We start from the raw sequence: 72,089 nt of genomic DNA on the forward strand, positions 1-72,089 counted from the left end.
TGATACTCCTTTTTGGATTTTCCAAATTCATAATCTCAAGTCTTGGTAAGCTGAAAATCTGCTACCTCGTCTTTTGTTTTCTAAAAATCATATCTTTCTATTTTGATTGATGTTGGTATTGTTGGTTTTCTTGGGTATGAGCATCATTTCAGTAAGTCAAGAAAAGTAGCTTTCTTTTGGAATATTTTCTTAAGTTTTAGAAGCAATTGATGTTTCTGTATTGAATTCGGTTGTTAGTTTCTATTATATACATTGTTGATTCTCAGTTTAGTTGTAATTTATATATGTTTAGCTTACCTAGCGGGTTGAGTTAGGTGTCATCACGACTTAGTGGGATTTTGGGTGGCGACACTTTTGGCTTTAGTACAATGAGGGGACTGGGAAAAAAAGAATCTTTATTATTTTAAAAAAATAAAGAAGAAGAAGAAATGACAGCTAGATTGATTTTTCTCTTAATTGAGTTGACGTAAACATTTTGGATTGGTTTGAAATTGGTCCTTGATGTAAATTATTTGAAATGTTTCCTATGTATAAATGGAAGCAAATAACTCAGTTTGTGATCTTTTTCAGTCCCGTATTACTTGTGCTGAACATGTAAACTAAATCAAAGTATTTGCTACTTAGTATAATTTTCATTAATCTCCATCATATCACTTTTGCAATAGGTTAATGTATTTTCTTATTATGAGCAGAGGCGGATCAAGGATTTGAACTTTGTGGGTTTAGATTTGAAATTCTACTCCATCGCACCTAATTTAATGGGTTCAAAATATAATATTTGTACATATTTAATGAACTTTTAGGTAAATATACAAGGTCTGAGACATGAATCATAGCTTCTATACTAGATACGCCCCTGATTATGATAAGGGTTCAATCGGCAACTTACATGCATCCTATAAAAGATGGAACTTGGTAGGTTCAGCCCTTAAAGTTCTTAGCACTGAACTTATCGTACTTTTGAAATTATGGATTCAGAATATACCATTTTAGGGGTTTTCACATATGTATTCATTTTTCATGTAAAAATTACCGGGTTCGGTTGAACTTGGAGCTAATAAGCTACATCTGCTACTGGTGGTGTCGAGTGACCACAAGAAAAATCAATTTTGCTAGTTAAAAAGGGACTCTTTGGTTAGAGGAAGCTTGTTCTACAATTGGTGTTCTGCCATCAGTTACTATTTAAATCAAATCGTTAGTGAGTATGATAACTTAAGAAACTTTGCCTTCTACAATCATGTTGTGATAACTTAGTAGTATAAGGTGGGGCAGGATTTACTTGCCAAGCAAGCTTAGCTGATGCAAATTGTGAGTATAAAACTACTAAGCTCAACTAGGCTATGCAAATTTTAGTAATGGAGGTATTAGTTTGATGTCCAATCTAGCCAAAGCTGTGAAATAACAACTAAGCTGATTTTGTGAGTGAATGTTGCCGAATGTTGGATAATAGTTTTTCTCATTATCTTGTAGCTGTAGATGTCAGTCGATAAAAGGGATTCTTGCTGTAGATTCAAAGATGTTATAGGAGAGAGATAAGTGGTTTCAATTTGAATGCAGCCATTCTTTTCATCTTACTGTTTTAGCATGTTGGTTAACAATGTGAATAGCTGTTATGTCATGTATTTTTACTCTGTCCAGATAGTTATGCAATTTCTTACCTTCGTATTATTGTTTAGTTTCTGCAGGTTCTTACTGGCAATTAGTGTTATATGATGCATAAGAAGGGCAAGAATCATAGTTGTCGAATTGTACCTCCCGATATACTTAGCTATCTTCCAGAGAATGTAATAGATGCCATTGTAATACATTTGCCTTTACGAGATGCTGTTAGGACAAGCATCTTATCGAAGAAATGGAGGTATACTTGGTGCAGACTTCAAAAGTTGACACTTGATCAAGCATTTTGGAAAACGACGAATAACTTAATATCCCCTACAATTAGATTTACAGACATCATGTACCACCTTTTGACCCTCCATGTAGGACCACTTACTAAGTTTACCCTCTCCATTGGTGATCTGAGAAACTGTCCTAAAATTGATAACTTGATATGTTTTCTCTCTAGGAATGGCATTCAGCATCTTGTTCTTCAATTTCCGAAGGATAACCTATACAAATTGCCTTCTTCATTTTTCACATGTTTTCAAATAAGACATCTGAGTCTCCATAAATGTTTAATAAATCCTCCACCTGCTTTCAAAGGATTTGATAAGTTAGTTGCCCTCGAACTTTGTGAAGTCACAATTTCTTCCAAATTTCTTGTAAGTTTAATCTCTTACAGCCCGTTGCTCGAGCAGCTTGTGCTGCAATCAAGTATCTCCGATCACATTCAAATTAAAGCTCCCAAGTTGATATCCTTTGACTTCACAGGCAGTTTAAAATTAATTTCCTTAATGGATGTCCCTCTTCTTGCAAAACTTTCACTTGTAGATATAGATGAGGGAGGAAGCTGTGATATTGCCAAGTTTCTTGAGTCTTTTCCTGCTCTCGAGCATCTCCACTTGAATTGTTATAGTGTCCAGGTAATTGTTGTGTCATGACTCATTGTAGTTTATTTTCATGGCGCTATTTTTTGGGCTTGAGACATTTTGATTTTTGGCGTTGTGTTTTTAGTTCTTAGCAGGCAAAGTACCAAAACAGCTCCTCTCTCCTCTTAACTGTCTTAAACGTCTTTACCTATCTGACATATGTCTAGATGCCGTAGATGAGGCTTCATGTGTTCTTTGCTTGATAAGAAGCTCCCCATATTTACAGGACATTGAAATTCAGGTTCAACTTTTTTCTTTCTCCTCTATTCTCTTATACACTTATGTCATAATCATTAATCCTCAATTTTAGCTCAAAAGGATGAACATTTGTTATTTTATAGTTGTATGATTCAGATTCTGGGGATGATGATGTTATGGAGGAGCTTGCTGCTCTAGAATCTCGTGAAGTTGAAAGCTTCTCAGATGTGACATTGAATCACCTGAGAGCTGTTAAGCTTACAGGTATAATAGGCTTAGTTCCTGAAATGGAACTTATCCAGCTTCTCTTAGCCAAGTCTCCAATGCTCATCAGAATGCTAATCGAGCCCGGGGTAGGACATAATTCTCCTGAAACAAGACTCAAGGTACTCGCAGAGATAACAAAGTTTCGTCGGGCATCATCTAAAGCAGAAGTTGTTTATAAAGTTGCATAGATTTCTATCCAGATTAGGATCCTGTTTATCTCCACTTGTCTTTTTGCAAGACTATGATCTTTGGCTAAAGGATTTTGGAAGATTAAGGTGGACAGACAGAATTGAATGCAGTTATATGGCTGTGCTGTGTTTCTATCTAATGCTGTATTTTGTCCCGGGCCCGGGCCTTAGTGGGCCTAACGGGCCGGGCCTCGCGGTCCCGGGCTTCGTGGTCCTGGGCTCTGGCGGTCTCGGGCCTGGCGGTCCCGGTCTTCGTGGGCTCAATGGGTGGAACCGTCCCGTGACGGGCCTAAGCCCACATGGTCCTGTGCTTAACGTGCCGGGCTCGCGGGCCTAGCGGGCTTTTTTTTTTTTTTTTAAGACAAATTCTTGTAGTATCATGGCTATATTAAAAATATATATGTATTATATATGTATATCTAATTATTAAAGTGCTTGACGAAAAAGAAAATAACAAAACAATAGTAAAACACTAAATTGTCATGCATAATATATTTTCTTGTAGTATATTATATTGTATCTTATGTATATATATTCTCTTATATATTTTCTTTTAGTATATGTATTGTATCTTATGTATATATATTCGCATAATATATTTTCTTGTAGTATATATATTGTATCTTATGTATATATGTTCGCATAATATATTTTCTTGTAGTATATATATTGTATATTATGTATATATATTCGCATAATATATTTTCTTGTAGTATATTATATTGTATCTTATGTATATATATTCTCTTATATATTTTCTTGTAGTATATATATTGTATATTATGTATATATTGTAGCATAATATATTGTCTTGTAGTATATATATTGTATCTTATGTATATATATTCTCTTATATATTTTCTTGTAGTATATATATTGTATATTATGTATATATTGTAGCATAATATATTGTCTTGTAGTATATATATTGTATCTTATGTATATATATTCTCTTATATATTTTCTTGTAGTATATATATTGTATATTATGTATATATTGTAGCTTATAAACAATTCTAAGTATAGACAAAGAAATATTGCGAAAAGAAGCTCATGGGTAGAAGCAATAAATTTTATTACCAAAAATGGCATATCTTTCTTAGTCATCCTTCCCCCAATGGAATGAGCACAACAAGGTACTAATACCACCATTAGAAGGAAAAAAACTAAGGAAGATGTGCCAAAATACAAGTTACATATTATTCTATGTATTATCTCTAACAAATCTCATAAATCCTTCAAGGTTCGGAGGAGGTTGCGTTGGTGGTGGTGGAAAAGAAGCTTGTTCATCACCACTTCCGGGCGAAGCCGAATCCTCCGCAAGTTCCGCTATCATTTCTTCATAAGCTTCATCTATCGCCGGTTGTGCTTCTGCAATTCCAAAGTTTCTTCTTTCCGAGCGGATCCAATCTCTAAACAATACTGATTTTTCCAAGCTATCCCTCATAGACGCTCTATGATCACCTATTTGCAGTCTTGCTTGACTGAAAGCGCTCTCTGATGCAACAGTTGAAGCTTGAATTGATAAAATATCCCGAGCCATCCTTGCAAGAACAGGAAAATGTTTTTCCCTTGCCTTCCACCATTCCAAAAGATCAAAAGAGCCGTCTGGATTCTCCTTTTCAAGTCCCTGAGACAAATAAACTTGAAGCTCATTTAGATGTGAAGTTTCATCATAATTTTCACCTTGAGACCCCCTGAACTCCGTCCAAGATTTAAGAGCTTTTAAGCCCGCAACTCTTTTAGAGGATTGTGAGCTAGACGAAGTAGGGGTTGGAATAGTTGGCCTAGCATGCTCTAAGGCAAGTTGATAAGCATTATAAACTGTTTGAGCGTTAATCTTAATTGAAGCTTTTGCATCTGCAAGTGTCGCAATTTCCTCATTTGAAAGATCTAAAGCCTTATAAATATTTGAATACCAAAAATGAGGACCTCCCAATTTCATTGTAGGATTTAGCATTGCAGCAAGACCATAAATAGGAGGGATAGGAAAAAAATATTTTTTAAACTTTTGTTTCATTTCATTTATAGCAAGTTCATAAATATCCCCACCCTCACTAAATTCAACAAACAAATCAGATAGTGCTGCAATATAAACTAAACAGTTTGAAATAGTAGGATAATATTGCCCAGAAAATGCATTTGTAGCAATTTGAAAATGTTCTAAAAAATCTAAAAGAATTTTAACATTAGTCCAATCTTGAGTGGTAAGCATTTCATCATCATCCTCACCACCTACCCGAGAATTAAACGTTGCATTAATTGGGTTTCTATATTCATATGCTACTACTAAACTTTCGTACATACAATTCCATCTAGTCGGGCAAGGTTTAGGAACCTTTCTTTCTCTAAGGCCATATTCATCACATTTTTTAAAATACTCTCTAAGTCTACTTCTACGGTTTGAATAAAAAAGCCAATTAAGAGCCATTCTAACCTTTTCAATTTCTATGTTTAATATTCGCATACCATCACCGACAATTAAATGATAAATATGACAAATACATCTAACATGGAAAATATTAGTAAATGCAGGATTTAGTGTTGTTGTAAGCATGCCTATAGCACTGGTGTTACTAGAAGCATTATCCATTGAAATTGCCATTATTTTATCGCTAAAGCAAAAATATCTACAAATATCTGCAACAGTGTTAGCTATAAACTTACCTGTGTGACGCGAATTAATTATTCTATATGCAATTATGCGTTTTTGCATTATCCATTCCTCATCTATCCAATGACTTGTAACAGTTAGGTAATCACAATCATTACCACTTCTACCAATATCAGTAGTAATAGAAATCCGATTAGGTATATGAGTAAATAAATACCGCAAATATTGTTCATATTCATGTTTGAATTTATAAATATCACTCTTAACTGTTGCGCGAGGCCAACCTTTATAAGTAGGATTAAACACTCTTCTAATATAATGAACCCAATTAGGATTAGAAGCAAAAGTATAAGGTAAGCACATAACAGTAATCATCTTTGCTAATTCTTCACGATCTCTATTTGGATCGTAATATAAAATACCTCCGGTGACAGTGTTAATTCCTGGTTGAACTAGATTTGAACCTGTACTAGGGTTAACCGCAGAATCTACACTTGTCCCCTCTAGCTGCGCTTTCATTTGAAAAAATCTAGCCTTATCTCTAGGGTGTGTTTTTATGTGCCTAGTCAAACTACCTGTGCCGCTACGGTCTCCAGTATATTTATGCGACATTAATTTCCCACAAGTTTTACACTTAGCCTTATTTTTTTCTCTTACTTGAGTAAAAAAATTCCAAACTAATGATGTTTCTAGGCGTTTAGCAGGTTCTCTATTAAAAGTAGGAGTTTCTACAGGTGGGTCGACCGGTGCATCACTTGGGTTATTAAGAGGACTAGTAGGTGTATCATCTAAATCCGGTGCTTGGGTTTCATCATCATCCTCATTTTCCTCATTATTTTCTAAGATGGTTTCATTAGGATAAAGAGCATTCATAATTTCATCATCTAATCTATCACCTGGTGCAACATTATGATAAAATTCACTATCGGTAAATTGAAAACAAGGGTGATCACTATCAAGAATTACGGAAGGAGGAGGACGTCTAGGTTGGCGACTACTTTCAACTTGCTTATCTTTTCTAGGTCGGGGAGCCGGGGGAAGGGTAGTTGGTTGGCCACTACTTTCACCGGTTTTATCTTTTCCTTTACCAAACATTTTTTTCAAAGTAAATGCCATATTAATTATAATTATGCAAACTAAACCACACAAAAATATATTCTAAAAACGTAAGAGTTGAAACGAGTTTACCGGATTGCCGAACAACTTCTTGAAAATTGAAAATCGTTGAACACTTGAAAACTTCAATTCAACAACTTCACAATTTTTCACGAAATTTCAACAATAAATTAAGTAATTGTAGTAGAGAGATTGAGAGAGATTGAGAGATATTGATGAATTGGTGAATAAAAATGAAAGAATGAGGGGGTATTTATAGTTGAGAAATGGGGAAAAGTGTAATTATATAAAGTTTGGGGGCCAAATGGCCATTTTTTAAAATTAAAAACGGTCATATTTTCAGCCTAAACGGCTAGATTTTAAATATGGCCGTTGGAGAATTTTAATTTTTTTTAAAAAAAAAAAAAAAAATAGTCGTTGGACCCGCCAGGACCGGCCCAGGCCCGCCTGCCGGTCCCGGGCTCGTGGGCTCAACCTTGAAGACCAGCCCACCCAGGACCGGCCTACCAGGCCCACCAGGCCCGTTAGGACCGCGAGCCCGGTCCGGTCCGGTTCAGGCCCGGCCCACCGAGCAGCCTTATATTCTATCAAACCAAAAGAAAAGGCTGTGTTTTGCCTTGTCTAACAACTTGTTTGAATGATTGTTAAGTATTGTTTTATAATGCATGTATCGTATGATATTGTATTGTATTGTACTGTATTGTTTGGATGTATACAATATTTGGATAGATTGTATTGTTTGTCATTGTTTCATGATGTCATGCAGCAACAATATGAAAGATAAACTTGCAATATTATGAAGAAAGTAACGCATGAGGTAGAATTATTATATAAAAAGGTAGGGTAAAGGATAAAATAAGATTATTTAGTAATAAGGAAGGGCAAGACGAGAGGAGAAAATAAGGTAATGATGCGATAAGACCAAAAAGGTTGTTCCATAAAGTGGAACTTTTTATTGTTACGTAAGGATGGATTTAACGATAAAATAAAATAAAGTTGGATTTCAGTTTGGGAGCACTAGTGCCTTTGAATAGATGTTTTTACTAGTCTGCTTATTATGCCAATGCTTAAGGGTTTTATATTTCATGCATGTTATTGATCTACTAAATGAAACATGAAATTGTACTACAACACCAATAACAAAAAATTTAGAGTAATTTTGCAAGTGGTGTCTGGGAGTAGTATCTACGCAGACTTTACCCTTATCTTGTGCATGCAAAGAGGTTGTTTTCGTCCTTGAAAAAGTTAAAGCTTGGAGACTAGTATCAAATATTAATTTTCTAATTGCAAGCACTGCTATACAACTTATTTTGTTATTGTTTTATTTAATATATGTGCTATTAATTTAATCTCTTCTATAGTTTTAATCCCTTTTCTCATCTATATTAACATATTGATCCTATTAGCTAGATTTTTAGTTAGGAAAGAGATTGATTATTGCAATATAGAAAAACAGAAGGAATTGCTTTTTCTAAATTAACAACTAAATGCCTTTAAAATTTTAACTATTTTAAATAATATTCATATGATATAAAGGAATTCTAAGAGTTGACAATGAAGCTGATTTTTTTTTTTTTTTGGTGAAGAACTTGGATATTCCAGGTCATCCCCTTCCTCTCTAAAAGAAAACAAAACTGATGCTAATTTTTAAATAGGGGCATTTTTGAACTCTTTTGCTAATGGCATAGGTTCATTTGAAACTAGCTGAGGAGCCGTTATCCCATGATTAATTATCTCGGGATTAGTTATTCCATTCTTTTATAAGGATAAAAAAATACTACAATCCCGGGATAACTTAGTTATATCACGATTTTATCCTATCAAATATGAGATAAACTCATCTCAAATATAATTCTTGGATGAATTATTCTTTATTCCTCGTACCAAACGAGCCATTAAGGAATGACAAATTTTTACTATTTTGCATAGTCCAAGGAAAATTTAAACGTTTTGTCAAAGTTTTATCATTTTACATAGCTCCCGTTTGGCCATAGATTTTGGTTTAATTTTTTCAATTTTTTTGAAAACATTGTTTGTTTATGAAATATGATCATGTTTTGGGATAAAAAGTTTCAAAAAATTTCAAGTTCTCAACAACTGGTTTAGGGCAACTTTTTGATGAAAACTTTTCATCCACTCACAAAACTTTAATTTTTCTTCAAATAAAATGCATTTCCAAACACAACTTCAAATTTAAAAAAATATTTTTTAACACAATTTCAAAAACTCTTTTTTAAATTTTCAATCAAATCTATATCCAAACGCTAGTATAGTCCAGTGGCAAATTTAAACCTTTTTAATTGAAAAGCTACTCAAGCCACCATTAGAGCCTAGAGGCGTAAGTAAATTAGAACGTAAATTAAAGGCAAGGGATTTTTATAGAAGAAATTACATCATATATCACTTGGGCCATACAGCCCATTCGAAAATAGCCCATATTTGAAGCCCTTACCTGGCTTAGCCTAGATTGTATATGTTATGAAATTTAGTTTTCACCCGGTAGCCCACAATTTAAAACAACGGTTTTAATATTTTAAATTTCAATTTCTCTGTTTCTCTTCCTCACGCTTTCTCAGAGCCAACGATAACCGACTTCCATTGTTGGGTTCAAGTACTTTTTCGAGCTTTCAATCTTATTTTCAGGTAATTTTCGTTTCATTTTATGCTTTTACCATAGTTTTGGATTTGAATTTTGTTTTTTTTTTAGTTTTTTTTTTGCTTTTCTGGTTATGCCTATTTTCTTACAATGTTGTTGTGTTTTTCCTTTGATTTTGTGTTCCTTCTATCTTAGTTCTAGGCTTAAACTTTATGTTTTCAGTTTGCATGCTTTGTTATTTCGAATTTTAGGGTAGAATTTTTTATTTTTTGAGTTTTGTTACAATTTGGGAAAATTGGCCTCTGCTTTGTGTTCATGGCCTTTATATTTGGTTAACTTTTGATTTTTGTGTTTTCCTTTAGTTGTCTTCACTTTTGTTAAAGCTTTGTTTGTTTGGTTTATTGTAGACAATGCGTTAAAAAATTCCTGCTTCTAAAAGCAAAATGAAGGTTGCTGGAAAAGGCGTTAAGTTCGATTATGCGAAACGATTGAGGGACTTGCCCTCAAGCCCTGATTCTGAAGCTAATGTAAATGTCCAGGCGCCAGATGATAATGATTTTGAGTCTCTTGCTCCTCCTAAAAACTCGCAACAAGAGAGCAGTCGAATGACTCGTTCGCAAACGAGGAATTCTCCACTCCAGTTAAATCATCGAGGGACTTGCCCTCAACCCCTGCTTCTGAAGCGAATATGCATGTCCAGGCTCCCGATGATGATGATTTTGAGTCTCCTGCTCATACAAAAAAGTTGCAACAAGAGAGCAGTCGAATGACTCGTTCGCAAACAAGTAATACTCCTACTCCGGTTAACATCGTTAGAATAAGGAGTAAGAAATGTGGGAGACATGAAAAATCAAAAGAAAAGCTGAAAGTTGATTTGGTTAATGAAGATGATGTAGGCCTCAATGTTAAACCGAAAAGGAGAAAGATCAAGGACGATGGTGAGAGTGGTCTTGATTGCATATCGAAAGAACAAAGGTTTGCTATTCGCTGCAAATTGAATGAGAGAAAAGCTAAGTTGAAGGTATTCCCTGTGTTACTATTAAATTATACATGCTTATACAATTTTATACAAAGTTATACTGGTGTTTATACATCTTTATACAAGTACTACTACACTGATTTATACATTTTTATAAAAAAAATTAGTATAGTTTTTGTTCCTGATCTATTTCTTGTTATTTTTTCCATATGCAAGGTTGGGGACTTCTACATACAACCAGTTGATCATTTCCACAACAGGATTAGTTCCTATACTGAAACTGATATTGTGAGCATTTTGAAGCACTGTTTGACTGACACGCAACTTCAAATGTTCCGTGCTAGTTGTTTTGGATACTTCTTGGACCTCCCTCAATTTAAGATTCAAAATCAACTTATTCATTGTATATTATTGAGGGAAGTCATCCCAGGATGGGAAAGGGAGTTGCGGGTGAAAATTAATGGTTGTTTGCTGCATTTTGGCATTGGAGAGTTTGTTGTTATCACTGGTTTAAAGTGTGTAGAAGACGACACCACTTTCTATGACAAACCAGATGTTAATAGGTTGCTAAAAGAGTACTTTCCTGGAGATGGAAAAAAGGCTATAACGAGGGGGCAGCTTCTTGATCGCTTCAAGAAAAAGGACTGGAAGTCGGACGAAGATGCGTTCAAGATGGCCTTGATGGTGTTTGTCCATCATTTCATATTCTCAGATGCCAATAATCATGGTATCAACAAAGATGATTTTGATATCATTGAAAGTGGTCAATATCAAACGTATGCTTGGGGAAAAAAGTCATTTGAAGATATTTTAAGGACAATGAGGGACAGATAATGTGACTATTTGACAATGTATAGGCTTGGAGGTTTGCCATTTGCATTACAAATATGTTTTTTTGAGTGTTGCTCTATGGTTGACAAGCATCTAGCTGTTCGCGTTGGCACAAATGTGCCACGCATTCTTAATTGGAAAGTGACTGAAACTCCAACATATACAGATTTGATTGGCGGGGTGATCATGTGTAGTATCGACAAGGTAAACATTTTGTACCATAATACTTTTTCATATATGATTTCAGTTTTTTTGTATGTATATTTATGAATATGTCACAATTTCCTTTTTCTACTATTGTAATCCAGTTTTTTTTCTTGTAGTTGAACTATAGGAACATTTCCCCTACTCATAAAGAGATGTCAACTCTGAACATCGACACGCTTTTTGAAGTTAATGCCGATGATGTTGCATCAGGGGAGGTGCCTGTGGTGCCTGCCTTTCACACTAATGATTTTGTCACTACATCTCCACCTTGTCCACAGAATATGGAGCAACAGTCTAAACGACCTTATCCTCAGAATACGGAACAATAGTCTAAATGACCTTTTCCTTAGAATATGGATCGACAGCCTAACCCGAGTTATGATCCTTTGGTGCGCATTGATCTGTTGAATGCTGAAGTTGAGAAGTTGAGGAGTGCTATTGGAAAGGTACTGGACCTTTAGCTTTTCTATAGTTTATCAGTGCTTTTTGTATATACATGGTTTTTTGGTTATAAACATGGTTGTTGATTTGCTTTTTTTTTTTTGTAGTTGACTGATACAGTAATGACACTCAGCAATTATGTAGTTTCTTCCTTTGAAAAAGTGTTCAGTTTTCTGAATATGAAGGAAAACAAGCAAACGAGGGAGGATGTTACTGATTCTAAGGTAATTGTTTACTGATAAAACCAAATCACTCAACAGTTATGCATTCTTTGAATCATCACTCAACATGCCTTCTCTTTCTATTGTTTTTATTAGATTCCTCAGCGCATGTTTGATGACAATACATCTGATCTCGGCGAATTTGATGGCTATCAATATGATGTTGTTGCTGACTTTGTCAATCAAGTGAATCAAGATAACGTGCTACCTGACGAGGGAGTTACTTATGGTGTTGATCATGGTATTTGTTCTGCATTTTATCTTTTTTTGTCTGATTTTTCTTTTCTTCATTTTTAAAGTTTTTTATTATTTGTTTTCTCTGTCTAAGGGGCAACAGGTGATGTCAAGGGCGGCACATTTTGGGATGACATTGGCGATGAAGATTTAGCTGCGCTACAGATGTCCCAAATTGTGCTTCACAAACAATCCATTATAGACGTAGAAGATGATTACATTTCTCCTGAACAGTCAGTTCGACAGAAAATACCAAGAAAATATGCCAAATCTCCATATTTGCCAGTTTTTTATTCGGGAGCATCAGGATCAGCGCACAAGCTTATTTTTGATATCAAGCATCCTTTCACGATCGAAATTGATGATTTTGATCTATTGTCGCCATTGGCTAAAGAGCTTTGCCCGTTTGTTGATTATGGGATGGATACGAGGCGAAGGTATCTTCACTTTCTTTAATCTTTCATGTTCTGATTTTATACTTGTCAATGAATGTAGTTCTGATTACTTTTTATTTTTTGTGATTTGAAGTGCCAAAAATATATATCCCGATGAAGTAAATAAGCTTGCAGAAGCTTTTACTTTTGGCTCGTGTCATGTGACCACGAAGGATTGGTTTCACTCACTTGCATATTGTGGTCGACCTTTGATTGACATGGTATTTAATCAATTTCTGTTTTAATGCCTTTTTTTATTTGTTGCATATCTTTATTGTTTGAGACCCCCATAGTGTATACATAGCTTTGTATAATCAAAGTATAAGATTGTATAACCTTGTATAAATATGTATATCTCTGTATAATAGTGTATAAATTTTTATATTTAAAAAATCTGGTAGTGATAGTTGTTCTGTTTTATTTCTTGTCTCAACACTTGGATGTCCTCTTTTATTATTTGAGGAAGAGGGGAAAATATGGGCCGAGTGTTACCATGCGGTTTACTACAACAGACTTTGCCTTTGGTAACAAAATCAACTCCCTGTATAAAGATTTCAAAGTAAATGAAGATCCTTCAGTGATTCCTGAAGGGCATGAGATAGTAGAGTACATTAGAGGATATTATTGTGATGCAAATGTACTGTGGCACACTGTTGACCACGCTTTATTCCCTATCTATGTGAAGCGCGGAAGAGCAAAATTGGGCCATTGGGTTTTGGGGTTGTTTACGTTCATAGATAGGTGCATCCACATCTATGACTCTAACCGTGGAGCTATTAATGATAGACTTGCTTTGGATGCTGCATTACCTTATGCAATTCTGATACCTTACTTCTTGAAGAGTTCTGATTTTTATGTCGAGAAGAAGGGCATTGATTGGAATAATAGTGCATATACCGATAAATCCCATTCTGATGCTTTGCAGATTAATCTGGTTAATAATGTGCCCCACCAGATCAAATGGTAGGTTAATCTCAATTGTTTTACTATTTTACTATTAGTGTACCTATTTGAATCTGATTTGTTTCTTTTTAATTACAGTGATTGTGGTGCTTTTGTTGCTGGCTTTGCTAAGTATTTCATCCTTGGTAAGGAAATTCGAAAAGATAATTTTGACATTGAGACACTTCGCACCAGGTGGGAATCTCTGTTGTGGGATTATGGAAGGAAAAAATAGCATTCCGGTGCAATTAGTGGTGATGAAATCACAGGGAGACTTTTCAGGAAGAGGGGACGACCGAGAAAGTAGTTCTGTTTTTTCCATTTTACTGTAGTGTTTCTATGTATCAGGAGTTGTTGCATAGTTTTGTCTAAGTACTATTCTGCTAATTGTGAGATAACCTTAAATGATATTATAGATATTTTTATTTTTGTGTAATTTATGGTAGTCATTACACGTTGTGGCTGTGAATGAATTACATTTTAATGAATATTTTCATAAGAGAATGTGCCTTGGCTTAAAGCAATCTCAAAAGCTAGCTATAATTATTCAAGATCATATAAGGAGACCAAATCTCCCATTTCTCAGTTACCAGCGATGGACAATTAAACATATGGCATGACAAACTTATAAATACACACGCACTTGATGAGGAATAGCAAAAATTATCTGCACTTATGGAATAATTTCAGGAAATTTTGAAATTTTTTGGCTTTAAATAATGGACAAATATGATGTTTCCAGTTCAAAAGCTTAACGAATAGTGAATCTACCCCTTCACCCTTCAATACTTAATTACTTGTGAAACTTAACTACTCAGCATTTATAACTCTATTGTTTGTGAAACTTAACTACTCGATATGACAACAACTGTAATAGGAAGTGTTATGTTTCCAACTATTTATTTTGGTCGATTTCTACATGTTTTTCTATTGTGACCACCTTCTCCACACACAGAACATGAAAACGCCCTCTTAGACTCTTTTTTTGAAGCAGGTCTGAGTCTTTCCTTTCTTGGCCTTCCTGCATTCCTTCTCCCTTTAGGTGGTAGGACCACATCTTCCATCATTTCTATTGGGATTACCCATAAGCTCTCATCTGGCATCAGATTCACTGGAAATTCATAAGTTCTAAGGAGTTTATCCTTCTTGTAGTAAAAAGAGCAATATTGTCCAGGTTTCGGCTGCTGGTTCTTCAAAACCGCCCAAGCATGCGGACATGGAAGTTCATCCATTTGAAATTTTCTGCAACTGCATGTTCCCTCTTCAAGGCACACTATGTTTCACCTTACCCTTTCAAACACAGTATATAACTGCTCCGTAGCAGGGCTCACCTGCAAAGGTTTTTTTTTTTTTTAAAAAAAAAGTTAAAGAACATTACACATTAATATACAGAGTTATACATACTTATACAAGCAGTAAAATGCAAGTCAGCAGTGCCAAGCATCATTATATTTGATTGATTTTACCGTCATTTGCTCCGATGCAATCAGATTTTCCCGAAGGAGTTTGTCATACTTTTTACCAAGCTCTGTAGATGTCTCCATTGCACTTTTTATGTTTTTGTTGTTCCACTGTTGTAGCAAATTTGTCATGTACTCCAGCAATCGCATTACTGGTAACTATCTAGCATCCTTGTTAGCTGCATTAATTGACTCTGCAATATTGGAAGTCATTACCATCGACCTTTTCACTTTGGAATATGCCCTAGACTACCTTTCGTAGCCAACTTCGAACAAGTAAGGCCGCACCCTCAGATCAATTTTTCACATCTCTGTCATATGGTACTCAAACTTCTCTATCGTGTAAGCTCTATCCAAAGCAAAGAAGATATCCTTCAATTGTTTGTGATGTTTCTTGAATGTGCGCATTACATTCTGCCACAAGTGAAACATGCAAATATAATGTGGTACTTCTGGGTACACAGCTTTTATGGCATTGAAAATGCTTTCATTTCTATCTGAAACTATACACATCCCTTCCCCTAACTCCAGAAGTACCCTTTATCTGGACAAAGAACCATTCCCAAGATTTGTTATTCTCTGAATCTACAATTGCATATGCAAGTGGAAGGATTTTTCCTGTTTATATAAAATAGATATTAGGATTCAGAAAATTATACAAATCTTATACACAATTATACAACTTTATACCAACTGCAAATTTTATAAAAACAATAGCTGTGAAATCCTATACACTTTTATACATGAAACTACAATATTATACAAACTACAGAAACAAGGTAGATGCAGTCAACTCACCAGCTCCATCCTGTGTGCAAGCAGTCAAGATGGTACCCTTATATGTTGCTTTAAGGAAACTTCTGTCAACAACCATTATCGGTCTGCAATGCTCCCAGCCCTTGATAGATGCGTATAGCGAAACATATGCATAAAGAAAGCATCCATCTTCTGATTTGTGCAACTTTGTCACCGTTCCTGGATTTGTTTGCTCCAACATATAAAAATTCTTCGACAACTCCTTATATGAATCACTCGGACTCCCTCTTATCATTGCCATTGCTATCTCTTTAGCTCTCCATGCTTTCATGTAGCTCACTTCAATCCCGTGTTGCTTTTGTATGTCCTCTATTATATCATTTGCGGTGTAAACGTATTTTGGATTAACATGCTTATCCTTGACTATACTAGCAATTGCACCCGAAGTAGCTTGGCGTTGTGTTAAGTATCTTTCACCATAGCCGCATGTGTGATTATTATTGTAACTTCTCACTTTGAATATGTTTGCCTTGAAAACGGCAGAAGATTTGAAACTCCAAGCACAATTGTCATCCACACACATAAGGTGATACCTAGGATTAAAGATCATTCAACTTCTAAATATACTTGTATACAAAAACATAACTACATATATACTAATTTTAATACCTATATACAAATATATACTAATTTATACATATGTATACATATATATAACAAAATATACAATTAATGACATACCTTGTTGCACTAGATCTCTTCACTTTAAATTGGAACCTCTCGCGTACAACCAAGTTCTTCATCACATTTATAACTGTCTCTTTATCTTTATAAACTTGATCCTCCTCAACAAATTCGTTCAACATATTATCTATTATACCAGTGTTTTCACTAAGTTTCGTCTTTTCAATCAATTCGATATCAGGCATAATCTCAGTGCTATCAATTGTGGATACATCTATAGAATTGGAACTTGTAACAACCAAACAACTTGAACTTGTAGCAACCAAACAACTGGAAGTTGTAGCAACCAAACGATTATCATAAATCTCTTTCACTATCACAAACAAGGGATGTTCAGTGAAATTCAAGCTTTTCTTCTTTAATTCGATATACACTTTTACACCTGTATCATTGTATATCAGAATCGGTTGCAAACCATTATTTGGGAGAAAGTTAATCTCTATTGTATTTAACTCACTATCGATCCTAATCTGTTCCGAAATAGCTGCAACTAAATTGTTGTAGCTAAATGTCGACTCGATTGTAAGCACGTGATTTTTGCCCAATATGAGAATTACTCCCAAAAAATCCAAAAATAAAATGATTTTTCTTTGGTGTGCAATTTTGTGATATTTTGTGATATTTTGAATAATTATTTGTATTTGTCTGTGCGTATTTATTTGCTAAATTAATAAAAAATACAAAATATGTCGCATTTTGCATGTAGGATTTAATTCTACAATTGTTAGTAATTAAATTTGTTTTGCAAAAATTAAAAATTACAAAAATAGGCATCGTTTGCATTTTTAGCATTTAATATCCAAATATACAATTTTATGCTTAATTATTACTTAATTGTGCGTTAATTATTATTGGGAGTTAATTTGCGCTTTTATAACTTAATTTAGTTCTTAATAATAAGTTAAGTATTTTTATAATTTAGTTTTAGAGAAATAAAAGAAGAAAAGAGAGCAAAAATATAAGGAAAGTCGGAATTGGGCCTCTTCTTCGATTTCAAGCCACAGGCCCAAAAAATGGCCCAATCTTCCCTACGACCCAGTCCATTTCGAACTGGGTCGACCCAGTCCATAACCCAAAAGACCCAAACCCCCTTTGTCTTTCATTTTTTACAAAACAAAAACAAAACAAAAAAAAATAAAAGAAGAAAACCCTAGACTAAGTCATCCGCCCCCACCCCTCCTATCTTCTTCTTCTTCCTCTCTTTCTTCTCCTACCCCAAGCTCCTCCCATGGCAGCCCTTCCCCCTCACACCCCTGCCCCCTCACGTCAACACACACACAACACAACCACTCTCACCCCCACGACATCCCCTCGTTGCCATGGCTGCGTTTTTCAAGTTCGTCGAGCAACTTTTACGCCACCATTGTTGCCCATAGTTGCCTCTCCTCCTGCTGTTGCGTTTTCTTCTTCTCCGACACTGCTGCTGCTGCGTTTTTTATCCTTCATGTTGTTGTTGCTGCTCCGTCGAGCTCCACCAGCAGTGTCACCACTGCATCACGACTGTCATGGCTATGTTTTCTTCGTCGTGTCGCGGATGCTCCCCCATCGCTGCCATGGCAGCTCCTTCGCAGGTTGCTGCTGCGTTCTTCTTCTCCATATTGCTGCTTGTGCTGCTACTGCTTCAGCAGCATGGCAGCAACGTGCTGCTGCTGCTTTAGAACCCAACATTGCCAAACACCCCTCCGTCGAGCTTCGTCTACTGTTTAAGTTTCCGGGCAGATTCGAGTCGATTTTGGTGCGATAATCGCTTTCGGACAGATTTGTTTACAATCAAAGTTCTTCGTTGATTCATCTCCGGTTAGTTGTTTTTGAGTTTTATTTTGTCCATATTTCGTTTTTATATTTCTCGAAGTTAAAATCGTTAAATATTTGATTCTTGTTTTGTTCGTTGTTCATCGTTGAGATAATTTTCTAGTTTGTTCATGTGTTTTGTTGATTTTAATTTTCAGATTCAAATGGTAAATTAATTAATTTGTTTTTCATGTTTGTTTTATTGTTTAGGTAAGATTTTGTTAGTTTAATGTTGGTGAGATACAAATTGAAGTTTAATTAATTGTTTCTTCAATTTGTTTCATGTGTTTATGTATTGTTAGAAATTGTTAAGTTCAAGTTTAAGTTCATAATTGTGTATTCGTCGATCTTGTTATTTGTCTAAAAAGAATTTAGTTGTGTTAAAGGAAATATATTGATTTAATCGTTTTAATCCGTCATGTTTGTTGTGTTAAAATAGATTCATTCATGTTCATACTTTGTTTGGATGATCTTGAATCCGAATTTTGTATAGTTTGATTTCTTGTTTATCATTTATGATTATTTCTTGAATTTGTCTCATAATCTTGTTTAAGTTTAATATAGGAATTGTTTGTTGTAATGTTGTTAGAGTAGTTGATTTTAAGTTCAATATTATTGAATTTAGAAATCTAAATATACTTGTTTGTTGTTGTTGTTGAATCCGAAAATAGGATTGTTTGTTGCTAGAATATTGTTCAATCAAATTTTAGTTGTTCTTTGTTGTTCAATTTGTGTTCATGTGATTTGTTGTTGAAATGTTGAAGAAATCATGTTCATGTGATTTGTTGTTGAAATGTTGAAGAAATCATGTTCATGAAATTTGTTGTTTGAACATTGTTAGAAATTAATCACATTGTCTATATTTTGGTTAAGTTTGATTAATTGATGTGTTATAGCTGATGGGTAGTTTGGTAATTTATAGTACTTTCGGGGGTAAAATAGTAATTTGTAATAGGGTCGGAGGGGTAGTTTAGGAATTGTACATTTTGTAATTGTTTATATGAAGCATGGAGGACAAAATGAAATGGGGTGGGTTGTGATATAGTTGTTTAATATAAAGGGGGGACAAGACAAAATTTAGTGGGGGGAATCTTGCATTATTTTATGTTAGGCATGGGGGACAAAATATAATGGGGTGGTGTGATATGTTTATTTAATGTAATGAGGATGAGTGGGAAGATAATGGGTTGGGTAGAGAAAAAATATTGATTTTAATTAATGGAAAGATTTATGGGATGAGTTATAAGAAGTCTTGAAATCAACAAGAGAGATACGGGAAAAAAAATACACAGACAGATAGAGAGAGAAAACGGATAGAGAATAGAAGAGAAAAAAAAAAGGGCTGAACATTTTTAAGAGAGAAAAATTCCGAAAAATATTTAAGCTTAAAAAATAAAAATAAAAACTAAAAAATCTTCTGCTTTCTTTCTTTGTTTGAAATTAGTATTAATAGTTGTTGTTTCATTCAAAGCTTAAAGCTTTTGTTTTTGGGATTACTACTCCACCGGTCTGTTACTGGGTTTGTTACTGTTGCTGGGCAGTTGTTGCTGTTGCACTGTTATTACTGTTGCTGATTTTCATCTTCATTTTCTTTTGCTTCCAATATCAGGTACATATCTTTTAAACTCATGTTGTGAAGAGCTTCAACATGGCAAGTAAATGAAGTTTGGAATTATAAGGATGTCTTCTACTCATTTAAATTTTATTAGTTTAAATTTCAGTTTTGTTTTAGTTGGTTAATATAGTATTAAATCAATTAGTAGATTAGTTCTCATTTCTCTTTTGAAATTCGTATGAGCGTAGTAATAATGTTGCATATTTCGGAATCTCATTAAAAGCATAGTTATGATTGGATTGCCAAGATAGAAAATATGGCATAAAGATTGGCCATTAACTAAGCCTTGTGGCATTGTTAGTTGAATAAAGAATAGTATGAAAATATCAAAAACCATATTGATAGTTTATTCTAATATCTGATTTAGTTGTGGATTGAACGATGTAAGTTGTACGTTCATATATGGCATGATAACAGGTATATATAGAACTATAAGTGGAAGGTGATTTGATATAGCTCGTTACGATGTTAGAGTGTTATGAATGTTTCAGACGTACAATTGTGTTGCATGTAAGGCAATTTTATTCAATCGATTTGTATAATAATTCCTTTTCTTATCAACTTGATGCCTATCTACCATCATAAATAAATTAACCAAACGATTATAAATTTGGATTAAAAACAAGTAATGTAGAAGGTGATTAGGTTTATAGATTATAACATTTTTTTTAGCATTCGCTTCAAATAGAACAATGAAAATTCTTCAAAAATATCACTTCCTTTCTTACATCCATTCTTTCCCAATTTTTATACGTAATTTGCACGTTGTTTATTTGGGTAGGCAAATATTGTATTCACTAAATGGTAGTATTAATCACACGTTGTTTATTTTTACTCCTCAAATTCGAATGGTTTGAGGAATATAATTCATACGCGAAAAAATATAAATTGCGATCAACGTCCAATAAATTGTAAATTCTTTTTAAGGAATTTAGAGACTAGAAGAATATTTATTTCTCATGATGTTCACATAAAAATACGTGGATATAATAAACAATTTGTAAACAAATTTATACTACCATCAAGAATATTTTTGTGATTAGGGATACGTTCGCGTAACCTAATTATATTTCTAAAAGCAATTCGGATTATGCGTTCGCGTGACTTCGATCGAATATTTAATAAAAGGGATTTCTCGGAGAATATCATTATTAATTTCATAAAAACCCGAGATGTGAGGTTCACTACTTAATTATACCAAAAGGGCGAATGTTCTTGATTTTATTTAAAGCATAATTTCGAAAATAATTATTTTAATAAAAATATTATCTATATTATTGTGTACACGTGCGCGTGACACAACTCCGCATGTTTTAAAAATATAATTTATAACACGAATATACGTACGCGTGATTCGATTCAAAGAAGGGTCTTTAATTATAAACAATCTAAACAGAAGCGGTAACAAAATCATGCAATAAAAATGTAAAATCGAGATAATTAAGCCAAGAATAAAAACAGTTAAGCGACCGTGCTAGAACCACGGAATTCGGAAATGCCTAACACCTTCTTCCGGATTAACAGAATTCCTTACTCAGGATTTCTGGTTCGCAGAATAATAAACAGAGTCATATTCTCCTCGATTCAGGGATTAAAATTGGTGACTTGGGACGCCTTAAAATTCCCAAGTGGCGACTCTGAAACAAACAAACAAATCTCGTTTCGACTATCCTTTAATTGGAGAAAACTCCCTTGCACCCTCGCGGGGGCGGAAAAAGGAGGTGTGACAGCTCTGGCGACTCCGCTGGGGATAATTAGAGTCCAGAACCACTGGTTCAGGGTTCAAGAATTCGAGCTTAAAATAACTGTTATAGTTGGCTTTATTTATTATCTGATTTTTACATGATATATGCTTCATGTGCTAAATGATGCTTTTACCGCTTTAATATTATCTGAATTGTGTATATAAAACTGCTACGAAACCCTTCTTCTTTCTGAGTCTTCTGAATTTATGGTGTACACGTGCGCGTGGCCCACCTTTCTGTTAGAAGTCATACCAAATAAGACGAAGTTGGGACAAGTAACTAGGCCGGGCAGACTTTCGTGCTCCCGGTACGTTGCCCCCATTTCGGCTCAAGCTGTCCACTTGGGTAAGCCAGGGCTAGAACAATATGCCTCAGGTTTTTTTTCACTTAGAATAACTCAGCTTCATGCCGGATCCCTAGTAGGAACGTTTGTTTGCATCACGTGCATTTGACTTTGGAGGCTCAACACAGGGGTTGGGTCTGTCTAGGACAGGTGTACCAAAAAATGAAAATGACCATCCTGATGCATCTTACTTGCTGCTATTTGCGCATTTATTTGATTCGGACTTTTGTGTTGACTGACTTTTGAATATCAGGAATAATATTTTGAAATTGAAAAAAAAAATATCGGTTAGGGAATTGATTGTTTATTTTTGTAAAAAACCAATGCCCAAATACTGTCAAAACTCTGCCGAAATTTTGAAAAAAAATGTGTCTTATTAGTTTGTTTTATTAAAAGCAAAGAAAAAACAGAAAAAAAAGAGTTGTTGTTCTGTCTTGTTTTTTTTAAAAAAAAACAAATTAGAAAAAAAAATAGTTTGTCTTGCCATAAAAATGAAAATGAAAAAGAGTCTTGTTTTTAAAATGGGTTTTTATTTATTTATTTGTTTAGATGCCAAAATAGAAATAAAAATAATAAAATAAAAAGAGTCGGGCGTTGAAAGTGGTTTTAAAAATCCAAAAAGTTTTTCTTTATTTCCAAAAAATGTATATATATCTTTATTTGTTGCAAAAATATTTGTCCTGCCAAAAAGTCTAGAAAAGTTTTTTTTAGACTCCCAATTTTCAAAACAAAAAATCCAAAAATATTTTCCATTATTGACTTCTTTAGAAAGTCTTTTTAATTATTAAAAAAATATATATATAATAAAATAAAACAAATCCGAAAATATTTTCCTTCTTCTTTAAAAATTGAAAAGAAAATTCAAAAAAAAAAAAAAAATTTAGAAAGCATTTCTTTTATTAGAGGTAAAATTCCAAAAAATATTTTCTTTCTTCTTTAGAATAAGAGAAAACAAATAAAAATTCAAACAAAAAAAATATCTTCCTTTTACTTTTGAAATTCTCAAAGTTCAAATCAAAAGAAAAGGAATTCTTAGAAGTCTTTCTTTCAAAAAGAAAATCAATCAAAAATCCAAAAAAAATAAATATATATACTTCCTTTCTTCTTTTAAAGCAATTCTTTTACAAATTCAAAAAAAATAATAATAATTTAAAATTAGTTTATTTACTTTATTCATGACCTGCCCGAACTACGCGGGTTTGATTCTCACCGGATGTGAGATACGTAGGCAACTCTCATCGGGTCCAACCCCCTTTTTTGCTAAAATAGCCAAAAACCAATAAATAAATAAAAAACGTGTCAAAATTTTAATTTTGTCATAAATAAGTCGGACGGTGTCCAGCCTCACCTTTTGCTAAAATAGCAACAAAATATGTCAAACTTTAATTTTTGTCATAAATAAGTCAAGTGATGTTGTTTTGTCATAAATAGCCGAATGTTCCCGAGAGGGACGCCGGAAGGCTGACTTTGCATAAACAGCACCTTTTGGGTCATGTTTAGGATTTTTGGTCTAGTTGACCCACACAGCCTTAAAATCTTCGCCCCCGAGGCGCTAAAGGGCCGTGTTTGTAACACCAGGTTTTTATTGTAATTTGAAAAAAAAAAGAAAAAGAAAAGAGTCAACGGTCAGGTGAATACCGTTTGGATTTTTTTTTTTTTTGTCAAAAATAAGCCGAGCCAGCTTCGGCCGCGTCTTAAACCGTTCTTGCCAAAATAGCCTTAGAGTATCTTTCAGTTGTCGAAAGGCTATTTTCGTAAAAGAATGGACAAGTTTGTAAAGTGTCAAAATAATCCTCCCCGGCCTCAAAATTCATGTAAGATTTGGAAGGGGCCACATTTGCAAAAATAGCCGTTTGGTTGCATTTGTCAAACGGGGAAAGGAAGCTGGCCTTTTTGTTTTGAGGTTATAAATCTTTTGATTAGAATACGTGAGTCGTTTGATTTTCAAGTTTGTAAGTCATCTTTAAACCTTTGAAATCCAGTTGTTTTATTATGAAAATTGATAATTCCAAAGAAAAAATGTGTTTCATTGTTCTTACCCAGTCTATTGGTCCGAACTACGCAAGGTCTGATTCATGCGGGGTCATGATACGTAGGCAATCTCCATAAGATTCGACCACAACAAAAAAGAAAGAAAAAAAATGGAAAAAATGAAAAAGAAAAACCGAAAAAAAAGAAAAAAAATGAAAAAATCGAAAAATAAAGAAAAGAAAAAATGAAGATTTTTTTTTTTTGTTAATAATGGGGACCAACTGAGTCCATTCTAACCTGTTTTGTTTTGAATCGCAAAGAAAGAACGTGGTTGGTTTGTGGTAAGCCGGAAATACAAGACCCAGAAGCACACTTTGCGGGGATCAGACATGATAACAGAAGCACTCGAATCCTATTGGGACTTGTTGACTAAGGTTGATGATATCGAAGTTGGAAATGGTCTGGACAATACTGATGCAAAGCTCAGTGGCTAAAGATGCCAATTTCGATAAAGTGGGAGGACGCTCCGTTCCTTGGTTAGCAAAAGAGAAGCTTGTGGTGGCTTATTTTGTTGTCATTTCTGTTGTCCGGATTATTCTTAGGGTTGTAATCCGAATATTGTCTTGTGTCAAACCTTCTTATCTTTCCAGTTTGTCATATCAGTTTGTTTAAGTTTTGTCGAGGTTGTGTTAGGATTTTATTCTGGTTGTTTTGTTTGTTTTATTATTCAAACCATTTCACCGGTAGTCTAATACAAAAGCTGGTCTTTTATTGTTTCCAGTCATCTTTTGTTTAGTCCTTGTATCATTTTGTTCAGCGCCGATTCCAGTGACATGACATGCGCACATAGTTTGGGCCTAGTCTTTAAAGTTAATCATAAAACCCTGGGAAGGTGATCAAAGCATTTAAGGGAAATAAGAACAGTTTGAGATTATTTGAAGCCCGAGTCATGTGGAACTGGGGCAAGTAAAACTTAAAGAAAACCATTAGATGCAAGATTCACCAAATTGGCATGAGGGTCGTCCATGAGAATGAGAGTGTCCCCCAGCAGTGCTTTAGAAATGACAATTGAAAAAGCAAGTGTTTAACATAATTGTCAAGACCAGCACCGTCGGAAGAGACTATAAATCTATGTTCAATTGTGTTGTTTGCACTTGGCATGTTTTGAAGACTGGAATGACGAAGGCATTTTGTTCTGCTACCTAAACACTTTATCCTTCGTTACCCCTTTTGAGCCTTATTTATTTTCTTTCATACCCCTCGTTCGGAATCAATAGCAACGACTAGGAAATACGAGCCTGGAAGGTAAAGAAAAAAAAATCAACAAAAAAAACGAAAAATGAGAGAAAAATGATAACAAAAAAAAACAAAAGAAAGTCAAATGAAAACAGAGGAATTGGGAACTACGTTTGACCTGATTCCTCAAAGAGGATACGTAGGCGCTTCACGGCTCGGTCATAGGGTGCATAATGGCCACAATGGTTACAGTGTGCATGGTGTAATAAAAATTTAAAAAAAAAAATTATAAATAAATAATCCCCAAGCAAGAAACTGGGGCAAGGGTTGCGCTTGTGGTAAGCAAAATTGGTTCCAAATGTTGTAATTTTAAACCTCCAATTTATTTTGTTTTGAGCCTTTAATACCCTTTCTTTCTAAGCCTATCCAAAAAACCCATATTACGGTCCAAAGAAAGACCTTCTGATCAGTCTGCAAAAGATGCCAAGTCAGACAAATGAGAGTCTTACCGGCGAACATAACATTCTGTTCCACAGCAGAAAGAACTCTAATCTCCAGCAGAGAGAGTCATACCGGCAACACTCCAAATCCCCAGCTGGAAAGTGATATAAATGAGAGAGTCTTATCGGTGAAAATCTTCACGGACACCATAAGGCGATGAAAGCTGAGAGAAAAACCAAAATGAGAGAGACTTGATGGTGAAAACCTTTTGGGCACTACAAGTCGAATAAGATTGGGAATCAGATGGAGGATAGTCAAGGGAAGATCTTGAAAGACGATTGACGACGGAGGATAGGCCACATATGCATGTCATGACCATTAGAGTCGGTGTCTGCGTTTGATAGGTTTTTATTTATAATTTCTTTTGTTAAAGAGTCATCTTTTTCCTTTGTCTTTTATTCTGTTCCTTTTTATTTTTCTCCTTTTATAGAAAATTCCCCAGTAGAGTCTGTTTGGTCAGAACCAATGGGAAATGACTTCAAAATAGGCCATCAGCTTTCCAATTATGCAAGATGAGATCTGGCTAGTACATCCAAGTGGTATAGTCAGCAAGGAACGAGCACAAGGCCAGTGTCAAGAAAGATATCCCCAGCAAAAGGGAATTGACAAAAGGATTGACGAGTGTCAAGAGGGATATCCTTGCCGAAATCAAAGGTTATTAAACCTCAAGGCCAAAGCCCGTGGAAAAATCAAGGAGAGCAATGGGCATGATTTGGAAATTCATATGAGACTAAAAGGTCAGGGAAATGCCAGTTACCAAGCCGTGCCACAAAAGAAGAGGGATATCCCCAGCAAAAGGGATCATTCCCAGCAAATAATATCATCCCCAACAAGTTGTGGAATGCAGAGCAAGGAAGGAGAAAGGGAAAGTCATCCCCAGTAGGAGTATCACAACCAACCACCTTGTTTTAAACTAACAAATTTTGTTTGATTTGAAGCAGGTAAAGGAAATGGCATTAATGTCGGAAATGCATGCCACAAGAAAGATTGTAAAACTGGGGCAGAAAATTTTCCTTTCATTTAGAAAATTTTCTGGGAAGTCAGGTACCCATTCGAGGAAGAATAAAAATAACACCAATCTCAAGGGAAGTGGTCTTTGAACCAGTGTTGCCCCAATATAATAAGTTTCAATGGAGAAGTTGTTCCTCAGCAGACATAACAAAGGGATGACATGTGTGCTCAGAAAAGCAAAAACCATTATCATCCCCAGCAGCTTCCAGAAGAATGAAGCATCGATTTGAAAGGATAAAACTCCCCAGCAGCGTTATCCTCAACAACGTTATCCCAAGAAGATAACACTTTTATCCCCGGCAGTGTTGAGAGAAAAAAAAAATTTGAATTTGAAGGAGAAGAAAGGAGACTCCCACAGTGGTATTATCCCCAGCAAGCAAGAACAAAGCAGAGCGAAGGAAAAAGAAAAGAATTTAAGAAGAAGTCAGGCGTCCACCTGGAGAATGAGGATGAAAAATTGAAGAAGAAATCAGGCGTCCACCTGGAGAATGAGGATGAAAAATTGAAGAAGAAATCAGGCGTCCACCTGGAGAATGAGGATGAAAAATTGAAGAAGAAGTCAGGCGTCCACCTGGAGAATGAGGATGAAAAATTGAAGAAGAAATCAGGCGTCCACCTGGAGAATGAGGATGAAAAATTGAAGAAGAAATCAGGCATCCACCTGGAGAATGAGGATGAAAAATTGAAGAAGAAATCAGGCGTCCACCTGGAGAATGAGGATGAAAAATTGAAGAAGAAATCAGGCGTACACTTGGAGAATGAGGATGAAAAATTGAAGAAGAAGTCAGGCGTCCACCTGGAGAACGAGGATGAAGAATTTAAGAAGAAGTCAGGCTTCCACCTGGAGAATGATGATGAAGAATTTAAGAAGAAGTCAGGCGTCCACCTGGAGAACGAGGATGAAGAATTTAAGAAGAAGTCAGGAGCCCCTCTGAAGAACAGAATGGCGATATATTGGTTGAGGTCAGGAGCCCGCCTGAAGAGAGGAATGACGATTATTTTCAAAGTTGTTGTCAGGAGACCGCCTGAAGAGAGGAAAGACGTTTTTTTAAAGGTTGTTGAAATCTTGCCAACCTAAAGAAAGGAATGGCGATGTATTGGTTGAAGTCAGGAGCCCGCCTGAAGAGAGGAATGACGATTATTTTCAAAGTTGTTGTTGAAGTCAGGAGCCCGCCTGAAGAGAGGAAAGACGTTTTAAAAAGTTGTTGAAATCTTGCCAACCTAAAGAAAGGAATGGCGATGTATGGTTGAAGTCAGGAGCCCTCCTGAAGAGAGGAATGACGATTATTTTCAAAGTTGTTGTTGAAGTCAGGAGCCCGCCTGAAGAGAGGAAAGACGTTTTCAAAAGTTGTTGAAATCTTGCCAACCTAAAGAAAGGAATGGCGATGTATGGTTTGAAGTCAGGAGCCCGCTTGAAGAGAGGAATTGCGATTATTTTCAAAGTTGTTGTCAGGAGCCCGCTTGAAGAGAGGAAAGGCGTTTTTAAAAGTTGTTGAATCTTGCCAACCTAAAGAAAGGAATGGCGATGTATTGGTTGAAGTTAGGAGCCCGCCTGAAGAGAGGAATGACGATTATTTTCAAAGTTGTTGTTGAAGTCAGGAGCCCGCCTGAAGAGAGGAAAGGCGTTTTAAAAAGTTGTTGAAATCTTGCCAACCTAAAGAAAGGAATGGCGATGTATGGTTTGAAGTCAGGAGCCCGCCTGAAGAGAGGAATGACGATTATTTTCAAAGTTGTTGTTGAAGTCAGGAGCCCGCCTGAAGAGAGGAAAGGCGTTTTAAAAAGTTGTTGAAATCTTGCCAACCTAAAGAAAGGAATGACGATGTATGGTTGAAGTCAGGAGCCCGCCTGAAGAGAGGAATGACGATTATTTTCAAAGTTGTTGTTGAAGTCAGGAGCCCGCCTGAAGAGAGGAAAGGCGTTTTAAAAAGTTGTTGAAATCTTGCCAACCTAAAGAAAGGAATGACGATGTATGGTTTGAAGTCAGGAGCCCGCCTGAAGAGAGGAATGACGATTATTTTCAAAGTTGTTGTCAGGAGCCCGCCTGAAGAGAGGAAAGGCGTTTTTAAAAGTTGTTGAAATCTTGCCAACCTAAAGAAAGGAATGGCGATGTATTGGTTGAAGTCAGGAGCCCACCTGAAGAGAGGAATGGCGATTATTTTCAAAGTTGTTGTTGAAGTCAGGAGCCCGCCTGAAGAGAGGAAAGGCGTTTTAAAAAGTTGTTGAAATCTTGCCAACCTAAAGAAAGGAATGGCGATGTATGGTTTGAAGTCAGGAGCCCGCCTGAAGAGAGGAATGGCGATTATTTTCAAAGTTGTTGTTGAAGTCAGGAGCCCGCCTGAAGAGAGGAAAGGCATTTTTAAAAGTTGTTGAAATCTTGCCAACCTAAAGAAAGGAATGGCGATGTATTGGTTGAAGTCAGGAGCCCGCCTGAAGAGAGGAATGGCGATTATTTTCAAAGTTGTTGTTGAAGTCAGGAGCCCGCCTGAAGAGAGGAAAGGCGTTTTTAAAAGTTGTTGAAATCTTGCCAACCTAAAGAAAGGAATGGCGATGTATTGGTTGAAGTCAGGAGCCCGCCTGAAGAGAGGAATGGCGATTTATTTTCAAAGTTGTTGTTGAAGTCAGGAGCCCGCCTGAAGAGAGGAAAGGCGTTTATTTTAAAAGTTGTGTATTTGAAGTCAGGAGCCCGCCTGAAGAGAGGAATGACGCTTATTTTTAAAAGTTGTTGTTGATGTTGGGAGCCCGCCCAAATAACAGAGGCATATATTTCAGTCTTTACATTTCAATTGTTGAAGTTGGGAGCCCGCCCATAGAACAGAGGCATACATTCAGTCTTTACATTTCAAGCATTGAAGTTGGGAGCCCGCCCATATAACAGAGGCATACATTTCAGTCTTTAATTTTCAAAGTGTTGAAGTTGGGAGCCCGCCCAGATAACAGAGGCATACATTTCAGTCTTTACATTTCAAGCATTGAAGTTGGGAGCCCGCCCATAGAACAGAGGCATACATTTCAAGATCAAGTCAGAGGACAATAAAACAAAGGGTTATAATAGGAATCCCCAACAGGAACCAATAAAAATCCCCAGCACTGGGAAGCAGAAGGTTGCAACAAGAAATCCCAGCACAAACTCAAGTGCATGTGTCAAAAAGAAGAAAAACACCGGAAAAAATGCAAGCAGACAAGAAAGCAAGGCAACTAGAAAAATTGCAGTATAGTTTAGCTTCTTGTTTTCTTTTATGCACGGTGTAACAAGGAGATCGGTAAGCAGTGGTAATAACATGCAACAACAGTAACATTGCAGTCCCACGGTAGTCCCAGCTACCAAAACTTCCCGAACTACATTGACTTGATTCCTGTTTAGCCCAGGATATGTAGGAAACCTTTGAGGCAAAGGTTCGGTTAAATCATTTTCAAAAAAATGCTTCACACGGAGTACTCGGATGGGCAAAAATCGCTCGCTTTATCTTTGCACGAAAACCCTTCGTGTCTTCGGGCAAAGAGGGGCAGCTGTAAGCACGTGATTTTTGCCCAATATGAGAATTACTCCCAAAAAATCCAAAAATAAAATGATTTTTCTTTGGTGTGCAATTTTGTGATATTTTGAATAATTATTTGTATTTTTCTGTGCGTGTTTATTTGCTAAATTAATAAAAAATACAAAAATATGTCGCATTTTGCATGTAGGATTTAATTCTACAATTGTTAGTAATTAAATTTGTTTTACAAAAATTAAAAATTACAAAAATAGGCATCGTTTGCATTTTTAGCATTTAATATCCAAATATACAATTTTATGCTTAATTATTACTTAATTGTGCGTTAATTGTTATTGGGAGTTAATTTGCGCTTTTATAACTTAATTTAGTTCTTAATAATAAGTTAAGTATTTTTATAATTTAGTTTTAGAGAAATAAAAGAAGAAAAGAGAGCAAAAATATAAGGAAAGTCGGAATTGGGCCTCTTCTTTGATTTCAAGCCACAAGCCCAAAAAATGGCCCAATCTTCCCTACGACCCAGTCCATTTCGAACTGGGTCGACCCAGTCCATAACCCAAAAGACCCAAACCCCCTTTGTCTTTCATTTTTTACAAAACAAAAACAAAACAAAAAAAATAAAAGAAGAAAACCCTAGACTAAGTCATCAGCCCCCACCCCTCCTATCTTCTTCTTCTTCCTCTCTTTCTTCTCCTACCCCAAGCTCCTCCCATGGCAGCCCTTCCCCCTCACACCCCTGCCCCCTCACGTCAACACACACACAACACAACCACTCTCACCCCCACGACATCCCCTCGCTGCCATGGCTGCGTTTTTCAAGTTCGTCGAGCAACTTTTACGCCACCATTGTTGCCCATAGTTGCCTCTCCTCCTGCTGTTGCGTTTTCTTCTTCTCCGACACTGCTGCTGCTGTGTTTTTCATCCTTCATATTGCTGCTGCTGCTCCGTCGAGCTCCACCAGCAGTGTCACCACTGCATCACGACTGTCATGGCTATGTTTTCTTCGTCGTGTCGCGGATGCTCCCCCATCGCTGCCATGGCAGCTCCTTCGCGGGTTGCTGCTGCGTTCTTCTTCTCCATGTTGCTGCTCGTGCTGCTACTGCTTCAGCAGCATGGCAGCAACGTGCTGCTGCTGCTTTAGAACCCCACATTGCCAAACACCCCTCCGTCGAGCTTCGTCTACTGTTTAAGTTTCCGGGCAGATTCGAGTCGATTTTGGTGCGATAATCGCTTTCGGACAGATTTGTTTACAATCAAAGTTCTTCGTTGATTCATCTCCGGTTAGTTGTTTTTGAGTTTTATTTTGTCCATATTTCGTTTTTATATTTCTCGAAGTTAAAATCGTTAAATATTTGATTCTTGTTTTGTTCGTTGTTCATCGTTGAGATAATTTTCTAGTTTGTTCATGTGTTTTGTTGATTTTAATTTTCAGATTCAAATGGTAAATTAATTAATTTGTTTTTCATGTTTGTTTTATTGTTTAGGTAAGATTTTGTTAGTTTAATGTTGGTGAGATACAAATTGAAGTTTAATTAATTGTTTCTTCAATTTGTTTCATGTGTTTATGTATTGTTAGAAATTGTTAATATTGTTAAGTTCAAGTTTAAGTTCATAATTGTTTCTTCGTCGATCTTGTTATTTGTCTAAAAGAATTTAGTTGTGTTACGGAAATATGTTGGTTTAATCGTTTTAATCCGTCATGTTTGTTGTGTTAAAATAGATTCATTCATGTTCATACTTTGTTTGGATGATCTTGAATCCGAATTTTGTATAGTTTGATTTCTTGTTTATCATTTATGATTATTTCTTGAATTTGTCTCATAATCTTGTTTAAGTTTAATATAGGAATTGTTTGTTGTAATGTTGTTAGAGTAGTTGATTTTAAGTTCAATATTATTGAATTTAGAAATCTAAATATACTTGTTTGTTGTTGTTGTTGAATCCGAAAATAGGATTGTTTGTTGCTAGAATATTGTTCAATCAAATTTTAGTTGTTCTTTGTTGTTCAATTTGTGTTCATGTGATTTGTTGTTGAAATGTTGAAGAAATCATGTTCATGTGATTTGTTGTTGAAATGTTGAAGAAATCATGTTCATGAAATTTGTTGTTTGAACATTGTTAGAAATTAATCACATTGTCTATATTTTGGTTAAGTTTGATTAATTGATGTGTTATAGCTGATGGGTAGTTTGGTAATTTATAGTACTTTCGGGGGGAAAATAGTAATTTGTAATAGGGTCGGAGGGGTAGTTTAGGAATTGTACATTTTGTAATTGTTTATATGAAGCATGAGGACAAAATGAAATAGGGTGGGTTGTGATATAGTTGTTTAATATAAAGGGGGGACAAGACAAAATTTAGTGGGGGGAATCTTGCATTATTTTATGTTAGGCATGGGGGACAAAATATAATGGGGTGGTGTGATATGTTTATTTAATGTAATGGGGATGAGTGAGAAGATAATGGGTTGGGTAGAGAAAAAGTATTGATTTTAATTAATGGAAAGATTTATGGGATGGGTTATAAGAAGTCTTGAAATCAACAAGAGAGATACGGGGAAAAAAATACACAGACAGATAGAGAGAAAAAACGGACAGAGAATAGAAGAGAGAAAAAAAAGGGCTGAACATTTAAGAGAAAGAAAAATTCCGAAAAATATTTAAGCTTTCAAAATAAAAATAAAAACTAAAAAATCTTCTGCTTTCTTTCTTTGTTTGAAATTAGTATTAATGGTTGTTGTTTCATTCAAAGCTTAAAGCTTTTGTTTTTGGGATTACTACTCCACCGGTCTGTTACTGGGTTGTTACTGTTGCTGGGCAGTTGTTGCTGTTGTACTGTTATTACTGTTGCTGATTTTCATCTTCATTTTCTTTTGCTTCCAATATCAGGTACATATCTTTTAAACTCATGTTGTGAAGAGCTTCAACATGACAAATAAATGAAGTTTGGGAAATACAATTCTGTTTTTCATTCGTCTAAGTTCATTATTTTAAATTTCAGTTTTGCTTCATACTGATTAACATAGTAATATGCTTGATAGAATAACTATTAGTTGATCATTTCTCTTTTGAAATTCGTATGAGTGTAGTAATAATGTTGCATATTTCGGAATCTCATTAAAAGCATAGTTATGATTGGATTGCCAAGATAGAAAATATGGCATAAAGATTGGCCATTAATTAAGCCTTGTGGCATTGTTAGTTGAATAAAGAATAGTATGAAAATATCAAAAACCATATTGATAGTTTATTCTAATATCTGATTTAGTTGTGGATTGAACGATGTAAGTTGTACGTTCATATATGGCATGATAACAGGTATATATAGAACTATAAGTGGAAGGTGATTTGATATAGCTCGTTACGATGTTAGAATGTTATGAATGTTTCAGACGTACAATTGTGTTGCATGTAAGGCAATTTTATTCAATCGATTTGTATAATAATTCTTTTTCTTATCAACTTGATGCCTATCTACCATCATAAATAAATTAACCAAACGATTATAAATTTGGATTAAAAACAAGTAATGTAGAAGGTGATTAGTTTTAAGTCAAAAATGTGTAAATAGCGTTTGCTACAAATAGAATAATGAAAATTCTTCAAAAATATCACTTCCTTTCTTACATCCATTCTTTCCCAATTTTTATACGTAATTTGCACGTTGTTTATTTGGGTAGGCAAATATTGTATTCACTAAATGGTAGTATTAATCACACGTTGTTTATTTTTACTCCTCAAATTCGAATGGTTTGAGGAATATAATTCATACGCGAAAAAATATAAATTGCGATCAACGTCCAATAAATTGTAAATTCTTTTTAAGGAATTTAGAGACTAGAAGAATATTTATTTCTCATGATGATCACATAAAAATACGTGGATATAATAAACAATTGGTAAACAAATTTATACTACCATCAAGAATATTTTTGTGATTAGGGATACGTTCGCGTAACCTAATTATATTTCTAAAGGCAATTCGGATTATGCGTTCGCGCAACTTCGATCGAATATTTAATAAAAGGGATTTCTCGGAGAATATCATTATTAATTTCATAAAAACCCGAGATGTGAGGTTCACTACTTAATTATACCAAAAGGGCGAATGTTCTTGATTTTATTTAAAGCATAATTTCGAAAATAATTATTTTAATAAAAATATTATCTATATTATTGTGTACACGTGCGCGTGACACAACTCCGCATGTTTTAAAAAATATAATTTATAACACGAATATACGTACGCGTGATTCGATTCAAAGAAGGGACTTTAAATCTAAATAGAAGCGGTAACAATAATCATGCAATAAAAATGTAAAATCGAGATAACTAAGCCAAGAATAAAAACAGTTAAGCGACCGTGCTAGAACCACGGAATTCGGAAATGCCTAACACCTTCTTCCGGATTAACAGAATTCCTTACTCAGGATTTCTGGTTCGCAGAATAATAAACAGAGTCATATTCTCCTCGATTCAGGGATTAAAATTGGTGACTTGGGACGCCTTAAAATTCCCAAGTGGCGACTCTGAAACAAACAAACAAATCCCGTTTCGACTGTCCTTTAATTGGAGAAAACTCCCTTGCACCCTCGCGGGGGCGGAAAAAGGAGGTGTGACATCGATCATTACACAATCGCTGACGAAATTGATAAACTTGTTTTCTTCTCATTCATCACTATGAAGAGCGTAAATTGGAAAAAGCTCCATCGAACAAAAAATTGAAATCAAAATGGCAGGAACAAAATGAGAATTGCGCTGATTTGTAGCAAAACAATTGAAGAAATTCGAGATGAAAAAAGAAATTCTAGGGTGTTTGGAGTTGCATTGATCGCAAGATCTCGTTTTTGTAGTATTTGGGGAAGAAGATTGGAAAGAATCAGAGAAAATCCAGCTGAAATAAAGAAAATCTCGCTTCTTACTCCCCAAAAACGGAAATAACGCCCCTTTTTCGGATATGGGCCTCTAATTTTTGGGCTATTCAATTGTAAATTGAAATATGGGCTATAAAGTTGAAAAGGAGGCAGCCCAGTTGTTTTAATATGAAATTTTTCCATTTTTATAAGGCAATAGGTTAATAGAGGGTATTTTTAAGACAAATTGAACACAATAATAAGGGCATTATTGCAATTTAGCCATTTTTCAGTATGGTTCGCCTTTTGGATTTCACCATTTAAGTGTGAACTATATAGGGAATCTTACATAAATATCCCAAATAAGTTTCAACTTACCAACCTCTAGCCATTAATCATAAACTTATCAAAACTAGTCAAACACATATTAAAATTAAAATTCAAATAAATAAGGTTCTTTCTCTCCAAGAATCACATGCAAAGACCTCCTTTCATATTTTTAAGCGTGATTAGCATATTAAATGCAAGACGGAAAGAAAATTTCATGAATGAGATAACAAACAAGGTAATGAAATATAAAAACATATCTATCCAAGATTTCAAAAATCTAAGCAAAAAGGTCATTTTTCAATGGGTATGGTTAAAATATATAGATGAGTCAATATACAAATTTGTGGAAGATTGAAGATGATTTAGTATCAAAATTAGTAGTTAATATCGAGTTCAAAAAATTCTTCTACGACACATGTATCACGCATGCATATATACATGGATATACATGTGATACATATTTGATACAAACATGATACATATGTGATATATATTTGATACATAGTGATATACATATCATAGTTTTTTTGCATATTTCATCTTTACTTCGAATTTTCAATTCAAACCACCTCAAAACTCCACCAATCATTCCAAAACCGAAATTCAAACTCCTTAAAATGTACCCAATCTATTCTAATAACACCCCCTCAAGAAAAAAAAACAAAGATTTGATCCTTTTTTTTGGCTACAAATAGCTAATTGGCTAATATTGGTAACATTTAGCTAATATTAGTAATATTTAATGAATTTGCCAATTTTTCTTATAAACTACTTCTAAAAGGACATAACTGGTAGTTGGCCAACTATTATATAGGAAAAATCTCACTTTATACCCATTAATTCCAAACTTTTACCCTTAAATGCCCAAGCCTGAATTATTTACTTCTCCTACCCATACGGCCCAAACTATTTACCCGGCCTTTATTCTATTCACACTAACAACCTGACCGTCCTCTATCCAAAACAACTCAACAACAAACACCCTTGCTATTTTCACTGTAAACAGTCTTTAAGCCATACAGTAGCTCCTATAATTATTACCGATATTTTCACTGTAACTGTTTTGTGTATGTCTCCACCGCCTCCGGTCATCTCTTTACCTGTTTACAGAATTGCATTGTGAAAAGGAAAGGAAAAAAATGCAAAAATCCCAAATCCCAAGTGAAAAGGGAATTCAATGAGTTTATATTTGGCAAGTAGTAGTAAAAGTAAAAGCAGAAAAAGAAGGGGAAATCTGATCTTTGAAATAGAGGGGAATGAATTTGGACAGCACATACGAGTGGGGGCAACAAATATCAATGTATCTCTAGAGAGATCTATGGAAGTTTGTGGGAAAATTGTTTGTTTTTATTTATGTGCACCTGAGAATTGAATAAAATAAAATTTACTGTATTTAATTGTTGGGGAGTTAATAAATGGAAGGAGAACATGTATTGAGATTTGTTTCGAAGCTCTTGAATTTAAAATTTTTATTTTGAAGATTTCTTGTTTGATTCAAAGTGGGTGCTGTTAAATATTGTTTATAATACCTTCTGGAAGTTCATACTGAAATTTGATAGCATTTGGAGCTGATTTGAGGCGATTGAGATCGAAATTTTCAGCTGAAAATCGAAGAAGAACACAGCTACCCAATAGTATACTGTTACGTTATACAATATGTTGCAGGAGTATATAACTATACTGCAACAGTATACTATTATAGTTTATAATGTATTGCAACGGTATATTATAATAATTGAATAACAGTATACCGCTACAATATACAATATACTATAGGAATATATAGTTAATACTATTATAGTATACAATATATTGTCATAGTATACTATAATAATATGCAATATACTGTAACAGTATGCTGTAATAATATATAATATACCATAATAGTATACTTTTTACCCGTAAGTTCACTTACCTTTTCTCTTTTAATTTGCTTTAAGTTTTTACCCAGCGTGAGGGGTAAAGTGAAAATTCAAATCTTTTTTTCGTTTTAATTTATTCTATGACTTGAATTCCAAGACTTCTGACTTCTGCAAAATCTACCATTGGAGGACCTTGAAGCTTTGAAACTCATAAATTGGGTTTGTTGAGTTTGTGATTATTTTGAAACTCAAAACAATTTTTCTTTTTAACTCTTTGCGTACAACTGTATACCATATTGATATAGCTATATACTATATTGGTATCATATGTTAGTTAATATTTTTTGATTGTATTAGCTACATTTAATTGGTACACAATTTGATTTTTCTTTAGTGATAGTGTAAAAAAAATTTAAAAAATAGTGAAAACAGTAAATGAAATTAGATTATGAAGAGAAAAAGAATATAAAAAAATAGAAGTTAAATGAAATTAGAAAAGGAAAAAAGAAAAAAATAAGAAGAAATCGAGAAAAAAGAAAGAAAAAAAGAAAGAAAAGAAGCATAGAAATAAAAAAGAATTGGAAAATAAAGAAAAAATTTTCCACAAAAACTACTATGGATAGGAAATGTAATTAGTTTATGAGTAGAAAAACAAATGGGTAAATAAGGGTAAATAGTTTTATTTTTAAGGGTAACTGTGTCATTCTCCCAGCATATATATACTAGTAAGGCTATGCCCGGGCCCAATAGCTATGTGAACAATTTGTATCTAAATATATTTGGATTTAATTATTTCTGTCTCGATGGTTAATGATTAACATCATTTTGGTACCATTCAGAAAATCCTTAGATATTTTAAAAGGACCTTAGAGTTAGCTATATGCACCTAATTGTATGAGACAACTTCGACAATCGTCTATGTTGTGTGATTTTTCAAAAAAAAAAATGTGCCAAAATACTGATTGTTGTCTACTTTTAAACTGGTGCACATGCAACATCGGAGTAGAAAGTCGAAGTTTATGAAGTTCTCTTAAGGGTTGAAGTGTAATTTTAGTTTATTATTAAAAATCACTTAAAATCATTAATAGGATAAGAATTTCATAATTTTGTCGGATGAAAGGTAAAATGTCATTGTTAGATAAAAAGTAATTCTTGTTTATTACGATATTTGACCCCTTTCTTTTCTTATTCTCGCTAAAAAGGTGAAATTTTTAGAAGATTTACATCTAAATTTACCTTTAGTTATTTGACTCTAACTTATATAATAGACGACCTATACGTTTGTAGAATATGGTGACTTCATTTCAGTTTGTATTAGTTATTATCACTATCCTAAATGTATCGTTTATATCAACATAAGATAAACTTGTAATTCTTTTCTATGTACGTAGTGTTAATTAAGGACCGCAAGTCTTTCCATTATGGGGTCGTTTAGTATGAGGTATACGAAGGTATAGTAATGATATAAAAAAAATTAATACCACCTTAATACTTTATTTGGTTAACAAATTTGGTATAAGTTATCCCAGAATTAAATTAGTACCGGAATAACTTATAACTTAGAAGTTTTGACACAATTACCCACAAAAATAAAACTATTTACTCTTGTCTACCCATTATTTTAATACCCATAAACTAATTACATTTCCTACCCATAGTAGGTTTTGTGAGGAATTTTTTCTTTATTCTCCGATTTTTTTTTTATTTCTATGCTTCTTTTCTTTTCTTTTCTTTTCTTTTTTCTTTTCTCCTTTTCTTTATTCTCGTTTTCTTCTTTTTTTTTTTCCTTTTTCCTATATAATTTCATTTAACTTCTATTTTTTATATTCCTTTTCTCTTCATAATCTAATTTTATTTACTATTTTCACTATTTTTATTATTCTTTTTTCTATATTAGTACTAAAGAAAATCAAATTGTGTACCAATTAAATGTAGCTAATACAACCAAAAAAATATTAACTAACATATGATACCAGTATAGTATATAGTTATATCAACAAGGTATACAATTGTACGCAAAGAGTTAAAAAAAAGTCTAATCCAATTATTAAACTGAAATAATATCAGTTGTCAATAAGAATTTCAAAAAATTCTAAAAGGATCTAATTGTAAGAGTATATCGTTACATTATATAGCATACTATAATATATTTTTTTTGCATTTTCAATTTGCCTCTCACGCTGGGTAAAAGCTTAAATCAAATTAAAAGGAAAAAGGTAAGTGAATTTACGGGTAATAAGTATACTATTATAGTAGATTGTATACTATTACATCATATTGTTAGAGTATATTGCATATTATTACAGTATACTATAACAATATATTGTATAATATAATAGTATATTGTTGCAGTATAACTATATACTCCTATAGTATATTGTAGCGGAATATTGTTAGGTAACTGCGTTTGCAGTATAGCTATATACTCCTACAACATATTGTATACCGTAGCGGCATACTGTAGCTATATTCTTTTTCGATTTTCAACTGAAAATTTCAATCTCAATCACCTCAAATCAGCTCCAAATGCTATCAAATTTCAGTATGAACTTCCAGAAGGTACTATAAGCAATATTTAACAACACCCACTTTGAATCAAACAAGAAATCTTCAAAATAAATTGAGCTTCAAGCCCAACAATGGTGGATATTCAAATACACACAAAAATTTAGATATGGGAAGCTTACTCGAAAATACTATAAGCAATATTTTATAGCACCACATCGAATCAAACAATAAATCTTCAAAAAAAAACTATTTTCTTCCTTAAAACTTTACTGTAACATATAAATTGAAAGTAAATACTATTGAAAAAAGAGATAGAGACAGAGGGGGGTTGAGAGTGGGCGAGAAGTTGAACTAGTGTTTTCAGAATGGGGTTTTGACACAGTTGGGGAGTTGAGCAAAGAATTGGAGGAAGGTAAAATGAGGAAGAAGAGGAGGAACATAATAAAGACGGGTAAATAGTTTGGGGCGCATGAGTATGAGTAGTAAATAGTTTGGGCCTCGGCATTAAAGGGTAAATAATTTGGAATTAATGAGTATAAAGTGAGATTTTCTCTATAACTTATAGAGGATGAGGTAATTAATGCCGGTATAACTTATACCTTCTTCTTAGAAATTGTGCAACTGTCATTTTTAATACAACATATCAAATAGTGAATAAAAAATAATACTAAAATAACTAATCCCAACATAACTTATCCTAGCATAAACCTTATTCAAACCAAACGACCCCTAACATGAGAATTGAGAATAGAGGAAATAGTCCTGGCTTTTCAGTAAATAGAGCAAACAGCAATGCAATACAGGCATACAGCTCACCGAAAAAGAATAAAAAATTCCAAATGTACTCTCGAAATAAATGTTAATTCCAGGAGTCACTGCTTTACTTTCCTTTATGTATAGTAGAAATATTCTTCGTTTTTCAGTTTCTTCCAATTTGAGAAGTGAGTAGTTCACAATTCATCTTCAGGTTCTTATTTTCCTCTCTTTATTTCTCCTCTTTTAACTTATTACTTTTTTCTTCATTGTTAACACAGAACTCATGCTTTTTAATATGGTTCTGGGGTTCTATAGAATTTTGAAATCAAGATTGTATTTTTATTTTATGGGTATAGTTAAATCTGCTGAAATTGAATTGGGTTTTGCTTAAAACTTGATGGGGTTAACGCAGTGGCAGACCCAAGATTTTTATCAAGCGGGTTCAAAACCCGACATTAGAGGTCATATGTGAATAGCTGGTTTCGAACTCAGGACCATGTGGAAAATTTGAACCCTCTTTACTAATAGGCTAGGCATTTTACTTTTTTCAAGAGGGTTCAAAATTATATTTATACCTTTACTTGTCTGAAAACAACAAAAATATACCTATATATACCGTGTTATTTTTCGATGAAGCGCCGCTTGACTCCACGTGGATCCGCCCCTGGGTTAACGTTATCATGGATGTAGCATATTCGTCGGTGTGTACTTTGCATAGTTTTCTAAGCAGTGTACTGTTGACTTACTCTATATATACATATAGGAGTGGCAAACGGACGGGTCGGGTTGGATATGGTTCGGGTCGAAAACGGATAAATTATTCGACCCGACCCATATTTAATACGGATGAAAAACGGGTTAACCGGCGGATATTATTCACTTCTTGCATATGATCACTTTTGGGAGAATTTTTAGTCTCCCTAACTTGAGGAACCCCAATTTGAAGTTTTACAAATGTAAAAGTTAGACCCATTGGTTATCCATTTTTTAAATGGATAATATGGTTGTTATCCATATTTGACCCATTTTTAAAAATTTCATTATCCGACCCATTTTTTAGCGGATAATATGAGCGGTTAACTGTTTTCATTTAACCATTTTGCCACTCCTATATACATATACACATTCTTTTATAGAAAAATAGTATACATATATTTAGTACAAAAATTCGACAAAGTAGTGTTAGATGACACCCCTTCTTGGCCGTGGCAAAGGACTAAGTAGTGTCATATGAAGCAGTCTTGCATAAATGTAGGGTAAGACTGCATACGATAGAGACTCTTGTGGTCGGGCCCTTCTTCGGATCCTGCGCATAGTGGGAGCTTAATGCAACGGACTACCTTTTTTTTTTCTTAGCATTTTTGTTCAAAATAATATGTATTCATACAGTAAGTTGACACCGTTTAATAAATAATGCAGACTAGACATCAATTTGGAACAAGAACACACAGCCCTAGACCCAAAGTCTATATACAAGCCGAATTGTTACAATAGGTTGACACAACTTAAAGAAATCCAATGTACGTCACTGCTTGGTTAACTATTTTGTATGTTTTGATAACTAAAGTAACATTTAGGTGTTGAAGTATCTAGTGGTATCGAACCCACACTCGGCACTCTAACTCCGCTCCTGTTTACACGTACCGAGTCACCTCAAGATTATGTATATTGTGGTGATAAACTACTAAGACTAATTAGACTATTTAAATTAGTAGCAAAGCTATTAGTACCACAACAACCCAGTATAATCCCACAAGTGGAGTCTGGGGAGGGCAGTGTGTACACAGACCTTACCTCTACCCTATGGGATAGAGAGGTTGTTTTCGGTAAAGCTATTAGTACAAAAAATTTAAAAATAAAACAGAAAGGTAATAAAGTTACAATAGTTTGATGTCAAAACTAGCCGAATTGAACAACTTTTTCTCCCCTTGTTTTATAGCTATTGATTTCAGTTGATAATTGCCTTATAAAAAGGACAATGCGGTCGTTGCAAATATAATCCGGTTTACAAGTCTGGCGTCGAATCCCACAAAGAACTAAGGTTTAGCTACAGATGTTCACTATCACCAAGAAGACAAGCTTGAACAGTTCCTAACTTATAAATATTTAGATTTTTGTGTTTAACTAATTAATTAACAAATTAAAATAGTAAATTAACAACTAAAGATACTACGGGTTAGAGAAAAGATTAAGGAGGTCTAGAGTTATGATTTCCCCAATTGTCGGAATCCTTCCCGCTATATCTTCTATAATTTCGCCTAAATATTCTCTAACGATTATGAGCACTCTTATTACCGTAAATCTCTCCCGAGTAATCACGACAATTTACTAGACGCACTCTCCCGAGCTACGCTAGCTGGCTTTTAATAGAACTCACTTCAGATTGCACCCAAGGCTTCGTTATCCCTAATCCCACCTTTAAACCCTCAGTTATTGATCCCTTATATACTCTGGGAGTGGTGTTGTTCAACAACTACCTAAATATGCACTCTCTCCCGAGTTATGCATACTAAATAGGCACAACTAATTGATGATCCTATCAATTAACTACAACAAGAACGTAGTTAAACAAATAGAGATTATACTGAGGCTCAATTATATAAAAACATAACAAGAATTTATCCTACAAAAGGTTCCATCAAAACCCTAGATAACAAATTAGCTATTCATAATAGTATGTAAAACTACAATACTAAAAGTCATAACCAACAATGAAAAATAGGAAGAGGAAGGAAAAACTCGTAGAAGAATTCCCCGCCTTTCTCCTATTGTGTCTCTGCCTCCTTAGGTCGAATCTGTGTCAAAAGTATGTCCAACCTCCTCAAAATAGCGTTTTTACATGTATTTATACCAAGTAGGGTCGGGCCGAGACGAAAAAACCCTTTCCTGCGCGAACTAGGACTTAGCTCTGTAAAAATTGAACAGTCGCGCCGCACCATGCGGCGCGTTAGTGCATTTTATCAGCAGCCTCAACTTTTCGCATCAGGCAACATTTTACACTGCTGCGCCGCGCCTTGTGGTGCCCCATGCGGCGCGACAGTGTAATTTTCTCAGAGTGAACTTATTTCGTCCTCTTTTAACATCCGGACTTGGTACACGACCTCCGAACACGATCTCGGCTTAATGTATTGGGCTTTTACTCAGACTTCAAAGCTCCAAATTGATCAATTTAGCTCCAAATTAAATTTTGAGCTGAGGATCACTTCCTTCAAGGCATAAAACACGTACTAAGTGCAATTCACTATCATTTGAACTCAAATACACGTAAAAAATACAGTCATTGGCATGTAATACTACGGCTAAAACATGGGTTTCTAGCCTAACATCAACACCCCACACTTAAACCATTGCTCGTCCTCGAGCAATCAAACTACACTTTATATAGACACGACCTTTTTAAACAATTCTCCTAACTCATCACACCAAGAATATTTAAAATAGACTAAGCACAAAAGCGTAACATCTTCACCTCAAGATTTGACTCACAAGTACCACACATTATTCACAACTCACCCACTTACTTTAACGTAGAGATCACTGACATTACCTTTCATTCATGAATCAAGTGCCCTCACACAACAAAAGAGAGTAGTTCCACATAATAAAATCTAAGAGCACTTAGGAACTCAAGATAAAAAAGAATTCACTCACTCTCAGAAATAACGTTCATATGCCACAAAAGATGCACCATAGGATTGCCCGTAGTGTATTAATCTACTAATCGAGCTCATTCAGTCTAGGATCAAGTCGGACTTTATTTGGTTGTAATGTAGGCTGCGGGACGGGTAGAATACATTTAGATAGAAGAGTGACTACACCTCCCTAAACACTTTAATACATACATTTAACATTTAAAACCCTACTTATGTCAAACCAAAACTCCACCTTCACATCAATGTATATTAACTCCATACTTCTTTAAGCACAATTACATCAAAAGCCACTACCACAAAGAATATTCTTCACAACAATACAACTATTTTTTTTTCTTTCTTTCTTTTTCAATTCAAGTGGCTCTTATTTTTTTTTAAAACAGTACACATTTCTCCTTTTTTCATTAGTTCCACTCAAAAGCCAAACCAACCACCCCACACTCATAACAATTCAAGTGCTCATGAGAGGTGAAAAAGTTCAAAAAGATGGTTAATTCAAACAAATGGGTAAGGCTTGTAATGTGGTTGCCAAAGAAACAGGATTAAAGGCTCAAAGGGGTTAACTACGATACATAACAATTAGGATGGTAAAATATACATATCTGGCTCAACAAAGAAACACCTATATCACTTCCAAGACTGAACAAATCTACTATTTCGCTTTGCAACACACAGGGCAAGTTCTAGGCATCAAATGCAATGCACGGAATACAACAACCCTCACACACATGGCACATGCCTGACTCACTCAAGATTGGAGAATCAAGACACTCTAGTCAAAACAGTTAAGCAAAGTTAAGAATATACAATTTAAGATACTTATACAAGAGTCAAAAATTGAGCCTAAGCGTCACAACCAAAGTACTCACTATTCTCAAGGCATAACAAAGTCAAGAGATATTGCTTCATTTCAAAACACAACACAATGACTCCTATTCCTAAAAAAAAACTAACTACACCCGGCTCAAACAAAACCATTGGAAAAGAACCGTGGTTTAAAGAAAAACCAAGGGGTAATTGTTACACTACCTAATAAACGAAAATCTCTTTTTTTCATTAGACTTAAATCCCTCAAGAAAATTGTCTAATAGATCCATCATTGTGAAAAGTCCAATCTTTTAAAAAAAATATTATTTAATTAAACTACATAACTAAAATAGCATAGAAAGTCACCCAGACAATCTCCTCACCCCACGCTTAAAATTGTGCATTGTCCCCAATGCATACCATACTAATAAGAGGGTAAAAGAAACTCCCTGGTAGGCCAAAGACCGAAGCACTAGAAGCTCATGGGGTACTCAAACTTCTCTCGGGCTTGGTCCTTCATGCGGGTACCTCACACTTTGTTCCAACCATCTGGTTTGCTGTTGCATCTTTTCAATAACTTTGTTCTCCATGCTCCTAGAAACTCAAAAATCGAGACAACAAAAATAATACAATAAAAAAATAAAAAAAATAAAACAAAGCAGTAAAGTTGGGTTGCCTCCCAACAAGCGCTTGATTTAAAGTCGCGGCACGACGCAAATAACTTTTTGCCTCCATTTTGAACTTATGAATTGGACCCCAAGTTTTGCTTCAAGCTTATGATTATACTCTTGGGGCGGTACAAATTCTTGCGAGCCAAAAATTAGATAGAGTCTTATGCACTTTTTGGCTCTCGACCGAGGAGTGTCACCTTGCCTAGACGGCCTTGAGAATTTCAAAATATAAGGCCCATCTACCTCTTCCTTGAACTCCTTTTTATGCTCGTAAAGATCCATTCCCATTTTACTGTCCGAACATAATGTGGAGAAGTGTTTGGAATGAGGTCCAACACGCTCCAATACATGAACTTCAAGATTTTCGACCTCAACACCCAAAACACTAGAGTCAACTAAAGTTGTATCTTCAATGTCCCTGGTTGACTCTAGTATTACTTCTTCAACATCGGCATCCTCAAATTCTAGATGGTTAGAGTGTTGGGTTCTACTTTGGACCCCTCCATTGGCACCTCAATTTCCGTCTCTAATGCAAACTGCTCCTGGCTACTATCCATAATATTGACATATTGAGCATTAAAAACTTCAACTAGTTGACTCACTTGAGCCTCTAAGTTGCGAATAGTTTCATCTTGCCTTTTTTTCTGCAGCTGTATTTTACTTTGTTGTTCTATAATGCACTTTAACATATCTTCGATCTTCTTTAGGTCAGCTTCCCTAGGTTCTTTGTTCCTGTTATCCTCACAAGAAAACGTAGAATCATCATAATAAGGGGTTGGGGGAAGATAAGAAATATAAGCACAACCATGAAAGTGACCATCTTGACCACCACACATATCACACACATTCCACACATAAGATTGAGTTGGTGCACATAACTCGCTCTCGGAAATATTTTGATAATTTTGCCAAGGGTGGTTTTCATCACAATATGCGTAAGAAGGATTAAAAGTAGAATTACCAACAACAAAATTTTCATAATTCCATGATGCCATATTTTTTTTTAAATCAACAAGTAAAACAAAAAAAAAGAAATAAAAATCAAATACAAAAAATAAAAATAAAAGTTCAAACTTGAAACCTAGCAATATGTACACCTATAGCTACACCGTTAGTTCCCCGGCAACTGCGCCAAAATTTGATCGCGCCCAACTATGCCTTATAAAAAGGACAATGCGGTCGTTGCAAATATAATCCGGTTTACAAGTCTGGAGTCGAATCCCAAAGAGAACTAAGGTTTAGCTACAGATGTTCACTATCACCAAGAAGACAAGCTTGAACAGTTCCTAACTTATAAATATTTAGATTTTTGTGTTTAACTAATTAACTAACAAATTGAAATAGTAAATTAACAACTAAAGATACTACGGGTTGGAGAAAAGATTAAGGAGGTATAGAGTTATGATTTCCTTAATTGTCGGAATCCTTTCCGCTATGTCTTCTATAATTTCGCCTAAGTATTCTCTATCGATCATGAGCACTCTTATTACCGTAAATCTCTCCCGAGTAATCACGACAATTTACTAGACGCACTCTCCCGAGCTACGCTAGCTGACTTTTAATACAGCTCACTTCAGATCGCACCCAAGGCTTCGTTATCCCTAATCCCGCCTTTAAACCCTCGGTTATTGATCCCTCATGTACTCTGGGAGTGGTGTTGTTCAACAACTACGTAAATATGCACTCTCTCCCGAGTTATGCATACTAAATAGGCACAACTAATTGAGGATCCTATCAATTAATTACAACAAGAACGTAGTTAAACAAATAGAGATTATACTGCGGCTCAATTATATAAAAACATAACAAGAACGTAGTTAAACAAATAGAGATTATACTGCGGCTCAATTATATAAAAACATAACAAGAATTTATCCTACAAAAGGTTCCATCAAAACCCTAGATAACAAATTAGCTATTCATAGTAGTATGTAAAACTACAATACTAAAAGTCATAACCAACAATGAAAAATAGGAAGAGGAAGGAAAAACTCGTAGAAGAATTCCCCGCCTTTCTCCTATTGTGTCTCTGCCTCCTTAGGTCGAATCTGTGTCAAAAGTATGTCCAACCTCCTCAAAAGAGCGTTTTTACATGTATTTATACCAAGTAGGGTCGGGCCCAGACGAAAAAACCCTTTCCTGTGCGAACTAGGACTTAGCTCTGTAAAAATTGAACAGCCGCGTCGCCGCACCATGCGGCGCGTTAGTGCATTTTATCAGCAGCCTCAACTTTTCGCATCAGGCAGCATTTTACACTGCTGCGCCGCGCCTTGCGGTGCCCCATGTGGCCCGGCAGTGTAATTTTCTCAGAGTGAACTTATTTCGTCCTCTTTTAACATCCGGACTTGGTACACGACCTCCGAACACGATCCCGACTTAATGTATTGGGCTTTTACTCAGACTTCAAAGCTCCAAATTGATCAATTTAGCTCCAAATTAACTTTTGAGCTCAGGATCACTTCCTGCAAGGCATAAAACACGTAGTAAGTGCAATTCACGATCATTTGAATACAGTCATTGGCATGTAATACTACGGCTAAAACATGGGTTTCTAGCCTAACATTAATAATCTTATAACTTAATAGCAGCAAAAGATAATGTGTATTGTGCCAAAGTCCCACATCGGTGAAGTAACAATTTTGGTTGGTACTTCACCTTATAAAAGGAGGCCTAATGTTTAGGATTTAAAACACCTCTCATTTGCCTTCTTATCTTCTTAAGGCATTTGTATCTTCTCTCTTTAGTATTATTTCACTTGTATTTTTGGAGTGGAATAAAATATTGGTTGTGTCCGAGGAAGCATGCAAAATTGGCCGAACCTCAGTAAATTCTGGTGTTCCTTTTATTGTTGCTTTATTGTCTTATTTATTATTTGGTGACTGTCATAATTTTTGGTATAGTAGTTGTCACTCATTCACACTATATACAATTTGCTTCCGCAACAGTGTGATCCTTGTTTATTGTTTGTTTGGTTTTCCCTTTTGAATAATGATCTTAATAATATTCTGGATGCATGAAGTATTGATGGGATTCTTGCTGTAAATAATGCAATTCATGGATATTAAGAGGAAATTGATGAGTGATTTAAGTGTAATGCACCTTTTTCTTTTATCTTACAGGTGTAGATTGTTGATTTAACAATGTCAATAGCAGTTGTGTGCTGTCTTTTAGTATGTACTCTATCCTGATAGTTTTTCTTACCTATTGTAGTACTTGTTTATTTTCTGCAGATTCTTGTTGGCAATCATTTAATATGATGCCTCCCCTGGATGTACTTAGCGATCTTCCCAAGAGTGTAATAGATGAAGTTTTAATGCGGTTGTCTTTACAAGATGCTGTGAGGACAAGCATCTTATCGAAAAAATGGAGATATAACTGGTGCACACTTCCACAGTTAAAACTTGATCAAACTCTTTGGAAAACTACAAAGGATTTAACATGCTTTACAAGTAACTTTACAAAGATTATCTACCACGTTTTGACCCTTCATGAAGGACCAATTACCCAGTTTACCCTCTCAATTCCTCATTTGGAAGGTTGTCCTAATTTTGACAACTTAATATATTTCCTCTCTAGGAATGGCATTCAACATCTTGTTCTTGAACTTCAAGGCGGTAATCTATACACATTGCCTTCTTCATTTTTCACATGTTCGCAGATGAGGCATTTGTCTCTCAAAAATTGTCTAATACGTCCTCCACCAGTCTTTAAGGGATTTGAAAGGTTAATTAGCTTAAAACTAAATAGAGTCACAATTTCTTCTGAATTGCTTGGGAGTTTAATCTCCCATAGCCCGTTGCTTGAGAACTTGGTGCTGCAATACTCAGATATATCAAACCCCGTGGAAATTAGTGCTCCCAAGCTGAGGTCTTTTGTCTTCATTGGTAATATACATTTTATACGTCTAAAATATGTCCCTCTTCTTTCCAAAGTTTCATATGAGCCTAGAGCATTTTCTGTAGAGGCAGAACATGATCTCGCCAAGATTTTTGAGTCTATTCCTGCTATTGAGCATCTCTGCTGGAATCTCCAGTATGTCAAGGTAAATGTTGCTTCATGACTTGAATATAATGCATTTTTTATAGATGTGCCATCTTTTGGGCTTTGAGTCATCCTGATTTTTGACAATTTCTTCCTAGGCCAGGAATGCTGGACCCGTTGAATTTATACCAACAAGGCTTCTCTCTGCTTTTAACTGTCTTAAACGGCTTTATGTATCTTGGATTTGTCTAAGAGAATTCTTTGAGCTTTCAATTGCTCTTTGCTTGATAAGAAGCTCCCCATATTTAGAAGAGATTGAAATTGAGGTTATTAATGATGTTTCCTTTTCTCTTTTTTATGTGCTTTTCGTATGTAATTATTTTCTTATTTTGCATGCTCATTAGATCTTCAATTTTAAGTTCGGGCTGATGGATTTTTCTCGATCTTTCTTAGACATGTGATACTGAGGGGGGCAAGTATTATGAACCTGTGCCATGTGGTGTTGTTGATGAGATTCCTGCAAGCTTCTCAGATATGACATTTAATTACCTGAGGACAGTTAAGCTTAGACATGTAACAGGAATAGGGCCTGAAATGCAGCTTATCAAGGTTTTATTGGCCAAGTCTCCGGCGCTGCTGAGAATGGTAATCGACCCCGAAGTAGGAGAAGATAAAAAATCTCTCAAAGTACTGGCGGAGATAACAAAATTTCAGCGGGCGTCGTCTAAAGCAGAAGTTGTATATAACGTAGATTAGTATCCATATCCCATCCCTACTTGACCTTCACTAGTCAGTTAATCAGACCATGATGTTTGGCTAAAATGTTTGGAAGTTTAATGTGTAAAATGAATGTTGATACAGTAGTGAAGTTGTGTTTTGCCTTTGCCTTACAACTTGTTTGGATGGTTGTGACATGTTGTATTGTATCGTTTGGATGGTTGTGACATGTTGTATTGTATTGTATTGTTACTTTAAATATAATGTTTGGTTTGAATGTTACTTAAATTTATTGTATCGTATCATTAAATTCGTCGTTACGTAACGATGAAAAGTTTCACTTTATGAAACGACTGATTTGGTGGTCAAAACACGATGAAGAGAAAAAAAAAGGTTAAAAAAGAAAAAGAAAAAGAAAAAGAAAAAAGAAACTGAGCCTAAAGTTTAGTTGCTCTTAAATATATACCTGTATAGTCAGAACATAACCCATTCCTTTTTGCAGCTCTCATATGATCCTATACACAAGCTCAATCAAACTGTACCACGGATATAAGCCTGGTAATTAAGCAGAGAAGAGCAGAGAGGCCAACGTATTATCGACTGAGTTTTGAACCGTGTGCTACTTGCCCTTTAATTCAATATGGTATTTTATTTTTAATTAATGTCATGTGTTTTGGAGTTTTTTCTGTTTTTCAAGCCAAAATGAAGTATATTGTTCTAAAACACACACTTCAAAATATCTATTATGCTATAAAATAGTCATATATAGTGAAAAAATTATTGTAAGTGTGGATAAAAAGTAAAAATAACAACCTAAAAAGAGTTGAAAAATATGTTAAGAATTCAAATGCCTTTTCAGCTTCCCTATTAGAAAGTAATTAAGGCTTCATTTATTGATATCGGATATCTCAAGGGTCATTCTTTTCTAGTAAAGTAAAAGGTTCTTTCATTCTTTTAAATAGTTTAACGAAAATTCGAGATGGAATCAAGAGCAAACAATGAACCAAATCTCAATGTTGTTTACTTGGGTATATATATGTGTGCATGCATTTTCTTGTATGAGTTATTTCAATTAGAGTAGTCTCTCTATCCTCATAAGGTAGGGTTAAGGTCTGTGTACACATTATCCTTTCCGGACCCTACAATTTAGGATTGTTGCGGAAGCCAAATGTATATAGTGTGAATAAGTCACAACTACTATACCAAAAATTATGACAATCACCAAATAATAAATAAAACAATAAAGCAACAACAAAAAAGAACACCAGAATTTACGAGGTTCGGCCAATTTTGCCTACTCCTCGGACACAACCAATATTTTATTCCACTCCAAAAATACAAGTGAAATAATACTAAAGAGAGAAGATACAAATGCCTTAATAAGATAAGAAGGCAAATGAGAGGTGTGTCTAAATCCTAAACATTAGGCCTCCTTTTATAGGAAAAAATTCCCACCAAGTTTACTTCCCAACCGATGTGGGATATTATCATATTCAACAAATCTCCACCTTGGCAAAATTCCACATCTTCAATTCTCTCTCAATAACAAATTTTGATTGTGTCTTCATCTTCAATCTTCAGTGTTCAACAATGTTGATCAAATCCAAACAATGTTGAAACTTGACCGCAATCACCACTTTTGTCAGCATATCAGCAGGATTCTCCGTAGTATGAATTTTCTTCATTGTGATTCCACCTTCTTCTATGATTTCTCGTACGAAATGATACCGAACATCAATGTGTTTCGTCCTTGCATGATAAACTTGGTTCTTCGCCAATTGAATAGCACTTTGACTATCACAAAAGATTGTGATATTTTTTTGTTCAACACCAAGCTCCTTTAGCAACTCTTGAAGCCAAATTGCCTCTTTCACAGCCTCTGTAATAGCCATGTACTCTGCCTCTGTTGTAGACAAAGCAACTGTTGACTGCAAAGTAGGCTTCCAACTAACTGGTGCTTTTGCAAAAGTAAACACATAACCAGTAGTTGATCTTCGTTTGCCCAGGTCACCGGCAAAATCTGAGTCACAATATCCAACTACAGACTGATTGCATTCCTGCTCAAAAACTAACCCAACATCTACAGTATTATGAATATACCATAGAATCCACTTCACAGCTTGCCAATGCTCCTTTCTTAGATTATGCATATATCTGCTAATAACTCCAACAACTTGTGAAATGTCAGGTTTCGTACAGACCATTGCATACATCAAGCTACCAACATCATTTGCGTATGGTACATTTGACATATACTCTCGTTCAGCTTCATCCTTTGGCGACATAGTAGTACTTAGCTTAAAATGGGGAGCAAGTGGAGTACTAACTGGCTTAGTCTTTTCATCTATGCCAAAACGTTGTAGTACTCTTTTCAAATATTCTTTCTGAGATAAACAGAGTTTCTTTGAACGTCTATCTCTTATTATCTCCATGCCAAGAATTTTCTTTGCCTCACCCAGATCCTTCATCTCAAACTTCTTCTTCAGTTGAATCTTCAACTTATCAATTTCTTCCGAATTCTTGGAAGCTATCAACATATCATCAACATATAGGAGAAGATATACAAAAGAACCATCTTTAAGCTTGTGCAAATACACACAATGATCGTATTTGCTTCTCTTGTACCCTTGCCGCAACATAAACTCGTCAAATCGCTTGTACCATTGTCTAGAAGATTGTTTCAATCCGTACAACGATTTTTCAAGTTTGCACACCATATTTTCTTTTCCAGCAACTTTGAATCCTTCTGGCTGAGTCATGTAGATTTCCTCCTCCAAGTTTCCATGTAAAAATGCAGTTTTTACATCCATCTGAACTAGTTCCAAATCCAATTGTGCTACCAAAGCCAACATAATTCTAATGGAGGAATGTTTTACAACTGGAGAAAACACTTCATTGTAATCAATTCCCTCCTTTTGAGCATATCCTTTGGCCACCAATCTTGCTTTGTAGCGAACATCTACTTGGTTAGGAAATCCTTCCTTCTTTGCAAATACCCATTTGCACCCAATTGCTTTCTTTCCCTTCGGGAGATTGGCCAATCTCCATGTATGATTCTGATGAAGGGACTGTATTTCATCATTCATGGCAATCCTCCACTTATCTTCTTCTGAACTTTGGACTGCGTCTTTATAAGTGGTAGGAACATCATCAGCTACAATTGAGGTTGCACAAGCAACTGTCTCTATGAGACGAACAGGTTTCGTTATTGTTCTTTTTGGCCTGCTGGTTGCTATTGATTCAAGTTGTTGTTGAGGTTCCTGAGTTGGAATCTCCTCTACTGGCTCTCCTTCCAGAGGGTAATCTTCATTTGTTTCCTCCTCTGCTTCTTGTGTAGGAAAAATAAATTTTCCCTCAAACTCCACCTGCTTAGAAGCACCTTCATTTTGTTTGGTATCTTCTGTTACCTTATTTACCATAGCAGATTCATCAAAGGTAACATCCCTGCTGAATATTACTTTCTTTGTCATAGGACACCATAAGCGATATCCTTTGACTCCAGAAGTAATTCCCATAAAAATAGCCTTCTTTGCCCTTGGATCCAATTTTGACTCTGTCACATGATAATATGCAGTTGAGCCAAACACGTGCAAAGAGTCATAATCTACAGCAGGCTTTCCATACCATTTTTCAAATGGTGTCTTGCCATCAATAGCAGCAGATGGTAGACGATTAATGAGGTGGCATGCATATGTAATTGCCTCAGCCCAAAATTCTTTGCCCAAGCCAGCATTGGACAACATACACCGTACCTTCTCCAGCAAGGTCCGGTTCATACGTTCTGCCACTCCATTCTGTTGTGGTGTATGTCTAACAGTGAAGTGTCGGACGATGCCATCATTTTCACAGACCTTATTGAAATGATCATTTTTGTATTCACCTCCATTGTCTGTGCGAATACACTTGATCCTCTTGCCTGTTTGATTCTCCACCATCGTCTTCCATTTGAGAAAAATTCCCAACACTTCATCTTTGCTCTTCATTGTATACACCCATACTCTTCGGGAAAAATCATCAACAAAGGTTACAAAATAGTGCTTCCCACCCAATGAAGGTGTTTTGGAAGGACCCCAAACATCAGAGTGTACATAATCCAAAATGCCTTTAGTATTATGGATCGCTGTACCAAATTTAACCCTTGTCTGTTTCCCTTTGACACAATGCTCACAAAACTCCAAGTTGCAAGCCTTTACTCCTTTTAACAATCCTTGATCTGATAGAGTTTTCAAGGATTTTCCTCCAGCATGTCCCAAGCGCATGTGCCATAGCTTGGTTGCTTCTGCCTCTTTGTCGTCACTGGATGTCACTGTCGCTGTCCCAATAACTGTACTGCCACGATAGCGGTACATATTATTATTCTTCCGATTAGCCTTCATTACCACTAGTGCACCGGAGCATACTCTCATCACTCCATTTTCTGCAATGATTTTGAACCCTTTTGATTCTAGGGCTCCCACAGAGATGAGATTCTTCTTCAAATCCGGTACATATCGAACATCTGTTAATGTTCTGATCATTCCATCATGGTTCCTTAATCGTATTGAACCAATGCCATATGAGGTAAGAGGGCTGTTATCCGCTGTGTGGATGACTCCATATTCTCCTTCTTGAAATTCCATGAACCAGTCCCTGTTGGGACACATATGATAGCTACAAGCCGAGTCCATCAACCATATGTCTGATGATGTTGATGACTCTGTTGTAACTAATGAGAAGTCTGAATCATCACAATCAGCTACATTTGAATCCATAATGGCCTTTCCATTGTTATGTTTGGCCTTATTCTTCAACTTCGGATAGTCTTTCTTCCAGTGCCCCTTTTCTCGACAAAAGGCACATTCATCTTTGTTGGGTCTGGATCTTGACTTGGATCTTCCCTTCTTTGTCCTCATTTGATTTTGAGGACGACCCCTCACAAATAGTGCTTCTCTTTCTCCGCCCTTCTATTTTTCTCGCTTTCTTTGTTCATAGCTGTGAGCACATGATTTTTGCTCTATGAGAACTACTCCCAATAATTCAAAATAAAATGGTTTTGTATTGTTTGTAATTTATTGATATTTTTGTCTGCGCGTGTTTATTTCTACTTTAATTAAGAAAAATACAAAAATATGTGTTGCATGTGCATTTAGGATTTAATTTTGTAAATTAGGATTTAATTTTATAATTTAGGATTTAATTAAATAGGTCCCTTTTACAAAAATGAAAAAATCACCAAAAATATGTACTTTGCATTTAATGTCCGAATTGTGTGATTTTATCTTTATTTGATGTTTAATTTCATGTGATAGCTATTATTAAGGGTTAATGTGTTAGCTAATTGTCAATTTTATAATTAGGATTTTTAGTTGGTAATTAGGAGTAAAAAGAAAATAGAAGAAAAGGAAGAAATAAAGAGAAAATCGGACTGGGCCAGTTTTGAATTAAATAGACCAGGCCCAAACCAAAATAACCCCTTACAGCTCAGTCCAAATACCCTTTTTACCCGGTCCAGTCAGGCTGGCAATACGACCGTCCAAACGACGTCGTTTTTGTCACTCTCAATCTGGGTCGTTGATCTCACTTGATCAACGGTCCAGATCAACTCCCTCACAGCCTGACCCGTCTATCCCAATAACCGATCCAACCCTGGCACTAAACCAAATGACCCCGTTTCCCTTCCCCAAGTTGACCTGAACCCTCCATCACCCTTGATCCAACAACCAGGATTAAAACACCCCCTCCGTATATAAGTCCAATCCCTTACCCCATGCCCCCAAAGCCATACCCCCCTTCACCTCTTCGTCTCTGAGCTTCAGAGACCAAACATATCCACCGCCTTCAACCACCGTGCTCCGCCCACCGGAAATCGCCTCACGGCAGTTCCGGTGGTCGAAACAACCCCAAAATTACACCATAGCCTCCCCACGACGTCCTCTTTCCAAATCTTGTATCGGTTTCCCTCGAATCAGTACCCTACATCTCGAATCTTCAATCAAAGAATCAACCTAAAACCTCACCTCCTCCGATGACTACCAAATTAACACCCCTAAGCCATCTAACCACCCTCGTTGCAAATCCAGTACCCGTTTGTTTTGAATCATCCTCAAACTTCTCGAATCTTCATTTGATGATTCGAGCAAAACCTGGACCTACCCCAATCCGCCCTGAACTCATACCCTGGTACCCCCTGACCTCTCTCATGCCCAAAACACACTTGGTTTGGTTCGAATTTGACCAGAACCGTTCGAACCCCAAATTGAACCCCCAAGAACCCTAGAAACCCAAAGGTTGGAATCTGTCCCAATTAAAGGAAGTTGGGTGTCTAGTGGACCTTAGTCGAAGAGTTCTCAGTTGAGAACACTCGATTAAGGTCCGTTCGACCTCAATTAAAGGTCCAAGTCAGAGTCCAAGTCAGGGTCGTCCAGTTTCTTTGAGGTATTTTCCTTTTTCCTGTTTGTTTCCATTTTTGTGTTTGTTTGTTCAGTTTACTTTGTTTAAGTGTAGCTTTATTGATTTTTTAGTTTTTGTCGATTGATTCTGTCCTTCTTCATCAGACATTTTATTTGGTCCAATTTCATCATTGTTTCTGTTTGTTGTCAATTGTTATATGTTATAATTTGTATAAGCGTCGTCGATTAGTCCGGTAGGTTTGAGTGTTAGTTTAACATGATAGTAGTGTACTGTTGGTTTTGATTTCACGGTTCATTCTAGTCTGTTTCCCCTCCTGCTTCATTTCTGTCCTAAATGTTGTGTTGAAATGTGCTTGCTGGTATAGTTGAACTTAGAACTGAGCCTGTGGGTATATTCAGTTTATCACACTGTTTTGATTTGTTTGGTCATTTGAAATGTTCTGAATTGCTTGGTCAGTCGAACTGCTTCGTCACAATTGTTATTTTGGTTGTCACTTGAACCTGTTGTGTCATGCCATGTAAGGGTGTTCTGAGTCATTAATAGCCTCGGCCTTTATTTTGTTGCTATTTGATTCAAGCTTAAGCAATTAATGAATCAAATCCTACTGTTTAGGGTCTGAAATGAATCTGACAATTGGTTTGATTTCAGTGTTGGTGTGATAATGTCAACTAGATAGTAGTGAGTCATAAAGTTGCATTCAGAACTTAGGAGAATTGGTTATAGCTGCAATTTCAGGGACTTTAGGAGGTAGTTTGGGGATTGAAAAGTTCAGAAATTGGCTAATTTAAGTGAGCTGACAATAGGGTACTAAAATACCATTAAACTAATATAATTGTTTAGTGCTAATGGGGAACAAGACATAATGGTGAGGGAGAGGTTTAAAGAAAATGGATTAAGAAATAGGTGCTCATACCTATTTTGATTTAAATAAAGAAAAGACAAGTGTAGTGGGGAACAAAACATATACTAGTGGAATTAAAAGGAGATGATGGGCAGAATTAGTGGAAAAATTCTGCCCAAAGTGTTTCTGAAAGTTGAGGGGCAGGGTCAGTGCTTGGTTATAAAGAGAGTCACTTAGGATAGATTGAGGGGTTTTTTTTGGGACAGGGGATTAATTCTAAAAAAAATCCGAAGAGAGACATTGAAAGGACTTACTTTTGAATGGGCAGTAAGGGTTGAGAGTCAAAAACAAATAGAAAAGTCTAAAGATAAGCACACACTGCCTGACTTTGAAAAGTTTGAGAAAACCTACTGTTGCATTAGTTTCCTGAAGTCAAAATTAGAATTCCAGTTGATGAGTTGCATGTTTCTAGCTTGATTTTTGACCGTGAGAATCTCAGAGGTTGTCTGGTTAGTTTTCTAGGGATTTTGGGTTTATTCAGGCTGGTTTTGAGTCAGTTCTGGTAATTCTGTTGGGTTTTAAACACTTCTAGATTTCTGGTTTATCACTTGGGTCTGTTGCATATGTCACTAGCTGTTGGTACCTGCTGTTTGGTACTCGCAGTGTTTGTTTGCTGTTCTGCTGTGTTGTATTGCCACTGTTGCTGATCCTCTTCTTCTTCCTCTTGTATTGTCAATCCCAGGTACATATTTCGAGCCTATGTCGAATGTAGATCCATCTGTTGGAAACATGAAATGAAACTGAAGTTGAATATCTGTCAAAGTTCTATTTTGATAATTTTTGTTATGTTAGGTAGTTCTCTGTATAGTGATTGAATGCCTATTGTAATAAAAGTAGGGCTATTTTGAATGGTGAATCTAGGATTGTTAGCTTAAGTATTGTTAAACTAGTTAGAAAAGTGTGCTGAATCCGGAGTTAGCAGTTTATTTTGGTCTAGCTATTGTTATCAATGTAGTGCAATTTGGATCTATATGAGGAGTAGTTTTGCAATTGGACATTGAGTTAATAATCAACAGACGCCAGGGCGATAAGCGATTCTAATAGTTTTCAGTAGTCCACCTCTAAATTCATGATCCCTTCAAGCATTGAGTGTTGGTTTAATATTGTTAATTTGAGTTAGTAATTACTGTTGCTCAAATCCAATCATGCTCCCCGTCGGATTTCCCTTTGTAGTAACAATTAGGAACTCATAATAGATAAGCCAGTGGGGTAATCTTCATGATCATCGAGTGCATGTTAAATGACTTGTAGCATCTCAGTATATGTGTATTTGACTCGAGCTAAAATCGGGTCTGATTTAACAATTAAAGGCATAACAGTCTGCTAAGCGGACAGTTCGGGCTTCAGTGTCCTTCTCAGACAACCCAAGATTTCATACCCGTAACAATTTGTCAAGGCAGGTTGGCCATTTCGTTCTTGGGCAGGCCCTGAGGCCCCAAAACCGTTGAGAGTTTGACTTAGCTTGAAGTCATAGGTTCAAAGTAATAGCTCCTAAATAATGTTAATTAATTAGGACTTTTCCCTTTTTAGAGACAAATAAAGTAGAAAATTATAGATTGCTTTAGGTTTGCCCTTTTAAAATAAGAATGAGATGAGCCTCGCTGAATAAAAAAAATACAAAATTAAGGGGCCCTCAATAAATATTTGTTTTAAAAATACTTAGACTTAGGGACGGGCCGTTTAGCGAATTTCACGGCTTTCCCCAAAAGATAATGACGCGCAAGTCACTTCCGACGCGCTTTAAATAATTTACTCTCTTAAACTCGGGTGCACATTTATGTGACCCAAATCCAAGTCTCAACGAAGTCGAAATGCGTCGCTAACCACGGGTACATTGATTGTGACGTGGTTCGAGATGCATTTCCACGACGTTGCAAATTCCTTTAAAAAATAATAATGAATGAGACGAGCCTCGACAAACAAAAGATACACAAGCTGCGGGGCCCTCCATACGTGTTGGTAAAATTACATAGACTTCGGGATGGACCGTTTAGCAAAATTTTACAGCCCTACCCAAAATAATGACACGCTAGTCACTTTAGGCGCGTACTTAATAATGTTATCTTCTTAAACTCGGGTGCACATTTATGTGACCCAAATCCAAATCTCAACAAAGTTGAAATGTGTCAATAACCACGGGTGCATTGATGTGACGTGGCTCGAGATGTATTTTCACGATGTTGCAATTCCCGGTAAAAATGATAATAATAAAAGCGGTACACAGTTAAAATTTGCACACAGTTTCAACATGTATTAAAATCAGATAAATAAGCCGAATATGACAGTTGAGCGACCGTGCTAGAACCACAGAACTCGGGAATGCCTAATACCTTCTCCCGGGTTAACAGAATTCCTTACTCGGATTTCTGGTTCGCGGACTTTTATACAGAGTCAATCTTTTCCTCGACTCGGGATTTGAACCGGTGACTTGGGACACTGTAAATTATACCAAGTGGCGACTCTGAATCTTTTAATAAATAATACCATTTCGATTGTCACTTTAAGATGGAAAAAACTCTCCTATACACTCCTTCTCGGGGGTGTAGGTAAAAAGGAGGTGCGACAGCTCTGGCGACTCTGCTGGGGACTGGGAACCCAGAATCTCTGGTTCAGGGTTCAGAATTCGAGCTTAGATAAATTGTTATATTTGGCTTTATCTGATGTTGTTACATGTTTGGGCCTAATGTGCTAAATGCTGCTTTTACCGCTTTGATATTATCTGAACTGTATATAAACTGTGTCGAAACCCTTCTCTTTTTACCTCCAGGGATGAGCTCGCTGGTCGAGACTCCCTACTCTGTTAGTGTCAATACCTAAAATAAGAAAGATGCCGGACAAGTTACTAAGCCGGATGACCTTTTGGTTCCCGGTACGTAGCCCCCTCTTCGACTCGAGTTGTCCGCTCGGGTACACAGTCTAGAACAAATACCCAGGTTATGAACCTAGAATAACTCAGCTTCATGTCGAATCCCTAGTAGGAACGTTTGTTTGCATCACGTGCATTTGACTTTGGAGGCTCAACACAGGGGTTGGGTCTGTCTAGGACAGATGTACCAAAAATGAAAATGACCATCCTGATGCATCTTACTTGCTTCTACTTGTGCATTTATTTGCTTCGCACTTGCATGCTGACCGACTTTTGAGGTAAGAGAAATAGCAGTGTGAGGGTTAAAGAGAGTTGATCGCCTGTTTTGAAAAAAAAAACAATGTCCAAATAGTGTCGAAACTCTGCCGAATTTTTGAAAAGGAAAATATATAAGTTTTATTTGCCAATGAAAAGAGTCTGGTTTTCAAAAAGAAGTTTGTTTTATCGACCCGAACTACGTCGGTTGATTCTCACCGGATGTGAGATACGTAGGCAACCCTCATCGGGTCCAACTTCCCCTTTTTGCAAAATACCCAGAAAATGTCAAAAATTTTAAGTTTCGTCATAAATAAGTCGGGTGACGCCGTTTTTTGTCAAAATAGCCGAATGTTCCCGAAAGGGACGCCAGAAGGCTGACTTTGCATAAACGGCCACTTTTAGTCATTTTTGGATTTTTGACCGGTTGACTCACCCAACTTTAAAATCTTCGTTCCCGAAGTGCTGAAAAGCCGTGTGCGGAGCCGGATCTTTCTTTTAATCTGTGAATTTTTTTTTTAAAAAAAATAGCCAATTGGTTGAGTCAAATAAATTTTATTTTTTGCTCAAATCACCTTAATAAATGTGCAGGATGAGCACGATGCAAAATGAACCTTTTTCAATAATGATTAAAATCCCTTTCAAGTTGCGACTATGGTGGGATGATTTAGGTGGTGAAGGGCAAGATGAGGTCAAGAAATATCTAAAAGGTCTTACGGGTTTACTGGAAATCCAGCCTCAGGGGGATGTCATAAGAGCTTTGGTCACCTCCTGGGACCCGACACACAATGTCTTCCACTTCTCCGATTTTGAGCTCACTCCGACTTTGGAGGAAATAGCCGGGTACATCGGAAATGCTGAAGTTCCGTTGAGGCAAAAATACCTGGTTGCTCCAAGAGCTGTCACTGTGCAGCGGTTTTTAGATTTGTTAAAAATACCCAGGACGGCCCATAACCCAGACTTGGCTGCAGGTTTTGTAATCCGCGCTTCATATACGATAGATACGGTCACGTCGGAGGATTCAACAACCCGGGTAACAAGTTATGCAACAAAAGTAACCGTTAGAAATGGGACGAGCATAGACGAGTGGCTTTTATGATAACCTTTTTGGGCCTTTTGGTATTTCCAAGGAAAGACGGAAACATTGATCTGAAAATAGTCGGGGTCGTCAATACCTTGCTCACTCAAGATAAAAGCACTCTTGCGCCTATGATAGTATCTGATATCTTCCGAGCTCTCACAGCCTGCAAAGCCAGAGGGGACTTTTTCGAGGGGTGTAACTTGTTGCTATAAATATGGATGACGGAGCATCTCTGCCACCGTTCCCAGCTCTAGACTTATGGTTCCTCGAAGAAAACTTGCATAGAAGAGTTCTACACAAGAATCAAGAGGGTCAGTCTACCCGAGGGAGTTACGGCGTTGACATCATTCTTTCGGACCCTCACCGCCAGCCAAATACAGTGGACACTAGGATGGTTGCCTGTGGATGAAATCATATATATGCCAACCACTGGACCCCATTTCCTTTTGATGGGACTCCGGAGTATTCAGCCCTATGCCCCGTATCGAGTCTTGAGACAGTTGGGGAGATGCCAAATAGTTCCGAAAGATGAAGATCTTAGTGGCAAAGTAGTCGAGATTGGGCCCAACAGACAGTTTCCTGAAGCAGCAGTCCGACAAATTTGGAGCGAGTGTCAATACTTAACAGCCAATACATGTGTACGCGATCGGTCCAAGGGTGAAGTTTCGTCGGGATACCTTGCTTGGTTTAGGAAAGAAATCGAGTTTGGGAGACCGGCCAAAAGGCCTCATCTCCAGGAGTTCGTCCAGGCATCGCAAGAACAGTGGGATTAGTTGGCTAAAGAGGAGAGTTACAGGGCGGAAATAGGCAAGCTGAGGCAATAGATTAGAGATCTAGAATTTGAAAATAGTCTGCAAGTTGATACCGACCGGGGAGAAAAGAGCAAATTGGCCCAAGAAAACGAGTCGCTGGAAGCCCAAATCCGACAGATGAGGAGAGATGCTGACAAACAACAAAGGAGTCGGTCGGATGAGCGGTTAATAAAAGGGTTAAAAAGGGAAATCGGTGAGTGCCGGGATGATTTGAAGAAATCTGAGGATACCATAGCACAACTCCAGGCACAATGGGCAAAGAGAACAAAAGAGCGCACACGGTACTTACAGCAGGCAAGGAATGACCATGAAAAGACCATTGTCAGTCTAAAAAGGAAGGTGACCACCCTAGAGAGAGAGGCGGCTAAACAAGCCAAGGCTTTTGAAACCGAGAGTAAACACTGCTATAATCTAATGGCTTCGATGGAAGATGAAATACAGCAGTTAGGGAAACAACATCTGCATAATTCTCAGGTTTTGAAGGCTAGAGGGGATCAGATAGGACGCCTACTCCTAAGGAAAGACCGAACCAGGAACAAGATTCTAACTATTGCTCGCGCTATTACCAGGAAATGTCGGAAGTGTGAAAACATGACCCGTACCACCTTCTTCTCAGCGGTGACGATATTTGTGAAGCAAATCATGTATGAATTGGAGAAGCTGGAAAGGAACCTTACACCTAAACCCACGGCGAGGCCGAACGACGCCCCGCGGGCTCCAAAATTCAAAACTCTGAAACATTCATAGTTTGAGTCTGTATTTTCCTTGTCTTCAGAGTCTGTTGTCCGTCGGAGTTTGTATTTCCTCTTTTGGCATAAAGTCTGTAGTCTGTATCAAGTCTGTCAATTTTCTTTCAAAAATGTTTTGCCTTGTAATAAAACATTTCGCTAGTAAAGGTTGAAAAATCCAAAATGGTGTCTTTACTTTTCGCACTTGTGGCAGATCTACGCCCGGTCTGATTCATGCAGGGAAATGATACGTAGGCAATTCCCATAAGATTCGACCACCACTAAAAAGAAAAAAGAGAAAAGCCAAAGTGAATAAAAGAAAGGAAAAGAAAGAAATAAAAAGAGAGATAAAGAAAGTTTTAGAGGCACAAATAAAGTAAGCCGGAATGATGCATGTGGTCGATGCAAATACATGTTAGAAATGGTTAAACTGCCTAGGAACATTGCATCCCCCAACGTGAAATTGCAATATGTGTTAGACTCTAACGCTAACAAGTTTGTTGTTGAGCAGAGATTTCGAACCAGTTAGTTTGTTAGAATGTTCTAGCAGATTACCATTACCAAACAAGATCCAAAGGGCCCGTACTAAAAAGCATGACTAGTTCAGACCAAAGTGTCAAGGATGAAAGGACGGAGAATCAAATGCTGAAGGAGGAAATGGATAAGATGAGACGGGAGATGAAAGACATGCAGCTGGCCTTAGACTCCCGTTATTCCCACTCTCCCACCAGGACACACGCCGGAATACCCTCCCCCCGACCCTTCAACAAGCTTCCCCAGTCACCAATACTATCAGGGAAGAAATGCCTATGATCCCCAAGCTTCACAACCCAATCAGAACCCTCCTCCACCAAATGTTCATGTTTTCGTGACACCTCCACCAGCTATGATGCAAAGGTCATCCAGTGAGCCATTGTTTCAGGCTCATGATAACCAATATTACCCCCTTGAACCGACCTTCAAAGCACCCGAGCCTCATACTTATAATACTCACTTCGAGATCCCGGTAGAGGCTGAAAAGCCGGCTAAGAGCCCAGAGCAAGACGAAGTGCTTCGAATGTGTAAAAGCATGGAGCAGTCCTTCAGGAATATCCATAGGTTAGGCAACCAAGTCAGTGTGGCCTACAAAGATCTGTGCCCATTCCCCGACATTCAATTACCGGCAGGGTTCAAGATGCCAAAGTTTGATCTATACGAAGGGCACGGTGATCCAATGGCATATCTGCGTGGTTTTTGCAGCAAGAAGAGAGGAGCAGGTGGTAAAGATGAGCTGCTAATAGCTTACTTTGGTCAAAGTCTAAGTGGGTCTGCACTGGAATGGTACACAAGACAGGATCCGAGAAGGTGGTACACCTGGGACGATCTAGCACAAGCATTCGCAAGTCACTTCTAGTATAACCTTGAGATCGTCCCTGACCGTCTCACATTGTTGAAACTCGAGAAGAAGCCGGGAGAGAGCTTTAGAGAATTTGGGTTCCGGTGGAGAGAACAGGCAGTAAGAGTTGATCCTCCGATGAGAGAGGGGGAAATGGTGGACTACTTTCTACAGACTCTGGAGACAACTTACTTCGGTCACCTGGTGAAGTCAGTTGGCAAATCTTTCAACAAAGTAGTAAAAATGGGAGGTATGATTGAAGAGGGACTTAAGTCCAACAAAATCCTGAGCTATTCGGTGATTAAAGCAACCACTCAGGCCATCCAGAGCGGCACGGGAGGTGCGCTCGGAAAGAAGAAAAGGGAAGATGTCGCAACAGTCGAGGCAGGTACTTGGTACAGATCCAGAGGTCCCCCCTCACTACCAACCTAGACCTCATCACTCAAATTACCCACACACTCCAAATTACCCTCCACAGCCCTACTACCTACCACAAGAACCACATTTCTCCGTCCATCAAGCCCAGACATATACCCAGCCCTCGGCTCGCCCACAGTGGCGCACGCTGGCCCCACAAATCACATATCCACCCCCACAAAACACATATCCACCTCCACAAAACACATATCCACCACCAAGGGCCTACAGGAATCCTTCGGGACCAGGTTTCCGTGGGAATCAGACGTCCATGAATGAAAGGGTGCAGAGGCAAAGAACATTTACTCCGCTGGGAGAAACCTATACTACTATGTTCCACAAATTGAGGCAGTTAGGCCTATTGAGTCCTGTGGAGCCCAAATTACCAAATCCCCTTCCCAAAAATCTGGACCACTCGATAAGCTTTGAATATTGTTCGAGGGCTCCCGGACATGATACTGAGAAGTGTTGGAAGTTGAAGACTGCCGTACAATATCTTATTGACACAAATAGGATCGAGGTCCAGGAGCTAGAGGCACCTAACATCAATCAGAACCCGTTGTCGGCACACCATGAAGCCCACATGATCGAACTAGTGCACGAAGGAGGGAAGCTCAAGAATCCCTCACAAATGGTAATGATGATCTGTGCCAGTCCGAAAGAAAAGTTGATCAGTGGAAAAGCGGTAGTACAGTCAGAAAGGGTAGAAGGCAAGCCAATGGTGGTGATAGGGAAGAGTTCGTCTGATGTTTCCAAGAATCCAGTGCCGGTCAAAGTAACGGTGCAAGGGATATCAATCAAGCCAGTAGCTGTGAAGGGGGCATGTATAGGACCAGTTGTTATCAGGCCAGTAATGCAGTTGCCGATAATCAGCGAGAAAGCTGTGCCATAGAGCTACAGTCAGGTAATGGTAATGCATAAGGGGAAGGAAGTTGTGGAAGAAATATGTGAGGCACAGGGGTTAACTCGTTCGGGAAGCTGTTTCGCCCCCGCAGAGTTAAGAAGGGCCAATCCAGTAGCGACAAAGAATCCAGTTACCAAGGAAGAGGCGGAAGAATTTTTAAAGAAAATAAAGGTGCAAGATTACTCCATTGTGGAACAGTTGAGGAAGACCCCGACACATATCTCATTGTTATCATTGTTGATCCATTCAGACGAGCATCGCCAGGTATTGATGAAAATTCTGAATAAAGCCCATGTTCCGGATAATATCTCTGTGAACCATCTGGAGATAATAGCAAACAAGATTTTCGAGGTCAACAGGGTCACTTTTTCAGACGATGAGTTGCCCGTGGAGGGTACAGAACATAATAGAGCCCTTTATTTGACTGTGAAGTGTGAAGACTCGGTAGTCACTCGAGTATTAATTGATAATGGGTCTAGTGCCAATATCTGTCCTTTGGCCACATTGAACAAACTGAAGGTCGATGGTGACAGGATTCACAAGAACATCATCTATGTTCGAGGGTTTGATGGCGGTGATACAGACACAGTGGGGGACATCAAACTTGAATTAACAATTGGTCTATTCGAGTTCACAATGGAGTTTCAAGTGTTAGACGTGGCGGTGTCATATAATCTTCTGTTGGGGCGACCCAAGATCTACGCCGCCAAAGAAGTGCCTTCTACATTACATCAGATGGTCAAATTCGAGTGGGATAGACAAGAGATCATAGTACATGGGAAAGACAATGCAAGCGCCGTAAGTGATGCCATCGTGCCCTTCATAGAGACTGATGATGATAAGGGACCGTAGGTTTACCAGGTTTTTGACACGGTTTCAGTGGATAAAATTTTTGAAGGCGAGGACCTTCCACTTCCCAGGATCGCAGCTGCGACTGTCATGGTAGCCTCGGAGATGTTGAAGAACGGGTTTATGCCAGGCAAAGGTTTAGGGGCTAATCTTCAGGGTATTGTTCAGTCGGTTTCTTTGTCCAAAAATCTGGACACCTTTGGGTTGGGGTTCAAGCCTACAACGGCGGATGTGAGGCGGGCCCACAAGTTGAAGAAAAGAGTCTGGGTCCTTCCCAAGCCAATCCCGCGCCTATCCAGATCATTTGTTAGAGCAGGTATCAAAAAGTTGTCGGTCCCGAAAGTTCTCGGACCACTGATTGGGCCAGATGGAGATTTGAATGAGGGCTTTGAGAGGCAGTTCGCCGATGTCAACATGGTAGAAGCTGGAGAAGGGTCCAGTAAGTTAGATGTACAGTTTGTGGGGCCTACGGCAAATATCAATAATTGGATGGCTACTCCCCTTCCTACCCGGAGGGAGTCTTGGTAGTGGGCTCTGATTTTTCTTTCTTGTCTTTTTGGATTATTCCAGGGTTGTAATCCAGTTTTATTTTGTATTCGGCAAAGTGTGAAACTTTGTTATCCCGTATTTTATTAAAGTGAAAGCTTTTGTTCTCATTATTTTGTTTTAACTTTGTTTTCTTCTTTTCTCTTTCTGAACAATTCTCTTTATATTGGTTCTAATGACATGGCATGCACAACGGATCTTCAGCCTAGTCTAAAAAATCAATCTGATTCCGAACTAATTGTACAAGAGGTCGATTATGATAATGAATCGGAATACGATGAGGATGAAGCCTTCGAAGAGATAAACAGAGAGTTAAACCAGTTTGAATATAAATCCAAGCCCAACTTAAATGACACAGAAGCCATCAATTTAGGGGATGCAGATGATACCGGAGAAACTAAAATAAGCATCCACATTGCACCAAATATCCGGGAGGAACTAATCAAAGCACTTATTGAGTTCAAAGACATTTTTTCATGGTCGTATGATGACATGCCAGGGTTAAGCACGGATTTAGTGGTTCACAAATTGCCCACTGACCCGGCGTGTCCTCCCGTCAAGCAAAAATTGAGGAAGTTCAAAACAGACATGAGTGTGAAGATTAAAGAGGAAGTAACCAAGCAACTGCAAGCAAAGGTTATTTGGGTCACTCGATATCCTGATTGGTTAGCTAATGTGGTGCCAGTGCCGAAGAAAGATGGGAAGATCAGAGTGTGTGTCGATTACCGCAATTTGAATAGGACAAGCCCCAAGGACAACTTCCCATTACCCAACATCCATATCTTGATCGATAATTGTGCCGGACGTGAGATCGGGTCTTTTGTAGATTGCTATGCTGGGTATCATCAGAGTCTGATGGATGAAGAAGATGCGAAAAAGACGACGTTCATTACGCCATGGGGGACTTATTGCTACCGGGTAATTCCATTTGGTTTGAAGAATGCTGGGGCAACGTACATGAGAGCAATGACTACTGTGTTTCATGACATGATACACAAAGAGATTGAGGTATACTTGGACGATGTGATCATAAAATCCAAGCATCAGGAAGACCACGTAGCAGACCTGAGGAAGTTTTTCTAAAGACTTCGAAGGTATGATATTAAGCTCAACCCGGCCAAATGTGCATTTGGTGTTCCATCTGGAAAGCTGTTGGGATTCATCGTCAGTAGGCGAGGCATTAAGTTGGACCCGTCAAAGACCAAATCCATCCAAGATTTGCCACCGCTGAAGAACAAGACAGAAGTAATGAGTCTGTTGGGGAGGTTGAATTATATCAGCAGGTTTATTGCTTAACTCACAGCAACTTGCGAACCCATTTTTCGGCTACTGAAGAAAGATGCTGCGGTAGAATGGATGACAGAATGTCAGGAAGAATTTGACCAAATCAAAGGATACTTATCAAATCCACCTGTGTTGGTTCCACCTGAGCCGGGAAGACCGTTAATTCTTTATCTAACGGTCCTGGAGAATTCGTTTGGTTACGTACTGGGGCAACACGACAATACAGGAAGAAAGGAGCAAGCCATCTATTATCTTAGCAAGAAGTTTACATGCTGTGAGGTTAAGTACACTCAACTCGAGAAGACATGTTGCGCCCTAACTTGGGTGACCCAAAAATTGAAGCATTATCTGTCATCATATACTACTTATCTCATTTCACGCTTGGATCCACTAAAGTATATTTTCCAGAAGCCTATGCCCACATGGAGGTTAGCAAAATGGCAAATATTACTCACGGAGTTCGACATCGTCTATGTGACGAGGACGGCCATGAAAGCCCAAGCATTGACCGATCACTTGGCTGAGAATCCTATTGATGAAGAGTACGAGTCATTGAGGATGTATTTTCCTGATGAAGAAGTGATGCATTATCTGAGGAACCAGGTTGGAAGCTTTTCTTTGATGGAGCCGCAAATGCGAAAGGAGTTGGAATAGGAGCGGTACTTGTAAGCACGTGATTTTTGCCCTATGAAAGAATTACTCCCAAAAAAATTCAAAATAAAACGATTTTCCTTTGTGTGCAACTTTGAGAATTTTTGTGACATTTTTGGATAATTATTTGTATTTGTCCATGCATGATTATTTGTTAAATTAATAAAAACAAATACAAAAATATGTCGCATTTGCATTTAGGATTTAATTCTACCTTTAGGAATAATTAAGTTTGTTTTACAAGAATGAAAATTACAAAAATATGCATCGTTTGCATTTTTAGCATTCAATGTCAGATTGTGCAATTTTGTTTTAATAGGTATTTAATTATGTATGATATTTGTCGCTAGGAATTAGTTAGTATTTTTATAAGTTAATTTAGTTTATAATTTAATTTAGAATTTTAGTTTTTATTAATTAGAAAGTAAAAGAAAATAGAGCAAAAAATATAAAGAAAATCGGAATTGGGTCTCTTCTTCAATTTCAAACCACAGACCCAAAAAATACCCAACCTTCCCCATGACCCGGTCCATTTCAACACGGGTCGACCCGGTCCTCCCCATAACCCCAAATGACCTAACCCCTCATAATCTTCATTTCATTTTCCTAACCCTAAGACTAAACTACCCGCCCCCCCTCTCTTTTTCTTCTTCTTTCTCCAAAAAATCAAACCCCTCCAAGCCCTAGCAGCCATGGCTGCCCCTTCCCCTCCAGCTTCACCTCCTTCGTCTCTGAGTTTTGCCATCCTCGTCGCCGCCATCGCCGGAAAAACCAGCAAGTAACCAGGACTGCTGCTGCTTCGTCCAGCTCGAGCCCGTCAATGGCGACCCTTTCGCCTTCTTCTTCTTCGTCACGTCCAAACGAGCTTTTGCTTCACCGCCTTCATAAACCACCATGAACGACCCCAAGCCAGTCCATTGCTGCTGCGCCAAGCTCCTATGGCTGCCCCGTCTTCATCTCCTTCTTCTTCACTTCTGCTCCAAACAACCACCCTCTCATGGCTGCCCCTCTGCATCTTCTTTGTCATGCTGCTGCTTCACCAACGACCATCGAACTCAAGCTCAAAACCACCATCCATGGCAGCCCTCACATCGAGCTCAGGAAGAATCTCCATCGCTACTGCTGGATACTGCTGCATCGCCATCCACTGTCGTTGTTGTTGTTGCTGTTACTGTTGCCTCGTCTTCATCTTCTTCACTTCTGCTTCACGTTCAAAACCAGCTGCAAATGCTGCGTTGCTGCCGCCTTCTGCTTCATTTTTCAAACGACACCAAACGACCATCTTCTTCGATGGTCCGTTCGTGGTCGTCTTTGGCGTCGAGTTATTTTGGTGCGATAATTATTTCCGGGCAGATTTGTTTTCGTTCGAGTTCATCGTCGTTCCGATCCGGTTAGTTGGTTTAAGTTTTGTTTTCTGTCCGTAATTTGTTTGATGTGTTCGGATCTGAAATCATATATGTTTGATATTAATTTCGTGTTTATCGTTTTTCTTATTTTTCTTCAGTTTGTTTCACTTTTCTTGTTTATTTTTAGGTAGAAGTTGTTAGTAATTATAATGTTTTTAGTTTTAAGTTGAAGTTCAATTAATTATTTCTTTAGTTTGTTTTATTAATTTAAAATGATTTAGTTTTAATATAGAAGAGTGTTAGTTTAAATCGTTTGAATCCGTTATGTTTGTTGTTTAATATAGATTTAATTCATGTTCATTTTTTGTTTGAAGTTCGTTTTTTAATCTAGTGATTTAATGTGAGTTTATGTTTTGGGTTTTAATTTTTGATTTAGTTTGAATCATGTATCTTTGTTGTTAATATTGTTGTCTCCTTGCTCATTCATTTTTGTCTAAGTTAACCAGGATTGGTTCCCAATATGGTTAACTTATTCCCATTAATTTGATGTTGTATGATTCAATCTGTGTTCATGAGATTTGTTGTTTGAATTTGTTTAGAAATTGGTCATATTTGCTGTATTTTGGTTGGAATTGATTAGGTGAATTGGTTATAGCTGATGGGGGTAGATTGGTAAATTGCAGTACGTTCAGAGGTAAAATGGTAATTTCAGTAAGGTCGGAGGGGTATTTTTGGAATTGAACATTTGAACAGTTATTTAATCTAAGTGCTCTGTCCACTAGGCATTAACAATATTAAAATAATATAGTGGGGGACAAGACATAATGTAGTGAGGGGAATAATGTAATTATTTAAGTTAAGCATGGGGGACAAGATATAATGTGTCACACCTCCTTTTTCCGCACCCGCGGGGGGGCAAGGGAGTTTTTTCCAATTAAAGGACAATCGAAACGGGATTTATTTATTTATTTCAGAGTCGCCACTTGGGAGATTTAGGGTGTCCCAAGTCACCAATTTTAATCCCGAGTCGAGGAAAAAAATGACTCCATATTACAGTCTGCGCACCAGAAATCCGGATAAGGAA

At 36.7% G+C, this 72,089-nt stretch overlaps 4 protein-coding genes across 8 annotated transcripts in view; 2 read left to right on the plus strand and 2 right to left on the minus strand.

Annotated features, from left to right (window-relative positions):
• LOC104247628 (F-box/FBD/LRR-repeat protein At1g13570-like) overlaps nt 1-3,314 on the plus strand; it is a 3,470-nt gene extending 156 nt beyond the window's left edge. Inside the window, exons 1-4 of one of the 2 annotated variants that reach the window (XM_009803690.2) lie at nt 1-45; nt 1,677-2,522; nt 2,614-2,769; nt 2,870-3,314. The exon at nt 1-45 is cut by the window's left edge and continues 156 nt beyond it. In XM_009803690.2, coding sequence (XP_009801992.1) covers nt 1,710-2,522; nt 2,614-2,769; nt 2,870-3,181 — 1,281 coding nt within the window. In that variant the 5' untranslated portion in view covers nt 1-45; nt 1,677-1,709 and the 3' untranslated portion in view covers nt 3,182-3,314. The remainder of the gene's footprint in view (nt 46-1,676; nt 2,523-2,613; nt 2,770-2,869) is intronic. The other variant, XM_009803691.2, reaches the window with a different exon arrangement.
• An 11,381-nt stretch (nt 3,315-14,695) lies between these two features.
• LOC104218201 (uncharacterized) lies at nt 14,696-15,406 on the minus strand. The gene is made up of 3 exons (XM_009768640.1): nt 15,263-15,406; nt 15,086-15,127; nt 14,696-14,986 (listed from the first exon to the last, which is right to left on the minus strand). The coding sequence occupies exons 1-3, from the start codon at nt 15,404-15,406 to the stop codon at nt 14,696-14,698; spliced, it is 477 nt and encodes a 158-aa protein (XP_009766942.1).
• A 153-nt stretch (nt 15,407-15,559) lies between these two features.
• On the minus strand, nt 15,560-18,202 carry LOC138880191 (uncharacterized). Its single transcript, XM_070159865.1, has 5 exons — nt 18,113-18,202; nt 16,754-17,226; nt 16,055-16,605; nt 15,783-15,874; nt 15,560-15,670 (listed from the first exon to the last, which is right to left on the minus strand). The coding sequence occupies exons 1-5, from the start codon at nt 18,200-18,202 to the stop codon at nt 15,560-15,562; spliced, it is 1,317 nt and encodes a 438-aa protein (XP_070015966.1).
• A 22,647-nt stretch (nt 18,203-40,849) lies between these two features.
• On the plus strand, nt 40,850-50,888 carry LOC104211616 (F-box/FBD/LRR-repeat protein At1g13570-like). 4 transcript variants are annotated; one of them, XM_070160305.1, is made up of 5 exons: nt 40,850-40,956; nt 49,133-49,786; nt 49,865-49,944; nt 50,042-50,209; nt 50,337-50,888. In XM_070160305.1, the coding sequence occupies exons 1-5, from the start codon at nt 40,872-40,874 to the stop codon at nt 50,637-50,639; spliced, it is 1,290 nt and encodes a 429-aa protein (XP_070016406.1). In that variant the 5' UTR covers nt 40,850-40,871; the 3' UTR covers nt 50,640-50,888. The 4 variants fall into 4 exon arrangements, with proteins under 4 accessions (XP_070016406.1, XP_009759004.1, XP_009759006.1 ...); XM_009760702.2 differs by having other exon boundaries at nt 49,133-49,944; XM_009760703.2 differs by having other exon boundaries at nt 40,863-40,982; nt 49,133-49,944.
• The last annotated feature ends 21,201 nt before the right edge of the window (nt 50,889-72,089 follow it).

Source organism: Nicotiana sylvestris, chromosome 10 (genome assembly GCF_000393655.2).
Source record: "Nicotiana sylvestris chromosome 10, ASM39365v2, whole genome shotgun sequence".
NCBI classification, from domain to species: domain Eukaryota; kingdom Viridiplantae; phylum Streptophyta; class Magnoliopsida; order Solanales; family Solanaceae; genus Nicotiana; species Nicotiana sylvestris.

Excerpts from the sequence above, each read along its gene's own strand:
- LOC104218201 (XM_009768640.1), bottom strand. The coding sequence starts at position 15,406 with ATGCGATTGCTGGAGTACATGACAAATTTGCTACAACAGTGGAACAAC. Across the intron at positions 15,128-15,262 it reads TTGCATCGGAGCAAATGACG|GTGAGCCCTGCTACGGAGCA; the intron begins GTAAAATCAATC and ends AAACCTTTGCAG. Across the intron at positions 14,987-15,085 it reads TATATACTGTGTTTGAAAGG|AACCAGCAGCCGAAACCTGG; the intron begins GTAAGGTGAAAC and ends GCGGTTTTGAAG.
- LOC138880191 (XM_070159865.1), bottom strand. The coding sequence starts at position 18,202 with ATGAAGGATAAAAAACGCAGCAGCAGCAGTGTCGGAGAAGAAGAAAAC. Across the intron at positions 17,227-18,112 it reads CTATGGGCAACAATGGTGGC|ATTAGGATCGATAGTGAGTT; the intron begins GTAAAAGTTGCT and ends ATTTCGGAACAG. Across the intron at positions 15,875-16,054 it reads TTGCACACAGGATGGAGCTG|GAAAAATCCTTCCACTTGCA; the intron begins GTGAGTTGACTG and ends TTATATAAACAG.
- LOC104211616 (XM_009760702.2), top strand. The coding sequence starts at position 40,872 with ATGTTAATTCCAGGAGTCACTGCTTTACTTTCCTTTATGTATAGTAGA. Across the intron at positions 40,957-49,132 it reads AGTTTCTTCCAATTTGAGAA|ATTCTTGTTGGCAATCATTT; the intron begins GTGAGTAGTTCA and ends TATTTTCTGCAG. Across the intron at positions 50,210-50,336 it reads TAGAAGAGATTGAAATTGAG|ACATGTGATACTGAGGGGGG; the intron begins GTTATTAATGAT and ends GATCTTTCTTAG.